This window comes from Salmo salar, chromosome 02 (assembly GCF_965601325.2).
Source record: "Salmo salar chromosome 02, fSalSal1, whole genome shotgun sequence".
Lineage (NCBI taxonomy): Eukaryota > Metazoa > Chordata > Actinopteri > Salmoniformes > Salmonidae > Salmo > Salmo salar.
The window spans coordinates 18,714,520-18,784,245 of NC_138292.1; the positions used below are offsets into that span (position 1 = coordinate 18,714,520).

Consider the following 69,726-nt stretch of genomic DNA (forward strand, 5'->3'; position numbering starts at 1 on the left):
CTGCTGAGGGGAGGACGGCTCATAATAATGACTGGAATGGAGTGGTATCAAACACATGAAAACCGTGTTCTTGATACCATTCCATTCACTCCATTCCAGCCATTATTATTAGCCGTTCTCCCCTCAGCATGCTCTACTGATATATACAGTACCAGTCAAGTCTGGACACACATACTCATTCAAGGGTTTTTCTTTATTTTTGCTATTTTCTACATTGTAGAATAATAGTGAAGACATCAAAACTATGAAATAACACATATGGAATCATGTAGTAACCAAAGAAGTGTTAAACAAATCAAAATATATTTTATATTTGAGATTCTTAAAAGTAGCCACCCTTTGCCTTGATGGCACACTCTTCTCATTCATCACTCTCCTCATGATGCTGGTTGAGGCATTCTCTCAACCAGCATCATGAGGTAGTTACCTGGAATGCATTTCAATTAACCTCTTTGGGCTAGGGGGCAGTATTTTGACATCTGGATGAAAAGCGTGCCCAAAGTAAACTGCCTGTTACTCAGGCCCAGAAGCTAGGATATGCATATCATTGGATAGATTTGTATAGAAAACACTTTAACGTTTCTAAAACTGTTAAAATAATGTCTGTGAGTATAACAGAACTGATATGGCAGGCGAAAACCCGAGGACAAACCATCCAGAAAAGAAAATAAATTCAGCCCACCACTGATTCCAATGGCTGTCATGTGTAATATGAAGGGAAAGCCTCCCAGATTGCAGTTCCTAGGGCTTCCACTAGATGTCAACAGTCTTTAGAAAGAGTTTCAGGCTTGTTTTTGGAAAAATGAGCTAGAATTTGTAGTTTTTCTAAGTGGCTTCCATTTTTGCTGTAGTGTTTTCATGCGCGTGCATGAGAGCGCGTACTTTGTTGTTTATCTCCGGTAAAGACAATAACGATTCTCCGTCTTAAATTGTATTGTTTATTTACGTATTAGGGTACCTGAGGTTTGGGATTCATATTGTATGCATTTTGAAGGAGGGAAACCAGTGGATTATTGAATGAAGCGTGCCAGCTAAACTGAGTTTTTGGGGATATAAAGAAGGACTTTATCGAACAAAAGGACCATTTGTGATGTAGCTGGGACCTTTTGGAGTGCCAACAGAAGAAGATCTTCAAAGGTAAGGCATTTATTTTATCGCTATTTCTGACTTTCGTGTCGCACCTGCCTGGTTGGAAAATGTTTTTAATTCTTTTGTGTGCAGGGCGCTGTCCTCAGATAATCGCATGATGTGCTTTCGCCGTAAAGCCTTTTTGAGTCTGACACAGCGGCTGGATTAAGTAGAAATTAAGCTTTTTTCTGATGTATGACACTTGTATTTTCATGAATGTTAAATATTACTATTTCTGTAATTTAAATTTTGTGCTCTGCAATTTCACCGGATGTTGTCGAGGTGGGTCGCTAGCGCCACGTCTAGCCAAAAGAGGTTGTAACAGGTGTGCCTTGTTAAAAGTTAATTTGTGGAATTTATTTCCTTCATAACATGTTTGAGCCAATCAGTTGTGTTGTGACAAGGTAGGGGTGGTATACAGAAGATAGTCCTATTTGGTAAAAGACCAAGTCCATATTAGGGCAAGAACAGCTCAAATAAGCAAAGAGAAACGACAGTCCATCATGACTTTAAGACATGGCTCTCATGAGAACCGCCACAGGAAAGGAAGACCCAGAGTTACTTCTGCAACAAAGGATAAGTTCATTAAAGTTAACTGCACATCAGACTGCAGCCCAAATAATGCTACACAGAGTTCAAGTAACAGACACATCTCAACATCAACTGTTCAGAGGAGACTGTGTGAATCAGGCCTTCATGGTCCAAATGCTGCAAAGAAACCATTACTAAAGGACACCAATAATAAGAAGGGACTTGCTTGGTTCCAAGAAACACGAGCAATGGACATTAGACTGGTGGAAATCTGTCCTTTGGTCTGATGAGTCAAAATTGGAGATTTTTGGTTCCAACTGCAGTGTCTTTGTGAGAAGCAGAGTAGGTAAATGGATGATCTCTGCATGTGTTGATCCCACCGTGAAGCATGGAAGAGGAGGTGTGATGGTGTGGGGGTGCTTTGCTGGTGACACTGTCTGTGATTTATTTAGAATTCAAGGCACACTTAACCAGCATGGCTACCACAGCATTCTGCAGCGATACACCATCCCATCTGGTTTAGTGGGACTATCATTTGTTTTTTAACAGGACAATGACTCAACACACCTCCAGGCTGTGAAAGGGCTATTTGATCAAGAATGATGGACTGCTGCATCAGATGACCTGGCCTCCACAAATATATTTGTTTAACACTTTTTTGGTTTCTACATGATTCCAAATGTGTTATTTCATAGTTTTGATGTCTTCACAATTATTCTACAATGTAGAAAATAGTAAAAATAAACTTTTGGCACGTACTGTATATATATCTCCCTCTCTCTCTGTCTCTCACTCTCTCTCTCACACACACGTACACACATGCATTCAAGTAAATATACACACTCTCACACACACACACACACATTCAATATACTGTATGAATACTGACAGTCTGAGCCTCGACCCTGAAAGATCTAACTTTTTAGCAATAATCTGTTGAGTAAAAATGTTTTATTGCCAGTCATAATAATCATAAAAGCAATGAATAAAAAAGCTATAAAACAGTATAAATATTCAGCCAGCTCAGATGAGAATGATAAAATAAGTATTATAATTTTAATTCAGATGAATACACACACATCCTAAATCTTCCCACTGACATCAACACATGATTTACGCAAAATCCTTTCTATCCATAATGTGTAAATCCCATTCATCTCTATTTTGTCTCAAAATATAGACTAGATATTTATACCCTCTTGATTTGTAATACATGTTTGAAGCTTATGAGACAATCTTCCACAATGTGAGCATTTTGGTTTGGTTTCAAACAATAAGATCTATGTGAAGTGCAGGTAACATGAATCCTAACAGATAACGTCCACTCATGAGTCATTTAACAGTTAACATCCCACTCATGAGCCATTTAACAGTTAACATCCCACTCATGAGTCATTTAACAGTAAACATCCCACTCATGAATCCTTTAACAGTTAAAGTCCCACTCATGAGTCATTTAACAGTTAACATCCCACTCATGAGTCATTTAACAGTAAACATCCCACTCATGAGTTCTTTAACAGTTAACGTCCCACTCATGAGTCATTTAACAGTTAACATCCCACTCATGAGTCATTTAACAGTTAACATCCCACTCATGAGTCCTTTACAGTTAAAGTCCCACTCATGAGTCCTTTACAGTTAACGTCCCACTCATGAGTCCTTTAACAGTAAACGTCCCACTCATGAGTCATTTAACAGTTAACGTCCCACTCATGAGTCCTTTAACAATAAACGTCCCACTCATGAGTCATTTAACAGTTAACGTCCCACTCATGAGTCATTTAACAATAAACGTCCCACTCATGAGTCATTTAACAATAAACACCCCACTCACGAGTCATTTAACAGTTAACATCCCACTCATGAGTCCTTTACAGTTAAAGTCCCACTCATGAGTCCTTTACAGTTAACGTCCCACTCATGAGTCCTTTAACAGTAAACGTCCCACTCATGAGTCATTTAACAGTTAACGTCCCACTCATGAGTCCTTTAACAATAAACGTCCCACTCATGAGTCATTTAACAGTTAACGTCCCACTCATGAGTCATTTAACAATAAACGTCCCACTCATGAGTCATTTAACAATAAACACCCCACTCACGAGTCATTTAACAGTTAACATCCCACTCATGAGTTCTTTAACAGTAAACGTCCCACTCATGAGTCATTTAACAGTTAAAGTCCCACTCATGAGTCCTTTACAGTTAAAGTCCCACTCATGAGTCCTTTACAGTTAAAGTCCCACTCATGAGTCCTTTACCAGTTAAAGTCCCACTCATGAGTCCTTTTCAGATGCAACACAGCAACAGCAACAGTTGGAATCACACCAGAATACACATATCCTGATGTAACCTGCAGAACACTTACAATCCACTGGATTCCGGGACATTGACATTCTTCTATTCTGCATAATGTACATCAACAGTTGCAGACATTACAAATGAAACCTATACATAAAAAAGTAAACATCAAGTTGATAAAGGTTCTTTCCACATCATTCACTCCATACTTCTTCAGTTACCTAAATTGGTGGCGCGTGATTGGATGGTAACCCTTCTGTGCGGTGGCTCCTCTATGCTCCGATTGGCCACCAGCTCCTGCAGCTGCAGTGCCCCTCCACCAATGAAACAAAAGGCCGGGCACACAGGGGCAGAGCAATCCACATGCCCCTCCCACAGGGTGCGCAGCGAGTGGGCATCGTAAAATGTGACCCGCCCCTTTTCGAAGTCCAGACAAACCCCCAGGCGCGGGGGTAGGGGGGCAGTAGGGGGGCCATGGTTGTTCCCATGGGTACTGTGGTGTAAGTTTGCTGCCCCCTGGGGTAAGAGGACCTTTCCCATGCCCATGGTGAGGAAGCAGAAGGGAGGGGAGGAGTCTGGGGAATCGTCAGCCCCACTGTCATGGCCACTGTCTGGGTCATAGCTGGAGAGAGGGAAGGGGGAGGGGAGAGAGAGGGGACGGGGAGGAGGGAAGGGGGAGAGAGAGGAGGGGCGAACAGGAAGAGAGAAGGAGGGATGGGGAGTGAGGAAGAGGGAGAACAGGGGGAGACTGAGTTTACTTAGTTATCATTGGAACCACTTCTTTACTACCCCCCTACCTCTCTATCCCTCTGTCCCCCCTACCTCTCTATCCCTCTGTCCCCTCTACCTCTCTATCCCTCTGTCCCCTCTACCTCTCTATCCCTCTGTCCCCTCTATCTCTCCCTCCCCCTGTCCCCTCTACCTCTCCATCCCTCTGTCCCCTCTACCTCTCCATCCCTCTGTCCCCTCTACCTCTCCCTCCCCCTGTCCCCTCTACCTCTCTATCCCCTCTACCTCTCCCTCCCCCTGTCCCCTCTACCTCTCCCTCCCTCTCCTCTACCTCTCTATCCCTCTGTCCAATCTACCTCTCCATCCCTCTGTCCCCTCTACCTCTCCCTCCCTCTGTCCCCTCTACCTCTCCATCCCTCTGTCCCCTCTACCTCTCCATCCCTCTGTCCCCTCTACCTCTCTATCCCTCTGTCCCCTCTGTCCCCTCTCCCTCCCTCTGTCCCCTCTACCTCTCTATCCCTCTGTCCCCTCTACCTCTCCATCCCTCTGTCCCCTCTACCTCTCTATCCCTCTGTCCCCTCTACCTCTCCCTCCCTCTGTCCCCTCTGTCCCCTCTACCTCTCCCTCCCTCTGTCCCCTCTACCTCTCTATCCCTCTGTCCCCTCTACCTCTCCATCCCTCTGTCCCCTCTACCTCTCCCTCCCTCTGTCCCCTCTACCTCCCCCTGTCCCCTCTACCTCTCCCTCCCTCTGTCCCCTCTACCTCTCTATCCCTCTGTCCAATCTACCTCTCCATCCCTCTGTCCCCTCTACCTCTCCATCCCTATGTCCCCTCTACCTCTCTATCCCTCTGTCCAATCTACCTCTCCATCCCTCTGTCCCCTCTACCTCTCCATCCCTATGTCCCCTCTACCTCTCTATCCCTCTGTCCCCTCTACCTCTCCCTCCCTCTGTCCCCTCTACCTCTCCCTCCCCCTGTCCCCTCTACCTCTCCCTCCCTCTGTCCCCTCTACCTCTCTATCCCTCTGTCCAATCTACCTCTGCATCCCTCTGTCCCCTCTACCTCTCCCTCCCTCTGTCCCCTCTACCTCTCCATCCCTCTGTCCCCTCTACCTCTCTATCCCTCTGTCCCCTCTACCTCCCTCTGTCCCCTCTACCTCTCCATCCCTCTGTCCCCTCTACCTCTCTATCCCTCTGTCCCCTCTACCTCTCCCTCCCTCTGTCCCCTCTACCTCTCCATCCCTCTGTCCCCTCTACCTCTCTATCCCTCTGTCCCCTCTACCTCCCTCTGTCCCCTCTACCTCTCCATCCCTCTGTCCCCTCTACCTCTCTATCCCTCTGTCCCCTCTACCTCCCTCTGTCCCCTCTACCTCTCCATCCCTCTGTCCCCTCTACCTCTCTATCCCTCTGTCCCCTCTACCTCTCCCTCCCCCTGTCCCCTCTACCTCTCCCTCCCTCTGTCCCCTCTACCTCTCCCTCCCCCTGTCCCCTCTACCTCTCCATCCCTCTGTCCCCTCTACCTCTCCATCCCTCTGTCCCCTCTACCTCTCCCTCCCTCTGTCCCCTCTACCTCTCATCCCTCTGTCCCCTCTACCTCTACCTCCCTCTGTCCCCCCTACCTCTAACTCCCTCTGTCCCCCCTACCTCTAACTCCCTCTGTCCCCCCTACCTCTACCTCCCTTTGTCTCCCCCTTACCTCTACCTCCCTCTCATCCCTACCTCTACCTCCCTCTGTCCCCTCTCCCTCTACCTCCCTCTGCCCCCCTACCTCTACCTCCCTCTGTCTCCCCTACCTCTACCTTCCTCTGTCCCCCTTACCTCTACCTCCCTTTTCCCCCCTCTACCTCTACCTTCCTCTGTCCCCCCTACCTCTACCTTCCTCTGTACCCCTAACCTCTACCTCCCCCTGTCTCCCCTACCTCTACCTTCCTCTGTCCCCCTTACCTCTACCTCCCTTTTCCCCCCCCTACCTCTACCTCCCTCTGTCCCCCCTACCTCTACCTCCCTCTGTCCGCCTTCCTCTACCTCCCTCTGTCCACCTCCCTCTGTCCCCTCCATCTCCATCCCAACCTCTACCTCCCTCTGTCCCCCTACCTCTACCTCCCTCTGTCCCCGCTATCTCTACCTCCCTCTGTCCCCCCTATCTCTACCTCCCTCTGTCCCCTCCATCTCCATCCCAACCTCTACCTCCCTCTGTCCCCCCCCTACCTCTACCTCCCTCTGTCCCCCTACCTCTACCTCCCTCTGTCCCCGCTATCTCTACCTCCCTCTGTCCCCCCTATCTCTACCTCCCTCTGTCCCCTCCATCTCCATCCCAACCTCTACCTCCCTCTGTCCCCCCCTACCTCTACCTCCCTCTGTCCCCCTACCTCTACCTCCCTCTGTCCCCGCTATCTCTACCTCCCTCTGTCCCCCCTATCTCTACCTCCCTCTGTCCCCTCCATCTCCATCCCAACCTCTACCTCCCTCTGTCCCCCCCTACCTCTACCTCCCTCTGTCCCCCCTACCTCTACCTCCCTCTGTCCCCGCTATCTCTACCTCCCTCTGTCCCCCCTATCTCTACCTCCATCTGTCCCCCTACCTCTACCTCCCTCTGTTCCCCTCCATCCCTACCTCTGCATCCATCTGTCCCCCTACCTCTACCTCCCTCTGTCCCCCTACCTCTACCTCCCTCTGCCCCCCCACCTCTACCTCCCTCTGCCCCCCTACCTCCCTCTGTCCCCTCTACCTCTCCATCCCTCTGTCCCCTCCAAATCTCCATCCCTATGTCCCCTCTACCTCTACCTCCCTCTGTCCCCTCTACCTCTACCTCCATCTGTCCCCTCTACCTCTACCTCCCTCTGTTCCCCCCTCTGTCCCCCTACCTCTAACTCCCTCTGTTCCCCTCCATCCCTACCTCTGCATCCATCTGTCCCCCTACCTCTACCTCCCTCTGTCCCCCTCCCTTTCCATCCCTACCTCTACCTCCCTCTGTCCCCTCTACCTCTCCATCCCTCTGTCCTCCTCCCTCTCCATCCCTCTCTCTACCTCCCTCTGTCCCCTCTACCTCTCCATCCCTCTGTCCTCCTCCCTCTCCATCCCTCTCTCTGCATCCCTCTGTCCCCTCTACCTCCCTCTGTCCCCCTAACTCTACCTCCCTCTGTCCCCCCAACTCTACCTCCCTCTGTCCCCCCTACCTCCCTCTGTCTCCCCTACCTCTACCACCCTCTGTCCCCACTACCTCCAACTCCCTCTGTCCCAACTCCCTCTCCATCCCTACCGCTACCTCCATCTGTCCCCCCTACCTCTACCTTCCTCTGTCCCCCCTACCTCTACCTCCCTCTGTCCCCCTACCTCTACCTCCCTCTGTCCCCTCTACCTCTACCTCCCTCTGTTCCCCCCTCTGTCCCCCGACCTCTACCTCCCTCTGTTCCCCTCCATCCCTACCTCTGCATCCATCTGTCCCCCTACCTCTACCTCCCTCTGTCCCCCTCCCTTTCCATCCCTACCTCTACCTCCCTCTGTCCCCTCTACCTCTCCATCCCTCTGTCCTCCTCCCTCTCCATCCCTCTCTCTGCATCCCTCTGTCCCCTCTACCTCCCTCTGTCCCCCCTAACTCTACCTCCCTCTGTCCCCCCAACTCTACCTCCCTCTGTCCCCCCTACCTCCCTCTGTCTCCCCTACCTCTACCACCCTCTGTCCCCACTACCTCCAACTCCCTCTGTCCCAACTCCCTCTCCATCCCTACCGCTACCTCCATCTGTCCCCCCTACCTCTACCTTCCTCTGTCCCCCCTCCCTCCACCTCCCTCTGTCCCCCCTCCCTCTCCTTCCCTACCTCTACCTCCCTCTGTCCCCCCTCCCTCTCCTTCCCTCCCTCTACCTCCCTCTGTCCCCCCTCCCTCTCCTTCCCTCCCTCTCCTTCCCTACCTCTACCTCCCTCTGTCCACCTCCCTCTGTCCCCCCTCCCTCTCCTTCCCTACCTCTACCTCCCTCTGTCCCCCCTCCCTCTCCTTCCCTACCTCTACCTCCCTCTGTCCCCCCTCCCTCTCCTTCCCTCCCTCTACCTCCCTCTGTCCCCCCTCCCTCTCCTTCCCTCCCTCTCCTTCCCTACCTCTACCTCCCTCTGTCCACCTCCCTCTGTCCCCCCTCCCTCTCCTTCCCTACCTCTACCTCCCTCTGTCCCCCCTCCCTCTCCTTCCCTCCCTCTACCTCCCTCTGTCCCCCCTCCCTCTCCTTCCCTCCCTCTCCCCCCCTCTCTCCTCTCTCACCGGGGGCTGGCCATGTCCTGGGGAAGGTGGAACCACTCCTGGAGCTTGGCCTCCTGTCCAACTCCCACCTGGGGAACGCAGAGAGAAAAATAACATGTTAGATTGAGTAAATTATACACATCCACGCACGCACACACACACACACACACACACACACGCACACACGCACACACGCACACACACACAATCTCTCTTTCTCACCTTGACCAGGTAGGAGCCGGGCTCCACCGAGCATGCCCAGTAGTGCCTTCCCTGAGTGATTGCCAGGTCGCCTATGAGGAGGTCAGAGGTCAGGTGACAGGAAGTGAGGGAGCGGTCGGCGGCCTGCAGAAGGGAGAGGCCGGGCACGCTGCGGGCATACGTCTGTCCTTTACCCAGCGCCAGTCGGTCAGCATGCAAACCCCAGCGAGAGTCCAGAGAGAAACACAACACTGACGGAGGAGGGAGAGGGGGAGGAGGAAGAGAGGAGGAGAGCGAGAGGGGGAGGAAGAGGAGGGACAGTGAGAGGAGGAGGAGGGAGAAGAGGATGTAGAGGAGAGGTAGGGGAAGAGGAAGAGGAGGGAGAAGGAGAGGGGGAGGAAGGGGAAGGGTTAGATATAGCATCAGGGAGAGGAGGGACAGTGAGAGGAGGAGGAGGGAGAAGAGGATGTAGAGGAGAGGTAGGGGAAGAGGAAGAGGAGGGAGAAGGAGAGGGGGAGGAAGGGGAAGGGTTAGATATAGCATCAGGGAGAGGAGCAGAGGAGCAGAGCTGCTTAAATCTACAGGAAACTGATGTCTTCTGGAGGAATAAATACACCCCAGGAAAGAGAGGATAGGAAAGAGAGGGAACGAAGAGAGCAGGAAATAAGAGAGAGAGAAAGAGAGAGAGAAAGAGAGAGAGAGGTCTAAAGAGGGAGAGAAACCTAGCCCAATACAGGTACGACTGCTGATCACTGATCAGTTTTTGAGAAATGAATAAATGAATCTCCTTTAGTAAGCCGCATGAACACTTAATAACACAGGAGACAGGGGAGTGTTTATACAGTATGGACAGTGTGAGGACAGAGAGGGAGAGATGTCGATAAAGAGAGAGAGAGAGAGAGATAGAGAGAGAGGTAAGAGAAGGACAGAGAGTGGGATGGTAGGATTCTTCTGAGATGAATCAAGTAAAGAGGGTTAGCAAGGTGAAAGAGGAAGGAGAGATAGGGAGATAAAGGGATGGAGGGAGGATGGAGGGATGGAGAGAGGATGGAGGGATGGAGAGAGGGTGGAGGGATGTAAAGAGGACGGAGGGATGGAGAGAGGATGGGGAGAGCATGGACGGATGGAGAGAGGATGGAGGGATGAGAGAGGGTGGAGGGATGTAAAGAGGACGGAGGGATGGAGAGAGGATGGGGGATGGGGAGAGCATGGACGGATGGAGAGAGGATGTAGGGATGGAGTGAGCATGGACGGATGGAGAGAGGGCTGGGGGGTGGAGCTGGGTTGCAGAACAGAGGGAGAGGGTTATGCAGAGAGAAGATGAGAAGATGAGGGAATTGAGAAGGTGAAGGGATGGATTGGGACAAAAGAGGTATTGACTTTGTTAAACAATTCCCCAACAATAATTGTATCATGAATTCCGTATTATCGTGTCTGTGTGTGTCTCACCTGGTGCAGGTGGTGTGTGCAGGTAAACCTCTTCGCTGTACTCTCCAAACCCTGCCTTATTGCTTCCTTTCACCCTTAGCACGTACACACTGTCCATCTCCAGCCTGTCAATCACAGCACTAGTCCCGCCCACCTCCTCCAGGCGTTGCCACGCCACTGGAGCATTGGGACTCCTGACCTCTCCTCCCCAGCCTGCCTCGGTCAATCCCATTCGCTGCTGGAACTCGACGGAGAAGTGCCAGGCAGGGGCGGAGTCCTGGGGGAGTCGCCAGCACAGGAACAGCTGGTCATAGGCCAGCGTCCGCTGAGTGTCAATCACAGGAGCCAATGGGGCTGTAGCAGGGGCGGGGCAGAGAAGAAAAGGGAGTTATATTGGTGGATGGGATGAGTTAGCTTTCAGATCTAACCTCTTACACACACCTCTTATGTATTCCATGTTGCTGATGACTTTCAGTTCTCTGGAGGCGTCCATGTGGAAGTGTCTGAAGGAGGGATCAGCCGAGAGAGAGAAACACTGCAAATTCTCTATCGCTTTCACCAGCCTGGAGAGAGAGAAAGAGAGAGTCAGAGGCAGAGAAAAAGAGAGAGAAAGAGTGAGAGAGAAAATAGAGGGGGGGGGGGGGGGGCTGGTAAGTGTTAAGCGTTGATATTGCACCTGTTATTTACCCACAGTGTGTGTGTGCGGGTGAGCATGTGTGTTTTGCATCTACCACCCGTACCTGTTGTGGGTGATTCGTGCGGCCTGTACGAAGCAGGGTTGGTCGGTCTCTTTGAGCAGCTCCTGTGTGTAGGCCATTAACCCGCCGTGCTCCTGCAGACCCCTCCTCTCAGACACCTGGGCCAACAGGGCCTCCCCCCTCCTCAGCCGGGCCCCCTCCAGGGCCAGGGTCAACGCTCCCTGTCGCTCAGCTAGAGACGCCCCCAGCTCCCTCACAGACTGGGACAACTGCTCCCTCGCCAACACACTGTTCAACTAGAGAGAGGGAGTTGAGAGGGGGTATAAGGGAGGGGGTAGAGGGAGAGAGAGGGGGGTATAAGGGGATGTGGTAGAGGGAGAGAGGGGGGGAGAAGGGAGGGGGTAGAGGGAGGGAAAGAAGAGCATGAAGGTTATACTGTGTTGGAGAGAAAGAGGCAATCGAAGGATAGAGGGAGGAAAGTAGTGGATTGGAACGAAAGAGAGACAGAAAGGATGGAGAGAGAGTTTACCTCCATATGTGTGATGGCACTCTCCAGCTGAGTTATCTGAGCCTTTACTGTGTCCTGATTGGCCAGAATGTAGTTGATCTCCTTGGTGATTTTGTCCTCAGGTGTTAAGAGAGACAGATGACAATATCAGCAAGCAAACATGTAGTTTCATTGTTTAACAGACAGACAGACAGACAGACAGACAGACAGACAGACAGATACCTTTAGTGCCTGGCAGGCCTGTGCGATGGGCGCCACCTTGTGGCCGTGGTGGACTCTGCGGAGCTTACAGAGCGGACACAGCAGCCTCTGGCAGGAGCGACAGTACCACAACAACCTCTCCTGCTCATGCTCCAGACATGTTAGGACCTAATAGGGGAGAACGGGGGAGAGGAGAGAGAGCAAGAGGGGAGGAGGGGGAGAGGAGAGGAGAGGAGAGGAGGAGTGGGAAAGGAGGGGAAAGGAGAGGGCAGGAGCGGAGAGAAGGGGAGGAGGGGGAGAGGAGGGGAGAGGAGGGAAGAGGAGAGGGGAGGGGAGGAGGGGAGATGAGGGGAGAGGGGAGGAGGGGGAGAGGAGGGGAGAGGGCAGGAGCGGAGAGGAGGGGAGAGGAGGGGAGAGGGGAGGAGGGGAAGAGGAGTGGAGAGGAGGGGAGAGGGGAGGAGAAGGAGAGGAGAGGAGAGGAGAGGAGAGGAGAGGAGAGGAGAGGAGAGGAGAGGAGAGGAGAGGAGAGGAGAGGAGAGGAGAGGAGAGGAGAGGAGAGGAGAGGAGAGGAGAGGAGAGGAGAGGAGAGGAGAGGGAAAGGAGGGGAAAGGAGAGGGCAGGAGCGGAGAGAAGGGGAGGAGGGGGAGAGGAGGGGAGAGGAGGGAAGAGGAGAGGGGAGGAGGGGAGATGGGAGAAGGGGGAGAGGAGGGGAGAGGAGGGAAGAGGAGAGGGGAGGGGAGGAGGGGAGATGAGGGGAGAGGGGAGGAGGGGGGAGAGGAGGGGAGAGGGCAGGAGCGGAGAGGAGGGGAGAGGAGGGGAGAGGGGAGGAGGGGAAGAGGAGTGGAGAGGAGGGGAGAGGGGAGGAGAAGGAGAGGAGAGGAGAGGAGAGGAGAGGAGAGGGAAAGGAGGGGAAAGGAGAGGGCAGGAGCGGAGAGAAGGGGAGGAGGGGGAGAGGAGGGGAGAGGAGGGAAGAGGAGAGGGGAGGAGGGGAGATGGGAGAAGGGGGAGAGGAGGGGAGAGGGGAGGGGGAGAGGGCAGGAGCGGAGAGGAGGGGAGAGGAGGGGAGAGGGGAGGAGAGGAGAAGGAGAGAGGAGAGGAGAGGAGAGGAGAGGAGAGGAGAGGAGAGGAGAGGAGAGGAGAGGAGAGGAGAAAGGAGAGGGCAGGAGCGGAGAGGAGGGGAGAGGAGGGAAGAGGAGAGGAGAGGGGAGGAGGGGAGATGGGAGAAGGGGGAGAGGAGGGGAGAGGGGAGGAGGGGGAGAGGAGGCAGAAGGCAGGAGCGGAGAGAAGGGGAGGAGGGGAGAGGAGGGGAGAGGAAGGAAGAGGAGAGGGGAGGGGAGGAGGGGGAGAGGAGGGGAGAGGAGGGGAGAGGGGAGGAGTGGGAGAGGAGGGGAGAAGGGGGGAGGGGGAGAGGAGGGGAGGAAGGGGAGAGGAGTGGAGAGGAGAGGGGAGGAGGGGGAGAGGAGGGGAGAGGAGGAAGACAGGTACAGTAGAGGTGTAGATACAGGGGTGAGCAGGGAGGAGAGAGGAAGAAGATATAACAGGAGGAGGAAGACAGGTACAGTAGAGGTGTAGATACAGGGGTGGGCAGGGAGGAGAGAGGGAGAAGATATAACAGGAGGAGGAAGACAGGTACAGTAGAGGTGTAGATACAGGGGTGGGCAGGGAGGAGAGAGGAAGAAGATATAACAGGAGGAGGAAGACAGGTACAGTAGAGGTGTAGATACAGGGGTGAGCAGGGAGGAGAGAGGAAGAAGATATAACAGGAGGAGGAAGACAGGTACAGTAGAGGTGTAGATACAGGGGTGGGCAGGGAGGAGAGAGGGAGAAGATATAACAGGAGGAGGAAGACAGGTACAGTAGAGGTGTAGATACAGGGGTGGGCAGGGAGGAGAGAGGAAGAAGATATAACAGGAGGAGGAAGACAGGTACAGTAGAGGTGTAGATACAGGGGTGGGCAGGGAGGAGAGAGGAAGAAGATATAACAGGAGGAGGAAGACAGGTACAGTAGAGGTGTAGATACAGGGGTGAGCAGGGAGGAGAGAGGAAGAAGATATAACAGGAGGAGGAAGACAGGTACAGTAGAGGTGTAGATACAGGGGTGGGCAGGGAGGAGAGAGGAAGAAGATATAACAGGAGGAGGAAGACAGGTACAGTAGAGGTGTAGATACAGGGGTGGGCAGGGAGGAGAGAGGAAGAAGATATAACAGGAGGAGGAAGACAGGTACAGTAGAGGTGTAGATACAGGGGTGAGCAGGGAGGAGAGAGGAAGAAGATATAACAGGAGGAGGAAGACAGGTACAGTAGAGGTGTAGATACAGGGGTGGGCAGGGAGGAGAGAGGAAGAAGATATAACAGGAGGAGGAAGACAGGTACAGTAGAGGTGTAGATACAGGGGTGGGCAGGGAGGAGAGAGGAAGAAGATATAACAGGAGGAGGAAGACAGGTACAGTAGAGGTGTAGATACAGGGGTGAGCAGGGAGGAGAGAGGAAGAAGATATAACAGGAGGAGGAAGACAGGTACAGTAGAGGTGTAGATACAGGGGTGGGCAGGGAGGAGAGAGGAAGAAGATATAACAGGAGGAGGAAGAAATGGAGGTCACCAACCAAACTCAGAGAGAGTCACTTTGGAGGAAACGTGAAGGAGAGGGAGAGGTACTGTAGAGGAAATGTGAAGGAGAGAGAGAGAGGTACTGTAGAGGAAACGTGAAGGAGAGAGAGAGAGGTACTGTAGAGGAAACGTGAAGGAGAGAGAGAGGTACTGTAGAGGAAACAGGTGAAGGAGAGAGAGAGAGTTACTGTAGAGGAAACAGGTGAAGGAGAGAGAGAGGAACTGTAGAGGAAACGTGAAGGCGAGAGAGCGGTACTGTAGAGGAAACAGGTGAAGGAGAGAGAGAGGTACTGTGGAGGAAACGTGAAGGAGAGAGAGAGGTACTGCAGAGGAAACAGGTGAAGGAGAGAGAGAGGTACTGATGGAGGAAACAGGTGAAGGAGAGAGAGAGGTACTGTGGAGGAAACGGTGAAGGAGAGAGAGAGGTACTGTAGAGGAAACGGTGAAGGAGAGAGAGAGGTACTGTGGAGGAAACAGGTGAAGGAGAGAGAGAGGTAATGTAGAGGCAATGTGAAGGAAAGAGAGGTACTGTAGAAGGAAACGGTGAAGGAGAGAGAGAGGTACTGTGGAGGAAACAGGTGAAGGAGAGAGAGAGGTACTGTAGAGGAAACAGGTGAAGGAGAGAGAGAGGTACTGTAGAGGAAACGTGAAGGACAGAGAGGTACTGTGAAGGAAACGTGAAGGAGAGAGAGAGGTACTGTAGAGGAAACAGGTGAAGGAGAGAGAGAAGTACTGTAGAGGAAACAGGAAGGAGAGAGGTACTGTAGACGAAACAGGTGAAGGAGAGAGAGAGGTACTGTAGAGGAAACGTGAAGGAGAGAGAGAGGTACTGCAGAGGAAACGTGAAGGAGAGAGAGAGGTACTGTTTGAGGAAACAGGTAAAGGAGAGAGAGAGGTACTGTGGAGGAAACGTGAAGGAGAGAGAGAGGTACTGTAGAGGAAACGTGAAGGAGAGAGAGAGGTACTGTGGAGGAAACAGGTGAAGGAGAGAGAGAGGTAATGTAGAGGCAATGTGAAGGAAAGAGAGGTACTGTAAAGGAAACGTGAAGGAGAGAGAGAGGTACTGTAGAGGAAAAGTGAAGGAGAGAGAGAGGTACTGTAGAGGAAATGTGAAGGAGAGAGAGAGGTACTGTAGAGGAAACAGGTGAAGGAGAGAGAGAGAGTTACTGTAGAGGAAACAGGTGAAGGAGAGAGAGAGGTACTGTAGAGGAAACATGAAGGAGAGAGAGAGGTAATGTAGAGGAAACAGGTGAAGGAGAGAGAGAGGTACTGTTTGAGGAAACATGAAGGAGAGAGAGAGGTACTGTTGAAGAAACAGGTAAAGGAGAGAGAGAGGTACTGTGGAGGAAACGTGAAGGAGAGAGAGAGGTACTGTAGAGGAAACGTGAAGAAGAGAGAGATACTGTAGAAGAAACAGGTGAAGGAGAGAGAGAGGTACTGTAGAGGAAACAGGTGAAGGAGAGAGAGAGGTACTGTAGAGGCAACAGGTGAAGGAGAGAGAGAGGTAATGTAGAGGAAACAGGTGAAGGAGTGAGAGAGGTACTGTAGAGGAAACAGGTGAAGGAGAGAGAGAGGTAATGTAGAGGAAATGTGAAGGAAAGAGAGGTACTGTAAAGGAAACGTGAAGGAGAGAGAGAGGTGCTGTAGAGGAAACAGGTGAAGGAGAGAGAAAGGTACTGTGGAGGAAACAGGTGAAGGAGAGAGAGAGGTACTGTAGAGGAAACAGGTGAAGGAGAGAGAGAGGTACTGTAGAGGAAACAGGTGAAGGAGAGAGAGAGGTACTGTAGAGGAAACAGGTGAAGGAGAGAGAGAGGTACTGTAGAGGAAACAGGTGAAGGAGAGAGAGAGGTACTGTAGAGGAAACAGGTGAAGGAGAGAGAGAGAGTTACTGTAGAGGAAATGTGAAGGAGAGTGAGAGGTACTGTAGAGGAAACGTGAAGGAGAGAGAGAGGTACTGTAGAGGAAACAGGTGAGGGAGAGAGAGAGAGGTACTGTAGAGGAAACAGGTGAAGGAGAGAGAAAGGTACTGTGGAGGAAACAGGTGAAGGAGAGAGAGAGGTACTGTAGAGGAAACAGGTGAAGGAGAGAGAGAGGTACTGTAGAGGAAACAGGTGAAGGAGAGAGAGAGGTACTGTAGAGGAAACAGGTGAAGGAGAGAGAGAGGTAATGTAGAGGAAACAGGTGAAGGAGTGAGAGAGGTACTGTTTGAGGAAATGTGAAGGAAAGAGAGGTACTGTAGAGGAAACGTGAAGGAGAGAGAGAGGTACTGCAGAGGAAACGTGAAGGAGAGAGAGAGGTACTGTTTGAGGAAACATGAAGGAGAGAGAGAGGTACTGTTGAAGAAACAGGTAAAGGAGAGAGAGGTACTGTGGAGGAAACGTGAAGGAGAGAGAGAGGTACTGTAGAGGAAACGTGAAGAAGAGAGAGATACTGTAGAAGAAACAGGTGAAGGAGAGAGAGAGGTACTGTAGAGGAAACAGGTGAAGGAGAGAGAGAGGTACTGTAGAGGAAACAGGTGAAGGAGAGAGAGAGGTAATGTAGAGGAAACAGGTGAAGGAGTGAGAGAGGTACTGTAGAGGAAACAGGTGAAGGAGAGAGAGAGGTAATGTAGAGGAAATGTGAAGGAAAGAGAGGTACTGTAAAGGAAACGTGAAGGAGAGAGAGAGGTACTGTAGAGGAAACAGGTGAAGGAGAGAGAAAGGTACTGTGGAGGAAACAGGTGAAGGAGAGAGAGGTACTGTAGAGGAAACAGGTGAAGGAGAGAGAGAGGTACTGTAGAGGAAACGTGAAGGAGAGTGAGAGGTACTGTAGAGGAAACGTGAAGGAGAGAGAGAGGTACTGTAGAGGAAACAGGTGAGGGAGAGAGAGAGAGGTACTGTAGAGGAAACAGGTGAGGGAGAGAGAGAGAGGTACTGTAGAGGAAACAGGTGAAGGAGAGAGAGAGGTACTGTAGAGGAAACGTGAAGGAGAGAGAGGTACTGTAGAGGAAACGTGAAGGAGCGAGAGGTACTGTAGAAGAAACAGGTAAAGGAGAGAGAGGGACTGTACAGGAAACAGGTGAGAAGAGAAAGAGAGAGAGAGAGGTATTGTAGATGAAACAGGTTAAGGAGAGAGAGAGAGAGAGAGGGACTGTACAGGAAACAGGTGAGGAGAGAAAGAGAGAGGTATTGTAGATGAAACAGGTGAGGAGAGAAAGAGAGAGAGAGAGAGAGAGAGAGGGACTGTACAGGAAACAGGTGAAGAGAGAAAGAGTGAGAGATAGGTACTGTAGATGAAACAGGTAAAGAAGTTCTAGAGATAGTGACTGTAGAGGAAACAGGAAAATAAGTTATAGAGATAGTGACTGTAGATGAAACAGGTAAAGAAGTTATAGAGATAGTGACTGTAGAGGAAACAGGTGAAGAAGTTATAGCGATAGTGACTGTAGAGGAAACAGATAAATAAGTTATAGAGATAGTGACTGTAGAGGAAACAGGTAAAGAAGTTATAGAGATAGTGACTGTAGAGGAAACAGGAAAATAAGTTATAGAGATAGTGACTGTAGATGAAACAGGTAAAGAAGTTATAGAGATAGTGACTGTAGAGGAAACAGGTGAAGAAGTTATAGAGATAGTGACTGTAGAGGAAACAGATAAATAAGTTATAGAGATAGTGACTGTAGAGGAAACAGGTAAAGAAGTTATAGAGATAGTGACTGTAGATGAAACAGGTAAAGAAGTTATAGAGATAGTGACTGTAGAGGAAACAGATAAATAAGTTATAGAGATAGTGACTGTAGATGAAACAGGTGAAGGAGAGAGAGAGAGGTACTGTAGATGAAACAGGTAAAGAAGTTATAGAGATAGTGACTGTAGAGGAAACAGGTGAAGGAGAGAGTGAGAGGTACTGTAAAGGAAACAGGTGCAGATAGAAAGAGAGAGAGAGAGGTATTGTAGATAAAACAGGTGAAGTGAGAGAGAGGTACTATAGATGAAACAGGTAAAGAAGTTATAGAGATAGTGACTGTAGAGGAAACAGGTAAAGAAGTTATAGAGATAGTGGCTGTAGAGGAAACAGGTGAAGAGAGAGAGAGAGAGGTACTGTAGATGAAACAGGTAAAGAAGTTCTAGAGATAGTTATAGATACAGAGAAGAGGGAAATACAGGACAAAAACAGCAATTTCATGAACATAGTTAACCCTTACATACACCCCCCAAATACTACGTAAACACACACACACACACACACACACACACACACACACACACACACACACACATACCTTGGGTCTGAAGTTGTTGGTGGGCAGTATGTGTTCGTGCTGGGAGCGGAGCGTACCCCAGGGGTGGTAGAGCTTGAAACACTCGTTGCAGAAGTTGGACCTGCAGTCAGCACAGCCCTTAGTGGCCTCCAAGGACTGAGGAGCCTTACAGAAGCCACACATTATAGCCACGCTGCCCAGGCTCACTGTGTGTCTGTACCTGGAGGCAGACAGGGGGGAGAAACAGTGGAGAGGGTGGGGGTTGATACAAAAAGAGGACAGTCAGAGAACACAGAGCAACATTAAACCATAATGATGTCACTGTCCAAGATCACTGTGGAGAGAGAGAGAGAAAAAGAGAGAGAGAGAGAGAGAGAGAGAGAGAGAGAGAGAGAGAGAGAGAGCGAGATTGGACGTGGGTTAGGTAAATTAGGAAGGGGGGGGATGAGAGGTGAGAAAGAGAGGGGGCATGAGCTAAATGTGCTACTGTACGTTCTGTTCTGTCCTCTTCTGCTCTGCTTTCAGATGTATGTTGTTTTAAATCTTATCCAACTTCCTGACCTGGATCCTTCAGCTGTGTTCTGTGTTCCTGCAGACCGCACTGTTTCTACTTCCAGTGAGCTATGGACTCAACATGCCCAGTCACGCTTTACTGACAGAGACAACCCATCTTCCAGGGGGGAGAGAGAGAGCAGCTGCTGCAAATTCCTCTCAAACTGCTGCTGCTGCGTCTCAAACAACAATGGCTATTCTCCCTCCCTCCCTCTCTCTCTCTTTCATCCCAATTCTTTCCTACTCTCGCCCTATACTTCTCCCAAATCTCTCTTCCATCCTCTCTCTCTTCCCTTCTCTATGTGAATCTCAGTAGTCTACAAAGGCCTCCTCTCTTCCTCTCTTTCAGATCACTACTAATGAAGGAAAGGAAACAAGGAAAGGAGGCTATTTATGAGAATCACAATGTCTATGTGTTTGTTTCTTGAAGCATTCAGAACCTCAACTTGTTGTTCAGAAAGTCCATTTGATGTTCGTGTGGATTATGAAGTCACCTCAGCTTCCCAGTTCCCACACACTCAGCTCGTTAGGCCCTGCTTCAGGATGAGGGGGGGGGGGGGTTCTCCCCATACCAAAACCAATGATTTTCTGTCCCATTTATAAAGCACTATTGACTTTTCCTTCTTTCTGTGCTTATCTTTTTTTCCTGCAGGATTGGTTCAGAACCTACATTCCTCTGTAAGTAAGTGAGCAACTCTCTCTACGTGTCTGTCTGTCTGTCTGTCTGTCTGTCTGTCTGTCTGTCTGTCTGTCTGTCTGTCTGTCTGTCTGTGTGTGTGTGTGTGTGTGTGTGTGTGTGTGTGTACCTCTCTACGATGCGTTCCAAGGTGAGATTCCTGAGGCAATCGGTCAGTCCTCTCTCCCCCAGCTCCACCTCTTTGTGACAGGACGGACAGGGGAACAGCATGGGGGCAGGAGACATGTCCTTACGACGACGCCCAGGGTACGTCCCAAAACCTGAGAGGTGGGGGGAGGAGGGGAGGTGGGGGGGAGGAGGGGGTACGTTTGGAGAGGGAGAGAGGAGACAGAAAGTAATCAGTATGAGTGTGATAGTTCCAACACAGTTTGATAGAACTAGAGCCATACTTTTCTATCCCCTGACTGCACTGCACACTACATGCTGACACAGACAGAAACGGCTGCTTCACACCTAGAACACCTGCTAGTTCAAACACACACACACACACACACACACACACACACTCTACTGCCCCCCAACTCTCTCTCAACATAAATAATAAATATGTCATATGAACATTTCATGTGTCTTTGAAGTGTTGTGATGTATGAACCAGTCATATACACTGCATCTACAAAACATTAGGAACACCTGCTCATTCCCTGACATAGACTGACCAGGTGAATCCAGGTGAAAGATATGATCCCTTATTGATGTCACTTGTTAAATCCACTTCAATCAGTGTAGATGAAAGGGAGGAGACAGGTTAAAGAAGGATTGTAATCCTTGAGACAATTGAGACATGGATTGTGTATGTGTGTCATTCAGAGGGTGCATGAGCAACACAAAAGATGTATGTGCCTTTGAACAGGGTGTGGTAGTAGGTGTCAGGCACACCAGTTTGTGTCAAGAACTGCAACGTTTCTGGGTTTTTACGCTGAACAGTTTCCTGTGTGTATCAAGAATGGTCCACCACCCAAAGGACATCCAGCAAACTTGACACAACTGTGGAAAGCATTGGAGTCAACATGGACCAGCATCCAAGTGAAATGCTTTCAACACCTTGAATTGAAGGCTGTTCTGAGGGCAAAAGGGGGTTCCTAATGTTTAGTATACTCTGTGTATATAGAGAGTTGGGCCATTGCAGTTGAATGTTCCGAGAGCGACTCTTTCTCCTACATAGAGTTGAAGTCGGAAGTTTACATACACTTAGGTTGGAGTCACTAAAACTTGTTTTTCAACCACTCCACAAATGTCTTGTTAACAAACTATAGTTTTGGCAAGTTGGTTAGGACATCTACTTTGTGCATGACACAAGTAATTTTTCCAACAATTGTTTACAGATTATTTCACTTATAATTCACTGTATCACAATTCCAGTGGGTCATAAGTTTACATACACTAAGTTGACTGTGCCTTTAAACAGCTCGGAAAATTCCTGAAAATTATGTCATGGCTTTAGAAGCTCCTGATAGGCTAATTGACATAATTTGAGTCAATTGGAGGTGTACCTGTGGATGTATTTCAAGGCCTCCTTCAAACTCAGTGCCTCTTTGCTTGACATCATGGGAAAATCAAAAGAAATCAGCAAAGATCTCAGAAAACAAATTGTAGACCTCCACAAGTCTGGTTCATCCTTGGGAGCAATTTCCAAATGCCTGAATGTACCACGTTCAGCTGTACAAACAATAGTACGCAAGTATAAACACCATGGGACCACGCAGCCGCCATACTGCTCAGGAAGGAGACGCGTTCTGTCTCCTAGAGATGGACGTATTTTGGTGCGAAAAATGCAAATCAATCTCAGAACAACAGCAATGACCTCAAGCATACTTCCAAAGTTGTGGCAAAATGGCTTAAGGACAACAAAGTCAAGGTATTGGAGTTGCCATCACAAAGCCCTGACCTCAATCCCATAGAAAATGTGTGGGCAGAACTGAAAAAGCGTGTGCGAGCAAGGAGGCCTACAAACCTGACTCAGTTACACCAGCTGTCAGGAGGAATGGGCCAACTTATTGTGGGAAGCTTTTGGAAGGCTACCTGAAACGTTTGACCCAAGTTAAACAATTTAAAGGCAACGCTACCAAATACCTATTGAGTGTATGTAAACTTCTGACCCACTGGGAATGTGATGAAAGAAATAAAAGCTGAAATAAATAATATATATATGGCTCTGGTATGAACCATCTTCACTGGCCAGTAAAACCAAGTCAGATGCTGATCTAATGATGATGTCACTCTCATCTGCAGGCACTGGCACACAAGTGAGATCGATATCAGCATTCACACACACATTAACCCACCTGGTCTGAGGACGCGGTCCAGGCGGTCGGTGGTCTTGGGCAGGGGTCTGCGTGCCCCGCGCGGGGAGCGTGTGTTGGGGGAGGCGGCCGGGGAGTTGGGCTCTGGGGGGAGGTCTGGGGGAGGGTATCCTCTCTGGATTAACACCTCAGCAGCACACAGCAGACACACACTGTGCTGGCACGGCAGGATGATGGGCTGCTTCACCATCTCAGTACACACTGGGCAATGCAGCTCCCGCTCCATACTCTTCATGTTAGACTGGAGGAGGAGAGAGGAAAGGATGGTGGGGATAAGGGGTTGGAGATAGAAGAGAGACGGGGAGAGGAGTTAGAGGAGCAGGGAGGGGGGAAGCAAATAAAGGGTGAGTGAGCAGGGGAGAGGGTGTGAGGGGAAAGAGGGGGAAGTGAAAACAGGAGTGAGAATGAGGCAGAGGAATAACTTAACTGCTCTAAATAGAGGAGAGAGAGAGAGAGAAAGAGAACGAGATGAGAGAGAGGGAGAGAGATAGAGAGAAACAGCATCTTACATTATTGAACCATTCCTGGTTTAGAATCTATGTTGGACACATGAAAGGAGAAAGCAGGTGTGTGTGTGTGCATAAATACCCGGGCCAGGGCTGACTAAGGTGCCACGCCAGTCTCCTTAAATATGAGTCTAATCACTTCATTCCAGCTCTGTCTGGCCAACAGCATGATGTAAACCCACTACAGAGGAGTAATAGATCCCTCTATCTATAGCTTTGTTGTAGGACTATTTGCGTGATTCTAACCTTCCTCAGTTCAGTTAACACAAGCCACCATGATGGTGAGAAGATATTCATTTTATGGGAACAATGAATTACATTAAATTGGATTTCAACGCACAAAATAAGCTATATTACCGGGCAAGGTCTAGTCGACTTCACCTTCCCTAGGCCGGATGTAGAAATATCAACGGGATTCATGATAGGCCAAGGCTACTGGCTACCGGGAAAATTGCATTCACATCGATTAGGCTTCAATAAGAATGACTACACCTCTCTCTCTCTCTCCTCTATCAATGTTTTTTTCTTTCCCTGGCTCGGCCAGAATAGCCGGTGTCAGCGGGTCCTTTCCTTTCTGCGCTCTGGGGGGTTTCTGCACCTATGTGGCGCGAGAGCCAAGACCGCCGCCGCGTGCTGGTGCTCCCTGAATCCCGTTTCTATGGCGACAAAAATCATCCGTTCCCTGCTCACCGTGTTGCGAGATGGCAAATCATATCATCGGACCACTTGTTTTTGTGCATGCTGGGGTACGCATTCGACCGATAGGCTTCAAATATATATATATTGGCGATCTATTTAATCCTCCTTTCACCTTTACCTCCTAGCTAGGTGTGTCAATAACCAGCCAATAGTGACCAGCCGCTGGCGTCAAGCCAAAGTGTTGGAGCCAAATACCACCCATTTCTAATTTATAGCTCAGACTTATTAATGAATGTCTGGTTGAATTTTAGTCAATCTAATAACAAAAGCAGACCATTTCACATTGAAGAAAAATATAGCCTAAGAATAATGTATGAAGGATGATGAAATGTTGATGCCAAAATGGATGTGAAGGCCTCTATATATTGTGTAGGCTAGCCTACGTGGCGTGCTGAAAACACAATTTAACTAAAAACATTATGCAATATTAATAACATTATATATATATATATATATATATATAGCTTAGCTGAGGCATTTCTCTCTGAACGGCCAGTTGAAATACAGGTAACCTTACCACATTTATGTTTGCTATAGCCTAGGTCTGGTGGCCTACACAATAACAAAATAGGCTCCAGTCTCCACATCACATTTATGGTAAACAAATAGGTCTAATTAATCATCACCACACTTACGCTGATTTGAACGAGTGCGTCCATCATAGACGTAAACGCCTGTAGTTCTGCTTCAGCCATCCTTTAGGATCAAAACGCGGTCTGTCAAATTCACAATCGTAGCCCAGGCCTAGTAATATATTCAAATATGTTGTGCTATGGTGAATAAAGAAAAATGTTAAAAGCTTGGTCAATAGGTATAGGCTATCGCATATTAGTCTGACCGGGTGTATATGGTCTGGAGTGCGCAGCGTTGACTTCTGTCCCATTCCACTGGGCTCGCGCTGATATGGTGATGTTCAATAGTGGGGGATAGAGCGTGCGTGGTGATTTCTGCTGAGTGAAACAGGTTCAAATGCTCTCTCTCTCGCTCTATCTTAGTGTGTGTGTGTGCCTGTGCAGTGGCGGTTCTAGCTTGTATGGCTCCCTGGGCGAACCCCCCCCCCCCAAAAAAAAAAGCACCATTCTGCACTAACTGTAATTTGTATTCTGACATTTGGAACACAAATAAATAAACATAACATTTAAAACTATACAAATATAAAAATATATACAAAAATAAGATACAAAGACAAATAGAAACAAATTTGGGTTGATTTGTCACTGGAGCATCAATAAATTACCCATCCCCCCAGCACTGTCAACCAAGAGTCAAGACTAAACCAATTCACCTTGGTGGTGTGCAGACTGGTTTTATTTTATTCTTAACAATTTCGCACACACCAGAAAAAATGCAACAATATGTCTGTGAAACTATATATTCACAGTATTATGAATGAATTGTGGTTTATTTGGTAGCATTTCGTAGTGTGACTGATTTTACTAATTGCATTAGTACTGTACAAAGTTAGAGGTGCGCTATTTCATAGATCCCCCCGCTGCCCCTACCTCCTACATCCTACCCCCGCTCCCCCTACCTCCGACTTCCAGTGGGGAGACCTGAGGTCATCCTACCCCCGCTCCCCCTACCTCCGGCTTCCAGTGGGGAGACCTGAGGTCATCCTACCCCCGCTCCCCCTACCTCTGTCTTCCAGTGGGGAGACCTGAGGTCAACCTAACTCCGCTCCCCCTACCTCTGTCTTACAGTGGGGAGACCTGATGTCATCCTACCCCCGCCCCCCCTACCTCCGGCTTCCAGTGAGGAGACCTGAGGTCATCCTACCCCCGCTCCCCCTACCTCTGTCTTACAGTGGGGAGACCTGAGGTCATCCTACCCCCACCCCCCCTACCTCTGGCTTCCAGTGGGGAGACCTGAGGTCATCCTACCCCCGCTCCCCCTACCTCCGGCTTCCAGTGGGAAGACCTGAGGTCATCCTACCCCCGCTCCCCCTACCTCTGGCTTCCAGTGGGGAGACCTGAGGTCATCCTACCCCCGCTCCCCCTACCTCCGCTTCCAGTGGGGAGACCTGAGGTCATCCTACCCCCACTCCCCCTACCTCTGGCTTCCAGTGGGGAGACCTGAGGTCATCCTACCCTCGCTCCCCCTACCTCCGCTTCCAGTGGGGAGACCTGAGGTCATCCTACCCCCGCTCCCCCTACCTCCGCTTCCAGTGGGGAGACCTGAGGTCATCCATACCTGCTCCCCCTACCTCTGGCTTCCAGTGTGGAGACCTGAGGTCATCCTACCCCCGCTCCCCCTACCTCTGTCTTACAGTGGGGAGACCTGAGGTCATCCTATCCCCGCTCCCCCTACCTCTGTCTTACAGTAGGGAGACCTGAGGTCATCCTACCCCCGCCCCCCCTACCTCCGGCTTCCAGTGGGGAGACCTGAGGTCATCCTACCCCCGCTCCCCCTACCTCTGTCTTACAGTGGGGAGACCTGAGGTCATCCTACCCCCGCCCCCCCTACCTCCGGCTTCCAGTGGGGAGACCTGAGGTCATCCTACCCCCGCTCCCCCTACCTCTGTCTTACAGTGGGGAGACCTGAGGTCATCCTACCCCCGCCCCCCCTACCTCCGGCTTCCAGTGGGGAGATTTTATTCTTGCCACTAGATGGCGACGTGAGATTACAAAACGCTACTAAAATGATGCGTTCATGAAGAAGCGTTCCTCATCCTCAACTCGTCTGTTTCCGTCCTAAATCGTTAACGAAACTCTACGTTCTTGAACGCACCCCAGATTTAAGTTGTTGTAGCAACGAGCTAAACCATGCCTGCAGCTTGTTTCTAGTCCTATACACAGTTGTTTCAATTAATGGTCAATAAATCATCAAATGTTGCTAGTTTTTGGCTTCAAATATTGACTAACGAGTTGAACAACGTCGTATGTCCTGTATTGGGTACATTAGCTAGCTAAGTTAGCACTATCAAGGTGAGTGTGCGGATAAATTAGCTTATACATTTGCTAATAGTAACATTACTTAGTCTACACATTGTATATAAAGTGCTGTTAACATTCATTTGAGTAGTCTTAACGTTAACGTTAGTAGTCTAGCTAACATTTACAGCCAATATTGTATTGCATTGTAGCAGGCTCAAGTCAACACACGGATTTTGTTGTTTCTTTTGGCAATATTAACGTTACTTGTCAACGTTTGCCTATTCCGCCTCTTTATTCTAGGTACCATAGTAGCCATACAGGCACATCTTTGCTGGAGCAATGTCTGCAGTCAGCAGCCTGGTCCCGGCTCGATTCCTGACTCTCACTGCTCACCTCGTCATCGTCATCACCATTTTCTGGTCACGGGTATGTTCACGAGTTCTGAGTACTGGCAAGGTTCTGGACAAACCATATCCTCTGTGTGACATGTCTCATGTCTGTATCTGGCATCTAGAAGACACCAGTTGTTGTTCACGACATCATCAACATGCTCTTCTATAATATATTGTGTTTGAACCGTGCTCAGAATCTAGTGATACTGTGTAGATCTATCTAATAATCATACTCATTGTCCCACAGGAGAACAATGTTGAAGCTTGCCTGCCTTTGGATTTCACACAGGACCAATACGACAAGGAGGACACCAAGTAAGCATCTTTCACCCAGGACAGGACTCCTAACCCTGCACACGCACACGCACACAGTCTATCCAAAAAGAATTGCTATAGGTTTTGATAAATCACTTGTCTTACACACTCTCTCTCTCTATCTTTCTCTCCTCTCTATCTTTCTCTGTCTCTCTCTTCTAGGTTGGTGGTAGCGTTGTCAGTCACCATGGGTCTGTTTGCTATAGAGCTGGCTGGCTTCTTCTCTGGTGTGTCTATGTTCAACTGCACCCAGGGCCTCCTCTGTATCCTTTACATGTTCTCAAAACTCTTCCACAAAACTCTGTACATTACCAAAGTACACATAATGCATAGTACAGCAGTGGTCACCAGTCCTAGTCCTGGAGAACTACAGTGTGCTTTCGTTCTTGCCCAGTACTAATTTTGCGTGGCCAGTCACATCAACAAGTAGGCTACTCAAGGTCTTGATGTTTTGTTGAGTAGCTGAGTGTTGGTGCTGGGCAAGAATGAAGGCCTGCACACAGTGTGTCTCCAGGAATAGTGAAGAACATGGGAGGGAATTGATAGATGTAAGCAATATGCAGGAAGTTATACCCTTCTTTCAGATCAGCAAGGGGACGTTAAATATCGACACGGATATAAGGTTGAGGAAGTAATCTTTTTATTGGTTTGGTTAAGATTCCCTGACTCAGGACTCCCTCCCCATACACCATCCATTCATCCATCTCTCCATCCACACACTAGCGACTGCAGCCCATGCCAGTGCCTCTGTGGCTCTGCTGTTCTTTCTGTTTGAACAATGGGCATGTGAAATATACTGGTGGATCCTTGCTTTCTGCAGGTCTGTGTGTGTGTGTGTGTGTGTGTGTGTGTGTGTGTGTGTGTGTGTGTGTGTGTGTGTGTGTGTGTGTGTGTGTGTGTGTGTGTGTGTGTGTGTGTGTGTGTGTGTGTGTGTGTGTGTGTGTGTGTGTGTGTGTGTGATTCTCAGAGGTTTTGTTTCCCTGACTGACGTCTCCTCCAGCGTTGGCAGTCCACTGCAGTGCATCCGTCTCCCTGTCTTTCTTTGTCTTCCAGAGATGGGAGTGTTGGACATACTGGGTTATTTTTGCCTTCTGCAGGTTTGTGTGTGTGACAGACAGACAGACAGACATCGTGTGTGTGACCTGGAGTTATTTGGGTCATTTTTGCATCGTGCAGGTTGATACTTTGCATATAATGCTGCCATCCTCTCTATCTCCTGTAGTGTTCTCCCTGCGTTTGTGGAGATCCTACTCTTCATCGCAGTGTTCGGACTGAAGAAGAAGCCACTATAACCGAGAGCAGTGTTTCACATCGATGTTCGGTCTGGAATGTAGTGTCCATCCTTCCCAGCACTTGTACACACCTGTCCAAGTGTGTGACACATTGTGACTGTTCAACAGTGTCAAGGGGACATAGCGGATGTTAGTGATGTTGGATGGTGATCGTAGTGACAAAGACAAAAGAGCTGGTTAAGATGTGGGTGGTCTAAGCTGCAGCATCCGATACGGTGACAGCATAGGGTCGAATCTGGCCTTCTGACTTTTGACACACACCTTTCTCTATCTATCCATCAATAGTCAGATTATTTTATTTATTTATTTTAAGCTGTGGTCTGTGTTTCAGGATTCAACGGTTTTGTGGACTGTGGACGTTGTAGATGGAAACAGAGCTACTTTATGTACCAAGGCAGAGAGGACGATTTCTAAAAACTCCAGCGTAGTGATCCTAATTGCTACGCTGAATGTATAGACACAAGTAACCATCTTTCTCTTCACCATGCTAAATGGTCCTGTGTACCATAGGATTTTAGTACCACCTTTTTAAAACGTTTACCTAAAAAAATGTTTTATCAAGCTGTAGCTATCCCAGTTTGTTTTGTATTTTATTGTAGAGTCACTTGTAAATAATTCCTTCCTTTTAAGATGCTTTTTAAATTAATCTAAAATGTGGTGATATCTGATGGTAGCTACACCCCTATATGTCAGTGTTATTCTTTTTTTTATGATTAAAGTATTTTACCTGTGTAATCTAGTATTTATTTCATAAACCCCCCCTTGAAAAATTTGTGCAGTGGGTGTGTCAGTCTTGACGCACTTTTTGCGTTGCTAGAATCTAATTGGCACTTCACATGCGACTCCTACGTGTGCCACCTCTCACCAGTTCCGGGTAGCAGAAACGGCGCTTGTTCCTGGAGCTGCCTGTGTTTTGAAAGGATATCGAAACGCATGATCTTTTGTGTCAAAAACGTAATTATTGATTAAATATCAAAACATGGGTAAGTTATGCAAGGCTACTGTTTAATTTTGGTCAATGTTTGTGCGTTGAAAATAAGTATTGAGGGATAGAAAACGTAAAGGTTTACGTAGCTAACGATAGCTAGCTGTGTAACGCTAGGCTTGCCATTCATTGCTAACTTTGTTAGTTACGTAGTTATTTTGTGCAGAATACACTTGCCAACAATATATATTTCTTCAGTTTAACGGTAGGTAGGCTGTGTTGTCAAAATGTATGCTAAAGTTTTCTTGTAGCTTCCTAGCTAGGTATTTTCAGTATTCGAGAGAGGGTGTTTCCACACGGAATCTTTCAAGAGTGTACACTGACGTGGCGTAAAGATTGCTGTTAGGATGCAGTGAAATGTTTCGTATAGGGTAGTTATCTTATGTTTCTCTCACTCAAAGATTAAATATAAACCCAATTGTTGATATTATTATTCTGTTAGAATCTGGAATCTTCAGTCCAGCTGCAGCCCCATAGATGATTGTTCTACTACTGTCACAAACTATGTGTAATCTGCCTCTCCCCTCCTTCCAGCGGTGAACACAGGCACGTCCCTGGTTCTGTCCAGTCTGTTCTCTGTGTTGGTGTTTGCTGGGATGCAGATGTTCAGCAGACAGCTGGGCTCTACAGAGTTGCTCACCATCCTGGGAGGCTTCCTGGGCTCTGTCCTCTTCATCTGCTCCCTCACTGTATCCTCCTTACACCAAAACACACCACAACATAGCAGCACTGCATACAATGCAGTCTAGGTAGACCTCAGATAGTCTTAAGGTTGTAAACTTGTCAGAGTAAGCTGTTTGTAAAGCCAGACAGCTAAAGTCTTTGTTTATGTTCTGTGTTCCCAAGTGATGGAAGCAGACAGTCAGTTGGTTGGTTGGTTCTATAGTCCACATGCAGCACTGTGAGTCATGGTGGCAGGATTTTTAAAATGTTTATTTCACCTTTATTTAACCAGGTAGGCTAGTTGAGAACACGTTCTCATTTACAACTGCAACCTGGCCGAGATAAAGCAAAGCAGTTCGACACATACAACAACACAGAGTTACTCATGGAATAAACAAACATACAGTCAATAATACAGTAGAAAAAAAGTATATATACAGTGTGTGCAAATGAGGTAGGATAAGGGAGGTAAGGCAATAAATAGGCCATGGTGGCGAAGTAATTACAATTTAGCAATTAAACACTGGAGTGATGAATGTGCAAGTAGAGATACTGGGGTGCAAAGGAGCAAGACAAATAAATACACTATGGAGATGGATAAATAAATAGAGTATGGGGATAAATAGAGTATGGGGTTGAATAAATACAGTAAGGGGATAAATAAATACAGTAAGTATCACTGAATGTCTAAAGGTCTAATAAAGCCACCACAACACTGTGTGTTTCCCTTAACCCTTTCTACAACCAGGCCTTCAATAACCTGGAAAACCTCATCTTCGGCAAGGGATTCCAGGTCAAGATCTTCCCAGAGAGTAAGTCTGTCTTCACAACTACAGAGTAATGCACAGAATCTATTTCCTGTGTTTCACACACATTCACTGAGCCTCTTGTCATGTTTATGGGTGCATCTGAATAGTATAGCGGCTCAGCACGCACTCGGTCCTGTTTTAACGTGTGTTCATTTCTCTCATCTCCACCAGTCCTGGTGTGCCTGTGCCTCTCTCTGTTTGCCTCTGGGCTGGTGCACCGTGTGTGTGTCACCACATGGTAAGTATGAACTCACAGACTACTGACAAACCCAGGCGCACCAAACACAGAAACTCTTGACAACTGAACTCAGTGATGAAATGAAGGATTTATGGAATAACAGAGAGCCTATCCAACTGACAATCTCATGGAAAAAAAATAGAAACTATTGGAACCAAGATTTAAAAAATAACTGATATTGGCACAAGATGGAAGTAATGTTGGAACATAACTAACGACATTACAGTTAACAAAAATGTATGCTTAATCCAGTATAAACTCATGTATTGAATTTATTATACAAGAGACAATTCACAAATTCTACAGGACAACAGCAGAGATGTCAAGTGTAAAACTACTAATGACTCAATAATTCATGACCTTCTGGAAATGTTATAAAATCCAAAAGTTATGGGTGGAGTTGGAAAGATGGCTCAGAAGTATTACAATGTAAATGAGCTTTTAATTAGTCTGTCTGCATATTTAAAGACATGGCATATGAGGGTGCAGTGAGATACCCAATGGGTAGGACAACACCTTTCATCAATCATCTTAAAAACATATACTTCAACTGGAAATCAACCAATCATTCATTGTTTACGCAATGGAAAGGTCAAATGCTTTACGATCTAAAAATTGAAAGTGCGCAGGTGACGGAGAGAAACAAATTTGTGCTGTTTGAGGCCATGTGACAGAAAGTGATAAGGGGATGAGGGCTGGTGGGTCTGGGCAGGAGTGATGTAGTTGATGTTTGTATGATGTTGTCATTTGTTTGTGTATGTTTTGTATTGTTGATCAAATAAAATCTTATAGGAAAAAAAGGAATAGTAATGATGATGATGATAACAGTCAATGAACTTGGGGTGAAGTTTTTTTTCCTTCTCAAACCATATTGTGCTGTGCTGACTGTTTCATTTTGTTCTCTCTCTCCAGTCTGATATTCTCTCTGTTCGCCCTCTACTACATCAACAAAGTGTCTGCTGCTCTGTACCAGGCAGCCGTTCCCACGGTAATGCCAGCCAAGGCTGCCAGCAAGGGCAAGAAAAAGAACTAAGTCACTAGTTAGATCAAACTTTCATACCGTCATCCAATCAGCATCCAGTACAACGGCTAACCAGGCAAGGGAGAAATGGTGTAGCTTAGCCAATGACAGCGTACCCCAGTTTCCTTTTTGTAGGTCGTGCCAATCAGCATTCTTACACATTTTCCTTGACTTCTTAACTCTATGATCACTGATCTCCAAGGACTGGACATCTCTCAGCAGTATAGATAGCCCGAGACCTACCCAGCCCATCCATACACTGTTCTCAGCAGTCATGAGGCCTGGGGTGGAGGAAAGGAAGCAGTTTGGGATCTAGCCAGAATCATGTCTCTACATTCCCTACATCATCCCCATGTACTGTGCACTTGTTTCAAGCTGCTTGTTCACAGATCCATATTTTTGATTGCCGTCCTTTTTGTTTTGGTATGAAAACTTTTGTTAATGAATTTGTAATTAAAACCCATTGAAAATAGTGTCTGTCTCTAGATTTTTCTTGGTTTAAGCTACTTGAAACAGACAAGTCAAGGTAAGCACTGCCGCTTCAGTGCTGCTATGGGCAAAGTTCCCCTTATAGATGCTCCAGGTACACACACATCTGACATCCCTTTTAAGGAGCAGCCATGTAATAAGATGCTTTAACTAAAAGTTGTAGCACACCAGTGTACACTGGATTTTTGATGAAAGGAATATTTGAAAGTACAAACAACTTAGTTTTTGGAAATGGGTCTGCTGAAGATCTGATGATCAAGGTGGAATGTAGGACAAAAAAATCATATTAGTCCAAATAACTTATATTATGAACTCTGACCGAACCATTCTACTCCTAACAATATTTACCCAAATATATATATATATATATATATATAGTACCAGTCAAAAGTTTGGACACACCTACTAATTCAAGGGTTTTTCTTTATTTTTTACTATTTTCTACATTGTAGAATAATAGTGATGACATCAAAACTATGAAATAACATATGGAATCATGTAGTAACCAAAAAAGTGTTAAACAAATCAGAATATATTTTAGATTATTCAAATTAGCCACCCTTTGCCTTTGACAGCTTTGCACACTTTTTGGTTACTACATGACTCCATATGTGTTATTTCATAGTTTTGAATATTCTACAACAACAAAAAATAAAGGAAAACCCTTGAATGAGTAGGTGTCCAAACTTTAGACTGGTACTGTACATCCCGGAAGACAAAACCAAGCCAACTCTCAAATGTGAACTTATACTAGAAAACTAGCAGACCCACCCCTCCTACCACAGACACATGGAGAGATACATAGAAAACTAGCAGACCCACCCCTCCTACCACAGACACATGGAGAGATCCATAGAAAACTAGCAGACCCACCCCTCCTACCACAGACACATGGAGAGATCCATAGAAAACTAGCAGACCCACCCCTCCTACCACAGACACATGGAGAGATCCATAGAAAACTAGCAGACCCACCCCTCCTACCACAGATACATGGAGAGATCCATAGAAAACTAGCAGACCCACCCCTCCTACCACAGATACATGGAGAGATCCATAGAAAACTAGCAGACCCACCCCTCCTACCACAGACACATGGAGAGATCCATAGAAAACTAGCAGACCCACCCCTCCTACCACAGACACATGGAGAGATCCAGCAGACCCACACCTCCTACCACAAGCACACGGAGAGATCCACAGACAACCTGCCGATGTGCCCTTGAACAAGGCACTTAAGCCTAATTTGCTCCAGGGGCGCCGTGCTACTATTGTGGCCCTGTAAAACAACACATTTCACTGCACCTAACTGGTGAATGTGACAATAAAGCATATTGTTTATGTGCAGAATGAAAGACAATAGAACAGTCAAATAATATACAGTGAAGTCAGAAGTTTACATACACCTCAGCCAAATACATTCAAACACAGTTGTTCACAATTCCTGACATTTAATCCAAGTAAAAATTATATTTCATAGATCAGTTAGGATCACCACTTTATTTTAAGAATGTGAAATGTCAGAATAATAGTAGAGAGAATTATTTGCAGCTATGGAACCCTGACCTGTTCACCGGACGTGCTACCTGTCCCAGACCTGTTATCCCAGACCTGCTGGAACCCTGACCTATTCACCGGACGTGCTACCTGTCCCAGACCTGCTGTTTTCAACTCTCTAGAGACAGCAGGAGCGGTAGAGATACTCTCAAAGATCGGCTATGAAAAAGCCAACTGACTCTTACTCTTGTGTTACTGACTTGTTGCACCCTCGACAACTACTATGATTATTATTATTTGACAATGCTGGTCATTTATGAACATTTGAACATCTAGGCCATGTGCTGTTATAAACTCCACCCGGCACAGCCAGAAGAGGACTGGCCACCCCTCATAGCCTGGTTCCTCTCTAGGTTTCTTCCTAGGTTTTGGCCTTTCTAGGGAGTTTTTCCTAGCCACCGTGCTTCTACACCTGCATTGCTTGCTGTTTGGGGTTTTAGGCTGGGTTTCTGTACAGCACTTTGAGATATCAGCTGATGTAAGAAGGGCTATATAAATACATTTGATTTTATATTTATTTCAGCTTTTATTTCTTTCATCACATTCCCAGGGGGTCAGAAGTTTACATACACTCAATTAGTATCTGGTAGCATTGCCTTTAAATTGTTTAACTTGGGTCAAACATTTCGGGTAGCCTTTCAAAAGCTTCCCACAATAAGTTGGGTGAATTTTGGCCCATTCCTCCTGACAGAGCTGGTGTAACTGAGTCAGATTTGTAGGCCTCCTTACTCGCACACGCTTATCAAGTTCTGCCAAAAATTATAGATGGGATTGAGGTCACGGCTTTGTGATGGCCACTCCAATACCTTGACTTTGTTGTCCTTAAGCCATTTTGTACAACTTTGGAAGTATGCTTGGGGTCATTGTCCATTTGTAAGACCCATTTGCGACCAAGTTTTAACTTCCTGACTGATATCTTGAGCTGTTGCTTCAATATATCCACATAATTTTCCTGCCTCATGATGCTATCTATTTTGTGAAGTGCACCAGTCCCTCCTGCAGCAAAGCATCCCCACAACATGATGCTGCCACCCCTGTGCTTCACGGTTGGGATGGTGTTCTTCGGCTTGCAAGCATCCCCTTTTTCCTCCAAACATAACAATGGTCATTATGGCCAAACAGTTATTTTTTTGTTTCATCAGACCAGAGGACATTTCTCCAAAAAGTACAATCTTTGTCCCCATGTGCAGTTGCAACCTGTAGTCTGGCTTTTTTTTATAGCGGTTTTGGAGCAGTGGCTTCTTCCTTGCTGAGCAGCCTTTCAGGTTAGGTCGATATAGAACTCGTTTTACTGTGGATGTGGATACTTTTGTACTTGTTTCCTCCAGCATCTTCACAAGGTCCTTTGCTGTTGTTCTAGGATTGATTTTCACTTTTTGCACCAAAGTACATTCATCTCTAGGAGATAGAACGCGTCTCCTTCCTGAGCGGTATGACGGCTGCGTGGTCCCATGGCGTTTATACTTGCGTACTATTGTTTGTACAGATGAACGTGGTACCTTCAGTCGTTTGGAAATTGCTCCCAAGGATGAACCAGACTTGTGGAGGTCTACAATTGTTTTTCTGAGGTCTTGGCTGATTTCTTTTGATTTTCCCATGATGTCAAGCAAAGAGGCACTGAGTTTGAAGTTTGGCCTTGAAATACATCCACAGGTACACCTCCAATTGACTCAAATGATGTCAATTAGCCTATCAGAAGCTTCTAAAGCCATGACATCATTTTCTGGAATTTTCCAAGCTGTTTAAAGGCACAGTCAACTTAGTGTATGTAAACCTCTGACCCACTGGAATTGTGATACAGTGAATTATAAGTGAAATAATCTGTCTGTAAACAATTGTTGGAAAAATGACTTGTGTCATGCACAAAGTAGATGTCTTAACCGACTTGCCAAAACTATAGTTTGTTAACAAGACATTTGTGGAGTGGTTGAAAAACGAGTTTTAATGACTCCAACCTAAGTGTATGTAAACTTCCGACTTCAACTGTATGTATATAGAAAGAGGTTAATTATACTATGTTACACAAGACCCAAAAGACGGAGAGTTGATTGTCATGAATATCAGTGACTGGCTGTGCTGTTCTGATGCTGGGGAAGCAATAGGACAGCAGCTTGGAATATCCATCACATATGTGTCAGAAGAACACATGCTTTGCCTCAAAGGAGGTTGGTGGCACCTTAACTGGGGAGGACAGGCTCATGATAATGGCTGGAGCGGAATCGGTGAAATCGTATCAAACACATGGTTACCATGTGTTTAATGCCTTTGGCACCATTCTGGCCATTATTATGAGCCGTCCTCCCATCAGCAGCCTCCTGTGGTGTGCATAGTGCATTGCAGTTTACCAATCTTCATTTTGGAGTTTGAACAATCTTTTGGTGATTGTGTTGCTTTTTATCTGTATCTGTTTGTGCCAGTTAAATGCACTCATTCATGACCGTCTCAAAGCCAATGACGCTCCAACTGATGTAAATGTGTTCTCTCTCTGGGGACAATAACATTACATTTTATTCAAACTTCATCCCAACCTCTTCATCCATAGAACTATTCTTACAAACATACTAGTGTGCACTCTTGTCACCCCTCTCTCCATCTGTGTTATTTCATCATGTTTAAGTTGAGATAACTGAAAGATGACATCAAGCCTTATCTCAAATTCCCTCTCCCCTTCCCTGCTCTCTCTCTCTCAGCAGCTCTGGTCTCATAGACTAGATGTAACATAGAAAATGTGATTCCGAGACACTCAATTTAGTATGATATGTTACGTTTGGTATGGTTGCATAAGGCAGAAGATTACTTAAAGGTTGTGAGTTTGAATCTCGTCATAGACAACTTTAGCATTTTAGCTAATTAGAAACTTTTCAACTAAACTCAGCAAAAAAAGAAACGTCCTTTTTTCAGGACCCTCTCTTTCAAAGATAATTCGTAAAAATCTGAATAACTTCACAGATTTTCACTGTAAAGGGTTTAAACACTGTTTCCCATGCTTGTTCAATCGAACCATAAACAATTAATGAACATGCACCTGTGGAACAGTCATTAAGACACTAACAGCTTACAGACAGTAGGCAATTAAGGTCACAGTTATGAAAACTTAGGACACTAAAGAGGCCTTTCTACTGACTCTGAAAAACAGCAAAAGAATGGTGCCCAGGGTCCCTGCTCATCTGCGTGAATATGCCTTAAGAATGCTGCAAGGAGGCATGAGGATTGCAGATGGGGCCAGGGCAATAAATTGCAATGTCCGTACTGTGAGACGCCTACGACAGCGCTACAGGGAGACAGGACGGACAGCTGATCGTCCTCACAGTGACAGACCACGTGTAACACCTGCACAGGATTGGTACATTCGAAAATCACACCTGCGGGACAGGTACAGGATGGCAACAACAACTGCCCAAGTTACACCCGGAACGCACAATCCCTCCATCAATGCTCAGACTGTCCTCAATAGGCTGAGGGAGGCTGGACTGAAGACTTGAAGGCCTGATGTAAGGCAGGTCCTCACCAGACATCAATGGAAACAACGTCGCCTATGGGCACAAACTCACCGTCGCTGGACCAGACAGGACTGGCAAAAAGTGCTCTTCACTGACGAGTCACGGTTTTGTCTCACAAGGGGTGATGGTCGAACTCGCGTTTATCTTCAACGGAATGAGCGTTACACCGAGGCCTGTACTCTGGAGCGGGATCGATTTGGAGGTGGAGGGTCTGTCATGGTCTGGGGTGGTGTGTCACAGCATCATCGGACTGAGCTTGTTTTCATTGCAGGCAATCTCAATGCTGTAAGTTACAGGGAAGACATCCTCCTCCCTCATGTGGTACCCTTCCTGGAGGCACATCCTGATATGACCCTCCAGCATGACAATGCCACCAGCCATACTGTTCGTTCTGTGCATGATTTCCTGCAAGACAGGAATGTCAGTGTTCTGCCATGGCCAGCGAAGAGCCCGGATCTCAATCCCATTGAGCACGTCTGGGACCTGTTGGATCGGAGGGTGAGGGCTAGGGCCATTCCCCCCAGAAATGTCCGGGAACTTGCAGGTGCCTTGGTGGAAGAGTGGCGTAACATCGCAAATCTGGTGCAGATCTGGTGCAGTCCATGAGAAGGAGATGCACTGCAGTACTTAATGCAGCTGGTGGCCACACCAGATTCTGACAGTTACTTTTGATTTTGACCCCCCTTCGTTAAGAGACACATTATTCCATTTCTGTTAGTCACATGTCTGTGGAACTTGTTCAGTTTATGTCTCAGTTGTTGAATCTTGTTATGTTCATACAAATATTTACACGTTAAAACTTCCCTGGGCTAGGTGGGACGCTAGTCAACAGCCAGTGGAATCGCGTGGCGCGAAATACAAATACCTCAAAAATGCTATAACTTCAATTTCTCAAACATATGACTATTTTACACCATTTTAAAGACAAGACTCTCGTTAATCTAACCACATTGTCCGATTTCAAAAAGGCTTTACAGCGAAAGCAAAACATTAGATTATGTCAGGAGAGTACCCTGCCAAAAATAATCACACAGCCATTTTCAAAGCAAGCATATATGTCACAAAAACCAAAACCACAGCTAAATGCAGCACTAACCTTTGATGATCTTCATCAGATGACACTCCTAGGACATTATGTTATACAATACATGCATGTTTTTTCAATCAAGTTCATATTTATATGAAAAACCAGCTTCTAACATTAGCATGTGATGTTCAGAACTAGCATACCCACCGAAAACTTCCGGTGAATTTACTAAATTACTCATGATTAACGTTCACAAAATACATAACAATTATTTTAAGAATTATAGATACAGAACTCCTTTATGCAATCGCGGTGTCAGATTTTAAAATAGCTTTTTGGCAAAAGCACATTTTGCAATATTCTGAGTACATAGCCCGGCCATCACGGCTAGCTAATTTGACACCCACCAAGTTTGGCCCTCACCAAACTCAGATTTACAATAAGACAAATTGGATTACCTTTGCTGTTCTTCGTCAGAATGCACTCCCAGGACTTCTACTTCAACAACAAATGTTGTTTTGGTTCCAAATAATCCATAGTTATATCCAAATAGCTCCGCTTTATTCGTGCGTTCAAGTCACTATCCGAAGGGTGACGCCCGAGCGCATTTCGTGACAAAAAAAATCAAAATATTCCATTACCGTACTTCGAAGCATGTGAAACGCTGTTTAAAATCAATTTTTATGCTATTCCAACCGGGCGACGTTGTATTCATTCAAAGGCTGAAAGAAAAAAATTGAGAATTCTCATGAACGCGCATCTCCAGTGTCACTGTTCCCAGCCTGACCACTCACAAAATCTCCTGCTGTTCTTCGCCCAGAGACAGGAGACACGTCATTCCACTTTCTGGCGTCTTCTGAGAGCCAATGGAAGCCTTAGAAAATGTCACGTTACAGCAGAGATGCTGTATTTTCGATAGAGATGCAACAGAAGGAGAACAAATTGTCAGACAGGGCACTTACTGTATGGAATCTTCTCAGGTTTTGGCCTGCCATATGAGTTCTGTTATACTCACAGACACCATTCAAACAGTTTTAGAAACTTTAGAGTGTTTTCTATCCAAATCTACTAATTATATGTATATCCTCATTTCTGGGCAAGAGTAGTAACCAGTTTAAATCGGGTACGTTTTTTTATCCGGCCGTGCAAATACTGCCCCCTAGCCCCAACAGGTTTTAAGTTTGCTGAAAATTAATGCAGCTGACAGTGAGAGGACGTTTCTTTTTTTGCTGAGTTTACTTACTACTTTTTAGCTACTTTGCAACTACTTAGCATGTTAGCTAACCCTTCCCCTAAATAACCCTTTGAACTTAACCCTAACCACTAGCCCGGCTAATGTTAGCCAGTTAGCTAATGTTAGCCACCTAGCTAGAATTTGTAAAATATCATATGTTTTGCAAATTTGAAACATGAATCAAATCAAATTTTATTGGATGCATACACATACACTGAACAAAAATATAAACATGTAAATTCCCAGAAATGTTCCATTCGCACAATAAAGGTTATTTCTCTCAAATTTTGTGCACAAATTTGATTACATCCCTGTTTCTGAGCATTTCTCCTTTGCCAAGATAATCCATCCACCTGACAGGTGTGGCATATTAAGAACCTGATTAAACAACATGATCATTACACAGGTGCACCTTGTGCTGGGGACAATAAAAGGCCACTTTAAAATGTGCAGTTTTGTCACACAACACAATGCCACAGATGTCTCAAGCATTGAGGGAGTGTGCAATTGGCATGCTGGATGCAGGAATGTCCACCAGAGCTGTTGCCATATAATTTAATGTTTATTTCTCTACCATAAGCTGCCTCCAACATCGTTTTAGAGAATTTGGAAATATGTCCAACCGTCTCACAACGGCATGTAACCATGCCAGCCCAGGATCTCCACATTCGGCTTCTTCACCTGTGGGATCGTCTGAGAGGGGGGTTGCTGTCTGCAATAAAGCCATTTTGTGGGGAAAAACTGATTCTGATTGGCTGGGCCTGGCTCCCCAGTGAGTGGGCCTGGCTGCCAACCCATGGCTGCACCTCTGCCCAGTCATGTGAAATCCATAGATTAGGGCCAAATGAATTTATTTCAATTGACTGAATTCCTTATATGAACTGTAACTCAGTAAAATCTTTGAAATTGTTGCATGCAGATGATAGTGCGGGTGTAGCAAAATGCTTGTCATATAGTACGTTTTGCAAATTCGTAACATATTGTACATTTTTCAAATTCGAAACATATAATACGAATTATAATTCGTAATATATCATACGAAATGGGGATGGACATCGACAATTTAATACATAACGTTACCATACACTAAATGGAGTGCCTCGGATTTACATAAATAATAATACGAAATGCTCTGAGACCAGGCTCTCAGACATCGTCTCTTGGAAACAGGCTAAAACACACAATCAGATGGGCGTTCCCTGCTCTCTTTAAATTCTCGTAGCTCTTGCGCAGTACGATACTTCCCCACCCTGTTTTCCAGCGGCTCTCAGTTCGGTAAGTAACAGTTTTTCGCTTATTCTATACCTTAGCGTCCATCGTAACGGAGTAGGTTATCTACTGTAATAAACAGGTCTCAAATAACTTTAATAACTGTTTTGGGTTTATAAAGTGTGCCTAGCTAATGATCTGTCTCGTCAATGGCAAACTTGTAGGCTTAAATGTTTGTAGGCTTAAATCTTTGCTTGCTTTGATTCAGAAATCAGTTATTCTATGGTTTGTTATGCAGTTTGATGGGCCATACTATTTACTGATTGACATAATGTAGTATATCTATAGGCTAACCTTTTCAAGTTTCATTGAAGCAATGTTTTTGTTTTTAGAACTCTTTGGCCTACAAACGTTTTTCTCAGCGGGTTCAAGTCATTTTATAGGCATTATTACTAACCAATTTTCAACAGCCTGATCTTCTTTACACTGAACTGTTGCAAAACCAGAGGTTAAAGGACAGTCTACACAGCTAGAGATGTTGGATGTTCCCAAAGAAAAGGTGTAGGCAATACAAGAAAGAGGGGTCGACAGTAGAGGGAATGTGTGATAAGGAATGGAACTCTACAGCAGCCAAGGAATGTGATTACAGAGCCAAAGGCCAACTCCTATCCTCTCTGAAAGTGCATTGTGTGTTTGTCTTAAAGACTAATTGTGGGGTAGGCTATATTATCTGTCTAATAGAGATAAGAAGTAGTGACTCAATGGAACTGGCCTGAGTTGGGTTTGAACCAGCAGCCTGGCTGTTGCAGGATCTCCAGTGTGTAAGTGAACTTAGATACAGGGACTACAGTAGTACACCCACCCTAAATTACATAATCTCTCCCCTCCTCAGTGTGTCAATATCTGCAGCCATGCCGTCTGAGTTGGAGCGTTCCATGGAGTCCCTGATCATGGTGTTCCATCGCTATGCTGAAAAGGATGGTGACGGCAACACACTGAGCAAGAAGGAGCTGAAAGAACTCATGCAGACAGAACTGGCCAGCTTCCTGAAGGTAACACTGACATCCCTTTCTCTCTCTTATGTCCCTCAACACTTTCTCTCTGTTGCTCATCTCACGCTCTTTCCCTCTCATTCTGATTTCTCTCTCACTTTATTAGAATAAAGAGTATCCAAAGTCAATCTACCCCCCTCCCCTCCTCCCATCTCTCTCTTACTCATTCTCTTCATCTCCTCCATCTCTCAGTCCCAGAAGGACCCAGCTGCCATAGACACGATCATGAAGGATCTGGACCAGAATGGTGATGGGAAGGTGAACTTTGAGGAGTTTGTCTCTCTGGTGGTGGGCCTCTCCATCGCCTGTGAACAGATCTACCAGCTCTACACCCAGAAGGCTTCTGCCAAGAAGTGAAGGAAGACAGGACAAGGAGAAGCAGAGATGGCTGTTTTTCTATGTGTCATTTTTATAAATGTCTTACTGTCGTGAATTAACTGTGGCTTTCCCACTCTCTCTGTTTGTCACATTTGTCTGACGTGTGTCTGTCTGTTGTATTTGGCCTGTAATTTGTCCTGTAAGTGTAAGACAGTACCAGTCACTTCTTCCTAGTTCAGTATTGACACAACTTCTTAATAAACCTTAGAACAAAGCCTGTCTAGTTCCTATGCTAAAACTGCAAACTGATTAAATCAACGTTGTTTCAATGTAATCTGTTAACCTATTGTGATGTGGAAAATACATTGGCTTTGCAAAAAGTCCTTGGGGGTGACATTCCAACCACAGGATTATGTCATCATGTTAACCAATTATATAAATATGTTGAATGTATTACTTTGCAATAATGTCAGCTCTTCAACATTATATCAACTATAAGAAAATACACTAGGATGGGCAGCACGTCCTGGATGGAGAGTTTAATTATATACAGCTATCACTTTGGGCACCCATTCAGGGTTCTAACCAAGCCCTGCTGAGTTTGTCACTGACTATTACCAATGTGCTATCTTGAACATGATTGTTGGGAAATCTCCACTAAATAGATTCACGGATGCTATGTAAGTCATTCCAAAGGGTAGATTTAACAGAGCAAATGAAATGTAACCATACTTTATCAATCATATATCAATGATGCTATTTGATTATATTGAATTGGGAAGTCATCAACAGCTGTTGTTTAAATTCAGCCCAGGATTCTACTAAAAATAGACAATACATATAGGCCTAGGGTTTTAAAATGGAATCTACAAGATAATAAATATGTTGGATTCACCTCTCCATTTCAACCAAAAATCTAAGTTAAAGAATAGGACTAAATCAAACTATTTAAAACACATTTAAAGTTTGATTTGATTTAGTCCTATTCTTTAACTTAGATTTTTGGTTGAAATGGAGACGTGAATCCAACACATTAATTTGAAGACAAACTAGAATTGAAGCCAGACTCAGTGGCACAGATGGAACTATCCAAGCAGAAGATGCATCTCCCTCAAACGTTAATATTTGGTTGCGTTGACAAAAAAGCACAATTCAATATCACTTTTGCAATACAGTAAATAGCCTACTAACTTGTCAACAAGATAACAAATGATATGTTGGATTCACGTCTCCATCTCAACCATAAATACAAGTTAAAGAATAGGATTAAGGCTGTGTCTCAGATGAAACTATCCAAGCAGTAGTTACATGTCCTTTAAATGTTAATATTTGGTTGCGTTGTTAACCAAAACAATTCACTATTACTTTTTTAATACAGTAAATAGACTAAAGTTAAGGCTTTCTTACAAACTAATGTATATAAATGCAATGTAACAGTTTTTATTCAACTTGAGTATTAACATACACATCCATTTCCACATTTTGAGTTTACAGTAACAAATGTTTTCTTATGTAATCATAGAAAGCATGCATGTTCAAGAGCACGCAAAGATCGCCAGAGTGTGGAGACTTTCACAATTGCTATAATAATCTGAGCAGAATCTCGAATGGCATTGATAATTTGCACCATGTACTTTAATGTAATCTCAACTGTAATCCAGGTCATTTGGTTGTGCTATTAGATTAGACACAGTGATAACACATTCAATTGTTGTATAAATAAACAAAATATCTGACATTGTATTCCCATTTCAACTTTGTTGTGCTTTTAAATGGTTGAAAGCGCAATAATAACACATTTAGCTGACAACCAAAAATCAAATAGATTTCCAAGTGAATTTGTTTGTGATATTAATGGTTGAAAGCATAGTGATAACACATTGGAAATTCAACTTCAAACACATACAGTGCAGTTATGCCCTCAGTAAGGCAATAAATCAGGCAAAACGACAGTACAGAGACAAAGTGCAGTCGCGATTCAACGGCTCAGACACGAGACGTATGTGGCAGGGACTCCAGATAATCCCGGATTACAAAGGAAAAACCAGCCACGTCGCGGACGCTGACGTCTTGCTCCCAGACAAGCTAAACACCTTATTCACCTTCTTTGATGATAACACAGTGTCACCATTGTTTCTGTACCCAAGAAAGCAAAGGTAACTGAACTAAATGACTATCGCCCTGCAGCACTCACTTCTATCATCATGAATTGCTTTGAGAGGCTAATGAAGGATCATATCACCTCCACATTACCTGACACCCAAGACCCACTTCAATTTGCACACCGCCCCAATAGATCTACAGACGATGCAATCGCCATTGCACTCACTGCACATTGCCCTATCCCATCTGGACAAGAGGAATACCTATCTAAGAATGACGAAAAATGGCGCCAGAAGAAATGGCAGCAGTTTTATGGGCTCCTAACCAACTGTGCTATTATGAGTTTTTATCGTTATTTGTAACTTATTTTGTACATAATGTTTCTGCCACAGTATCTTAATGCAAAAAAAATTGCTTCTGGATATCAGGACAGCGATCACTCACCTCGGATTACACAAAGATTTTTTCTTCAACAAGCAAGACGCACAGGATGTACTTCAAACACCCGACATCAGCCCCGTCATTGGCAAGAGAAAGAGCTGCAGGTATAGAGTACACAGAGCAGGGTGCCTGGTAAGGATCCGCAGACGGCGAGTGGGAAAGCTGCCGTTACCGTCAGTATTACTTTCTAACGTACAATCATTGCCTGCATCCGTTATGGGTCCGTGGTCAAACGATCACCCCTCATCACTGTCAAACGCTCCCTAAAACACTTCTGCGAGCAGGCCTTTCTAATCGACCTGGCCCTGGGTATCCTGGAAGGATATTGACCTCATCCCGTCAGGAGAGGATGGTTGTTCTTTAAAAGTAATTTCCTCATCTAAAATAAGCCTTTCAAATGTAGAACTATGAACAGATATAGCCCTTGGTTCACTCCAGACCTGACTGCCCTCGACCAACACAAAAACTTCCTGTGGTGGACTGCAGTAGCATCAAATAGTCCCCGCAATATGCAACTTTTCAGGGAAGTCAGGAGCCAATACATGCAGTCAGTTAGGAAAGCAAAGGCTAGCTTTTTCAAAGATACATTTGCATCCTATAGCTCTAACTCCAAAAAGTTCGGGACACTGTAAAGTCCATGGAGAATAAGAGCAACTCCTCCCAGCTGCCCACTGCACCGAGGCTAGGAAACACTGTCACCACCGATAAATCCACGATAATCGAGAATTTCAATAAGCATTTATCTACGGCTTGCCATGCTTTCCTTCTGGCTACCCCAACCCCGGCCAACAGCTCCGCACTCCCCGTAGCTACTTGCCAAAACCTCCCCAGCTTCTCCTTCACCCAAATCCAGATAGCAGATGTTCTGAAAGAGCTGCAAAACCTGGACCCATACAAATCAGCTGGGCTGGACAATCTGGACCCTCTCGTTCTATAATTATCCGCCGCCATTGTTGCAACACCTGTTACCAGTCTGTTCAACCTCTCTTTTGTATCGTCCGAGATCCCTAAAGATTGGAAAGCTGCCACGGTCATCCCCCTCTTCAAAAGGGGTGACACTCTAGACCCAAACTGTTACAGACCTATATCCATCCTGCCTTGCCTTTCTAAAGTCTTGAAAGCCAAGTTAATAAACAGATCACTGACCATTTCGAATCCCACCGTACCTTCTCCGCTGTGCAATCCGGTTTCTGAGCTGGTCACGGGTGCACCTCAGCCACGCTCAAGGTACTAAATGATATCATAACCGCCATCGATAAAAGACAGTACTGTGCAGCCGTCTTCATCGACCTGGCCAAGGCTTTCGACTCTGTCATTCACTGTATTCTTATCGGCAGACTCAACAGCCTTGGTTTCTCAAATGACTGCCTCTCCTGGTTCACCAACTACTTCTCAGATAGAGTTCAGTGTGTCAAATCGGAGGGCCTGTTGTCCGGACCTCTGGCAGTCTCTATGGGGTTACCACAGGGTTCAATTCTCGGGCTGACTCTTTTCTCTGTATATATCAATGATGTCACTCTTGCTGCGGGTGATTCCCTGATCCATCTCTATGCAGACGACACCATTCTGTATACATCTGGCCCTTCTTTGGACACTGTTAACAAACCTCCAAACGAGCTTCAATGCCATACAACACTCCTTCCGTGGCCTCTAACTGCTCTTAAATGCTAGTAAAACTAAATGCATACTCTTCAACCGATTGCTGCCAGCACCTGCCCGCCCAACTAGCATCACTACTCTGGACGGTTCTGACTTAGAATATGTGGACAACTACAAATACCTAGGTGTCAGGCTAGACCGTAAACTCTCCTTCCAGACTCACATCAAACATCTCCAATCCAAAATTAAATATAGAATCGGCTTCCTATTTCACAACAAAGCCTTCTTCACTCACACCGCCAAACATACCCTCGTAAAACTGACTATCCTACCGATCCTTGACTTCGGCGATGTCATTTACAAAATAGCCTCCAACACTCTACTCAGCAAACTGGATGCAGTCTATCACAGTGCCATCCGTTTTGTCACCAAAGCCCCATATACCACCCACCACTGCAACCTGTATGCTCTCGTCGGCTGGCCCTCGCAACATATTCGTCACCAGACCCACTGGCTCCAGGTCATCTATAAGTCTTTGCTAGGTAAAGCTCCGCCTTATCTCAGCTCATTGGTCACGATAACAACACCCATCCGTAGCACGTGCTCCAGCAGATATATCTCACTGGTCATCCCCAAAGCCAGTCATCCCCTCCTTTGGCTGCCTTTCCTTCCAGTTCTCTGCTGCCAATGACTGGAACGAATTGCAAAAATCGCTGAAGTTGGAGACTTATCTCCCTCACTAACTTTAAACATCAGCTATCTGAGCAGCTAATCGATTGCTGCAGCTGTACACACTGTACACACTGTAAATAGCCCACCCAATCTACCTACTTCATCCACATATTGTTTTTATTAACTTTTTTGCTCTTTTGCACACCAGTATTTCTACTTGCACATCTATCACTCCAGTGTTAATTTGCTAAATTGTAATTACTTCGCTACTATGACCTATTTATTGCCTTACCGCCTCACGCCATTTGCACACACTGTATATAGACTTTTTTTGTATTGTGTTATTGACTGTATGTTTGTTTATTCAATGTGTAACTCTGTGTTTGTGTCGCACTGCTTTGCTTTATCTTGGCCAGGTCGCAGTTGTAAATGAGAACTTGTTCTCAACTGGCCTACCTGGTTAAATAAAGGTGAAATAAAAAAATTATTTAAAAAAATCCTGTCGGGCTGTATCACAGCCTGGTATGGCAACTGGACCGCCTGCAACCGCAGGGCTCTCTAGAGGGTGGTGCGGTCTGCCCAATGCATCACCGGGGGCACAATGCCTGCCCTCCAGGACACCTACAACACCCGATGTCAAAGGAAGGCCAAAAATGTCATCAAGGACATCAACCACCTGAGCCACGGCCTGTTCATCACGCTATCATCCAGAAGACAAGGTCAGTACAGGTGCATCAAAGCTGGGACCGAGAAACTGAAACTTAGTCACTGAAGTCACTGAACTTAGTCACTGTCACTAGCCGGCCTCCACCCAGTACCCTGCCCTTAGTCACTGTCACTAGCCGGCTACCACCCGGTTACTCAACCCTGCACCTTAGAGGCTGCTGCCCTATGTACATGGAATCACTGGTCACATTAATAATGGAACACTGTTCACTTTAATATTTACATACTGTTTTACTCATTTCATATGTATTGCTCATCGTAATATTTATTTCCTAATTCCATTATTTTACTTTGAGATTTGTGTGTATTGTTGTGAATTGAAAAATACTACTGCTGTCATAATTACAGCCGTGTTGAGACCAAACTGCAGCAGGTGAAATGTAGATACTCATCTTTTTAATATATAAGAGCAAAGTATCCACGGGAAAAACCAATAAACAAAAACGACTAACAGGCTACGTACATACCAAAGACTAGCAGTGTTAGCACAAGCACCCACAACCCCAAGTGACAAACATACTCCTAATTATATGACTCCCAATCAGGAACAACGATAACCAGCTGTCCCTGATTGGGAGCCACACAGACCCACATAGAAATACAACACCCAGAACACACATACATACTCTGCCACGTCCTGACCAAAACTACACAACAACACCCTCTGCTGGTCAGGACGTGACAGTACCCCCCCTAAAGGTGCACACCCAGAATGCACCTAAAAAAAGAAACCACAAAATCCCCCAAAATCACAACAAAAACAAATACCCCCTAAACAATAAGGGAGGAGAGGGAGGGTGGCTGCCGTCAACGACGGCACTGTGCTACACCCTCCCTCCCCAACCCACCTATCCTGGAGGTGGCTCTGGTTCCGGCCTCCTGCCCTTCAGGTTGTAGGCAAACTCATTGGGGTCCGGGTCGTAGACAGACTCAATCCGTTGTGGATCGTGGGCAGGTTCCTTCATTTCCACGCTGTAGGCAGACTCATTCAATACACAGTTAGTCACATTCAGTTCTGAGTCGCAGGTAGACTCCTTCGGTTCCGGGTCGCAGACAGACTCACCCGGTTCTGGGTCATAGGCAGACTCCCTCGGTTCCGGGTCGCAAGCAGACCCCCTCGGTTCCGGGTCGCAGGCAGACCCCCTCGGTTCCGGGTCGCAGGCAGACCCCTTCGGTTCCGGGTCACATGCAGACCCCCTTCGGTTCCGGGTCACAGGCAGACCTCCTTGGTTCCGGGTTACAGGCAGGCTCCCTCGGTTCCGGGTCACAGGCAGACCCCTTTGGTTCCGGGTCGCAGGCAGACCCCCTTGGTTCCGGGTTACAGGCAGGCTCCCTCGGTTCCGGGTCACAGGCAGACCCCTTTGGTTCCGGGTCGCAGGCAGTCTCCCTCGGTTCCGGACTAGACACTGTTGCCAGATACTCTAGACTGCACACTGGTGCCGGATACTCTGGACTGCACACTGGTGCCGGATACTCTGGACTGCACACTGGTGCCGGATACTCTGGACTGCACACTGGTGCCGGATACTCTGGACTGCACACTGGTGCCGGGCTCTTGAGGCTGGGCCGACGCACTGGAAGCCCGGTGCGTGGGGCTGGTAGAGGTGGTACCAGGCTGAAGACACGCACCCTAGGGCTAGTGCGAGGAGCGGGAACATGCTGAATAGGACTAGGCCGACTCATGGGAAGCTTGGTCCGGGTTGCTGGTACTGGTCGTGCCAGACTGGAGGAACTCACTTCCGGGATAGCACGAGAGGCGGGAACCGGAAAGACTGGGCCATGGAGGCGCACAGGTGGCTGTGACCGCACCGCCTGCACAACCCGTCCTGGCTGGATGGAACTAACAGCCCTGTACGAGCGAGGTGCTGGTACAGGGCGAACTGGGCTGTGCAGGGGCCTGATGGTTGTCGTGCGTAGAGCGGGAGTAGGGTAGCCTGGTCCTAGGAGGCGTATCGGCGACCAGACGCGCTGCGCAGGCATCCTCCTACCAGGCTGGATGCCCACTCTAGCACGGCATCTGCGAGGGGCTGGAATGGTGCGCACCGGACTGTGCGTGCGTATGGGCGAGATAGTGCGCACCTCAGCGAAACAGCGAAACACTGCGCCCTACACTCCATACGCTCCTCCATGTACTCAAGGGTAGCTGGCTTATGGCTCTTCCTAGGCCTAGCCAAACTACCCGTGTGCCCCCCCCCCCCAATTTTTTTTTATTGGGGGTGCCTCTCCGGCTTCCTCGCCAGTCGTGTACCCCGGTAGCGTTCCCGGTCCTCACCAGCCTTTCTCCACGGGCCCTCTCCGGCCAGAATCTGTTCCCAAGTCCATTTCTCACGAGTGTCTGGTCAAAGTCTATTTCCTCAGAATAGTCCATATATTCAGCGTCCTGCTCCCTTTTTCGCTGCTTGGTCTTGTTGTGGTGGGTGGTTCAAAGACTAACAGTGTTAGCACAACCACCCACAACCCCAAGTGACAAACATACTCCCAATTATATGACTCCCAATCAGGAACAACGATAATCAGCTGTCCCTGATCGAGGAGCCACACAGACCCACATAGAAATACAACACCCAGAACACACATACACAGACATACTCTGCCACGTCCTGACCAAAACTACACAACAATACCCTCTGCTGGTCAGGACGTGACAACTGCATTGTTGGAGTTGGAACACAAGCATTTTGCTACACCCGCAATAACATCTGCTAAATATGTGTATGTGACCTATACAGTTTTATTTTGATTTGATTTGAAACTTTTGGCTGTCTTTTTTAGTGGGTAAAATAGGTTGTAATCTTATTGATCAACATATCAACCAAATATTACCCAATTCTCCACGTTGAAATGATGGGGCTGTAAACACTTACAAACTTAAACAAACGCATCAGGGAATACTTAACATTACATATTGAATGTCACACATAGCCTAATCTCTCATGGACAGATCTACGTAAACATAACTGGTACCGTAGAATCTGTATGAGGCTGAACGGGAAGTGTAGGATAATGAGCAGCAGTAGTTCTGATTTAGTTTTTTTCCCCTCACTGGCTATTTGGACAAATCACGATTTCACAGGTGTCAGCATCTTTTGAATTTTGAACGGGGAGGGGGTATTCTGCCCGTAACTTGCAAAAAGAGAGGGTGGAGCTCCTCGTTCCGGTGTTCCGCCTCGTTCTAGTAAGCGAGCAGCTGAACAATTACCTGGGTTAACCAAGATAACACATATCCCTTTGATGCCTGTAATATTAACTCATGATACACAAACCTTTACTAAAAATCATTCCATGTATACTTTATTATACTTTTGTGAGGGTGACTTTGTGGATGAATGTGTGTCAGTGTCTGTCTGTCTGCCTGTCTGCCTGCAGGTCTGTCTGCAGGTCTGTCTGTCTGCAACTGACTGTCTGTCTGCCTGTCTGCAGCTGTCTGTCTGTCTGCCTGTCTGCAGCTGTCTGTGGTTTACGATGACATCATCAATGTGTTGATTGTGGAGATCAAAACAATCCAAAACTCACCACTAGATGTCATGAGAATTCTTAAAGTACTACTTGTCCTCCATCTCTCATCCCTCTCCTTCCTCCCTCTCTTTCCTTCCTCCCTCAATGATGATATCGCTATGCCAAAGTTAGTTTGTTTGTTCATTTGGGCTATGACAGTCTATTACGAATCAGTCTGACAGGATTTTGAACAGTAATTAAATCTCAAGACAGAATAGTTTGAAGTGACTGAAATGCATCAGAAAGGTATTGGGAAGTTCCAAAGATCATTAGGCAATAATGTTGTGTGATTTTCTGTGTAGAAAATAACATAATTGATTATCTTTTCCCCTCAGTCTGATTTATTGCTGGTCTTGCCAACTTGGTGCTAACGACTTGTGGACATAGTAAAGGGAAGTAGTATGTACCTACCTGCAGGGTTGGGTAGGTTACTTTCTAAATGTAATCTGTTACAGTTACCTGTCCAAAATTGTAATCGGTAACACAACTTTTGGATTACCCAAATTCAGTGACGTAATCTGATTACATTCCATTTAGATTACTTTCCCCTTAAAAGGCATTAGAATAAGACAACATTTATGTTACCAATTGAACATCTAATGCAGGATAAATCAATGTTAAAGTTTACATAGCTGGCCAAATATGCATTTTAAGTTTTACTTTATGGGTTGGACTTGGAAATATGGAACTATAGATTAGCCAAATTGTTTTACCTGGGCATGACCCCCAAACTAAGGACTTATTAGCCAGCCCTACTCCGTTGTTTATGATTTTGTTGTCAATGAGGACTGATTGGGCTCATTGATTCAAGTTGAAAAATAAATGCTGCGCTCATGGAATGGCATGCTTTGCCAAGAGTGTGCAAAGCTGTCATCAAGGAAAAGGGTGGATACTTCGAAGAATCTAAAATATATTTGGATTTGTTTAATACTTTATTGGTTACTACATGATTCCTTATGTGTTATTTCATAGTTCTGATGTCTTCACTATTATTCTACAGTAAATAGTAAAAATAAAGAAAAACACTTGAATGAGTAGGTGTGTCCAAGCTTTTGACTGGTACTGTATATATGATTTATATAGCAACTACAGATTGTTCCTTTAAGTCTATCAAACGTGTACAAGGTTGTGCATGTGTCCATTAGGCCTATGGATTCGTTTTTTATCAGCATTAATTAGATTGAGCAATAAAAGCCCCACTTTTATTCCATAGGCTTGGAACCGCACTATGCAACTGTTGATAGAGCGCATTTTCATTGGCTGTCCACTGGTTTCAAAAACAATGATTGATAGGCAGCTTAAACTTCTTGAATTCAACCATTGTTGGGTTCAAATACACATAGATTTGTGAACAGCCATCCACAACAACCACAATCCTTAAGGCGCAAATAGCTAAATGAGAGAGCAGCAATGTTATTCACATCAATGCGCTATGTAGATATCAATAATAAGTGATATCCATATCGCTGTAAACTACATCGCACCAGTCGTCCTTACCTCCAACAGCAGCTTGACTGTAGCCAACAAAAGCCTATTCCTGCTCTTTTCCCGCAATACATCTGTCACAAGGGTCGTTGAATGGAGACCAAGGCACAGCGTGGATAGTGCTCATTCTTTGTATTTAATGAAGTCACTTTAACAACAAAATTACCAACAACAGTCCCGTCAGGTACACTAGACTAAACGAAGAACAACCACCCACAAAACCCCATGAAAAACAGGCTGCCTAAGTATGGCTTCAAATCAGAGACAACGATAGACAGCTGCCTCTGATTGGAAACCATACCTGGCCACAACATAGAAAATGACAACATAGAATGACACTCTAGACAACCCACATAGAAAACAGAAAACCCAAAACACATAGACAAAACACCCCCCTGTCACGCCCTGACCAATCTACTAGGGAAAAATGACCTCATACCAGGGTCAGGACGTGACAACATCAAACACATTTGGTGTGTCGTCGTAGTGGTCTCTGACTTGTTGTCAGACTCGCTCAGGTGGAACAAACTTAAACTTGCGCTTATTTTGTGTGTAATGCATTCCCAAAGTAGTCAAGACTGTCGACAAAGAGCTTGGCTAATGAGACCTCTTTGAAATAAATCTTAATCACCAAAGCTTTATTAAAATATCAAGTTTGGGAGCAGAAAAACAATGAGTGGACATCCCTATTGTCACGTCCTGACCAGCAGAGGGAGTAGTGGTGTAGTATTTTGGACGTGGCAAAAGAAGTTTGTATGGGTTGTCTAGTATGTCTGTTTCTGGGTTAGTCTTGTGACTCTTGATCAGGAACAGCTGGGGATCGTTGTTCCTGATTGGGAGTCATATATTTAGGAGTATGTTTGTCACTTGGGTTTGTGGGTGGTTGTGCTAACACTGCTAGTCTTTTATTTATACGTAGCCTGTTAGCATGTCGTGAGTTCATGTTTATTGTTTTCCTGTGTATGCTTTGCTCTTCTATATAAAAAAGATGAGTATCCACATTCCGTCTGCAGTTTGGTCCATTCAACACGGCTTCAACTGTTGTGACAGAACCACCCACCTAAACAAGACCAAGCAGCGGAAAAAGGAGCAGGACGCTGAATATATGGACTATTCTGAGGAAATAGACTTCGACATGGACACTCGTGAGAAATGGACTTGGGACCAGATTCTGGCCAGAGAGGGCCCGTGGAGAAAGGCTGGTGAGGACCGGGAACGCTACCGGGGTACACGACTGGAGAGGATGCCGGAGAGGCACCCCCAAGATTTCTTTTGGGGGGGGCACACAGTAGTTTGGCTAGGCCAAGGAAGAGCCATAAGCCAGCTACCCGTGATTATATGGACGAGCGTATGAGGTGGAGGGCGCCATAGTGCGCACCTCAGCGAAACATCTCGCCCATACGCACGCACAGTTCGGTGCACGCCATTCCAGCCCCTCGCAGATGCCGTGCTAGAGTGGGCATCCAGCCTGGTAGGAGGATGCCTGCGCAGCGCATCTGGTCGCCGGTATGCCTCCTAGGACCAGGCTACCCTACTCCCGCTCTACGCACGGCAACCATCAGGCCCCTGCACAGCCCAGTTCGCCCTGTACCAGCACGCCGCTCGTACAGGGCTGCTAGTTCCATCCAGCCAGGACGGGTTGTGCAGGCGGTGCGGTCAAGGCCATCTGTGTGCCTCCATGGCCCAGTCTTTCCGGTTCCCGCCTCTCGTGCAATCCCGGAAGTGAGTACCTCCAGTATGGCACGACCAGTACCAGCAACCCGGACCAAGCTTCCCATGAGTCGGCCTAGTCCTATTCAGCCTGTTCCCGCTCCTCGCACTAGCCCTGGGGTGCGTGTCTTCAGCCTGGTACCACCTCTACCAGCCCCACGCACCGGGCTTCCAGTGCGTCGGCCCAGCCTCAAGAGCCCGTCACCAGAGTGCAGTCCAGAGTATCCGGCACCAGTGTGCAGTCCAGAGTATCCGGCACCAGTGTGCAGTCCAGAGTATCCGGCACCAGTGTGCAGTCCAGAGTATCCGGCAACAGTGTCTAGTCCGGAACCGAGGGAGACTGCCTGCGACCCGGAACCGAGGGGGTCTGCCTGCGACCCGGAATCGAGGGGGTCTGCCTATGACCCGGAACCGAAGGAGTCTACCTACGACTCAGAACTGAAATTGACTAACTGTGTTGTAAATGAGTCTGCCTACAGCATGGAAATGAGGGAACCTGCCCACGAGCCACAACTACTTGAGTCTGTCTACGACCCGGACCCCAATGAGTCTGCCTACAACCTGGAGGGTAGGAAGCCGGAACCAGAGCCACCTCCAGGATAGGTGGGTTGGGGAGGGAGGGTGTAGCACAGTGCCGTCGTTGACGGCAGCCACCCTCCATCCCTTCCCTCCCTTTTTTGTTTAGGGGATATTTTTTGTTGTTGTGGTATTGGGGAATTTTGTGTTTTCTTTTAAGGTGCATCCCGGGGTCTGCACCTTTAGGGGGGGGGGGTACTGTCACGTCCTGACCAGCAGAGGGAGTAGTGGTGTAGTATTTTGGTCAGGACGTGGCAGAAGAAGTTTGTATGGGTTGTCTAGTATGTCTGTTTTTGGGTTAGTCTTGTGACTCCTGATCAGGAACAGCTGGGGATCGTTGTTCCTGATTGGGAGTCATATATTTAGGAGTATGTTTGTCACTTGGGTTTGTGGGTGGTTGTGCTAACACTGCTAGTCTTTTTTTTGTACGTAGCCTGTTAGCCTGTCGCGAGTTCATGTTTATTGTTTTCCTATGCTTTGCTCTTCTATATAAAAAATATGAGTATCCACATTCCGTCTGCAGTTTGGTCCATTCAACACGGCTTCAACTATTGTGACACCTATTTATATATGTATTGTACATTATTTTATATATGTATTGTACATTATTTTATTTTTGTATTGTACATTATTTTATATATGTATTGTACATTATTTTATTTTTGTATTGTACATTATTTTATTTTTGTATTGTACATTATTTTATTTTTGTATGGTACATTATTTTATTTTTGTATTCTACATTATTTTAGGCAGCTCCTGTTGTCATTTTGGATGTGCATAAAACCCCTAGTAGTGAAATAGGAAAACTGGAAGAATTTGGGTTGTAAAAAAAATATCTAAAATGTTTTGCCATTGCATTATTGATATAAATGATCATGGGATTGGGGTAGGAGAGAGAAAAAAAACATGGGATATTTATAATGGTCCCCGTTCTGCATGGAGAGCTCTCAGCTCTGTCTATATATGGTCCCCATTCCGCATGGAGAGCTCTCAGCTCTGTTTATATATGGTCCCCATTCTGCATGGAGAGCTCTCAGCTCTGTTTATATATGGTCCCCATTCTGCATGTAGAGCTCTCAGCTCTGTTTATATATGGTCCCCATTCTGCATGTAGAGCTCTCAGCTCTGTTTATATATGGTCCCATTCTGCATGTAGAGCTCTCAGCTCTGTTTATATATTGTCCCCATTCTGCATGTAGAGCTCTCAGCTCTGTTTTGTAACTGTTGCGCTCATGATATGCTCCAGCAGACCCACCCCTCCAACCACAGGCACATGGAGTGATCCAGAGAAAACCGTCAGGACCTCCCAGCCCAGCTTCCCCAGTCCGTAAGAGAAGCAGGGAGGGTGGGGAGGAACCTCAGGCCTCCACATACTCCAAGAGGAGCAGGGATGAACACTCTTACACAGGATGTCCCCAGGCACTGAAATCACTTTGAAATTGATATGCAATTTGTCATGCTTGATACCTTTACTAATGAGTTTACTGATAATTTAGAGTTACTTTAGTAAGAATTTAAATACATATGTTTCTTGTTCTTTAACACTTGAGTGTTGTAATACAATCGCATACAGTAGGCTAGTTATTGTGTATTTTGTAGAATGGAAGAAAGGTATAAAATAGCCTCCAACACTCTACTCAACAAATTGGATGCAGTCTATCACAGTGCCATCCGTTTTGTCACCAAAGCCCCTTACATTACCCACCACTGCGACCTGTACGCTCTCGTTGGTTGGCCCTCGCTTCATACTCGTCGCCAAACCCACTGGCTCCAGGTCATCTACAGTCTCTGCTAGGTAAAGCCCCGCCTTATCTCAGCTCACTGGTCACCATAGCAGCACTCACTCGTAGCACGGGCTCCAGCAGGTATATTTCACTGGTCACCCCCAAAGCCAATTCCTCCTATGGTCGTCTTTTCTTCCAGTTCTCTGCTGCCAATGACTGGAAAGTACTGCAAATATCTCTGAAGCTGGAGACTCATACCTCCCTCACTAGCTTTAAGCACCAGCTGTCAGAGCAGCTCACAGATCACTGCACCTGTACATTGCCCATCTGCAAACAGCCCATCTATCTACCTACCTCATCCCCATACTGTATTTATTTATTTATCTTGCTCCTTTGCACCCCAGTATCTCTACTTGCACATTCATCTTCTGCACATCTACCATTCCAGTGTTTAATTGATATATTGTAATTACTTCACCACCATGGCCTATTTATTGTCTTAACTCCCTTCTCTTACCTCATTTGCACTCACTGTATATAGACTTTTTGTTTTCTTTTGTTCTACTGTATTATTGACTGTATGTTTTGTTTATTCCATGTGTAACTCTGTGTTGTTGTTTGTGTCGAATTGCTATGCTTTATCTTGGCCAGGTCGCAGTTGCAAATGAGAACTTGTTCTCAACTAGCCTACCTGGTTAAATAAAGGTGAAATAAATAAATAAATAAATAAAAAATAAGTCAATAATATCTGGATATAGAAAGAGGTAAGGGGCAGCCCATTACTGCAGTGGGATACATCAGGGTCAAGAGTGTTTCTAGGTAGTCTTAAACAAATCTACTTTGAAACAAAAGTACACACCTAACACACATGGTTATGGGCTTAGAAATAGAGTTAAAACGTATTCAATTTTGAGTTTGCATCCCTATATTACACTTTTTATACATCATAGAAGACTGAAATATAACAACACCGTTTGACATAGAAACACCAGACTTTCTGTGTTTTAATATGTATTTATTTATTATCAATTATGAAATGATGAAAATTATTAATAACGTTCCAGCCATGAGACCACTAGCGGGCGCTTTTGATCATTTGGCTGCAGGAAAGGCTACTTAAACTACTGTACATAACACAGAGCCAGAAGAGGGAGAGTCTATTGACTATCAGTGACTGGCTGTTATATATATATTATTTTTTTATTTACCTTTATTTAACTAGGCAAGTCAGTTAAGAACAAATTCTTATTTACCATGACGGCCTACTAAATGCTGGGGAGCAATAGAACATCAGCTTGGAATATCCATCACGTGTGTCAGAAGAACACATGCTTTGCCTTTTACTTACACCCAGGTTTCTTCTTCTGGTCAGGAGGACTACTGTGTACTGTATTGAACTGACGATGCCAAACACCAATATACAGCCAACTCCTGATAAGTGTGCTTAGTGCATTGCAGTTTACCAATCTTCATTTTGGAGATTGAACAATCTTTATCCTCTCTGGGGTAGGGGGCAGTATTTTGAAGTTTGGATGACAAACGAGCCCAAATTAAACTGCCTGTTATTCAGGCTGTCGTGTCTTTGGGCACCATTAACTGAAGACATGTTTATCAAAATAACTCCCTGTAATTATTATCACGCGATTAAACTGATTAATCATTTAACTGTAATTAACTAGGAGATCGGGGTACCAAGGAAAATATTCAGATTACAAAGTTATAATTTTCCTAATATAACTTTCCTATATTATAACATTATATATTATATTATATTATAGTATAGGCCGATTATCTTCTGGTTTAAATGATGTATTTGACCTCGCGTCCAGTCTCATTCCAAACGTCGTAAATTGTTGTATCTGCACGAACCCAGCCTTTAGTAAAAGTCATCCATACATCAATTGTCTTAAAATCATTTATTTACTAAACTAAGTAATTCACAGAAAGCATACAAACAGTTGGTTATAGTTACAAAGCATTGGTGGAGTAATGTGCCCTAGTGGGCTAAACAGGCATGGCGGCCTGTTAAACAAATAAGGGGGGTGGGGGCAGCGGAGAAGGCACACAGAGTTGACAAATATTAACAATTGATATGCTTATTCTTTGCACATGAACGCTCACTCATTCGGGAACAATTGCAATCAATATATATTTATGCTCAGTGTGTCGTCGGGATCCTTGTTGGAGAGTTTTGTCCTCGTTCTCTCTCTCTCGGTTAGAATGGATCTTTCAAAGCGACATTCATTAATGTCATTATAGAATGGATGTTTTGTCGGTCTTCGCGTTCGATGATATCGAGTACTTAGCTGCAGACTAATAATTCATATCAAAGACTTGTTCTTATTCAGTCTTTATCGATAGTCTAAAAGTTAACCACGTGGTGTAGTTAACTTTCAGTAGAGGAATTGGATGGTCAAACCTATTGGCCAACTCGTAATGGAGTGGAGGCCTGGTCTGATGAAAGAAAATCAGGGTGGGGGTTTTATATGTGAACATAGAACAGGCTTGTCACATGACGCCTGGTCCTGTCTGTGTCCCTGGGGGGCGTGCCGATGACTGATTTAAGCTTTGAACAGAAATACATTCTATCACATTAACATCAGTACATAGCATCTCAACGTATTCCAAATAGCTTTATCCTAAATAACCTGTTATGGCTAGGGGGCAGTATTTTCACGGCCGGATAAAAGATGTACCCGTTTTAATCTGATTATTACTCCTGCCCAGAAACTAGAATATGCATATAATTATTAGCTTTGGATAGCAAACACTCCAAAGTTTCTAAAACTGTTTGAATGGTGTCTGTGAGTATAACAGAACTCATTTGGCAGGCCAAAACCTGAGAAGATTCTGTACAGGAAGTACCCTGTCTGACCATTTCTTGCCCTTCTTGATTATCTCTATCCAATACAGGGGATCTCTGCTGTTACGTGACACTTCCTACGGCTCCCATGGGCTCTCAGAAGGCGGCAAAAAGCTGAATCGTGGCTTTGCAGGCTCTGGCTGAAAAAAAGTAGCGCGTTTGGATAGTGGCCGGTCACAGTACTATGAAACTCAGGCTCGTGCACGAGGGGATCCCATGCTTTTATTTTCTCTCTCTTTGTACGTATACACGCTTTCCCGGTCGGAATATTATCACTTTTTTACGAGAAAAATGGCATAAAAATTGATTTTAAACAGCGGTTGACATGCTTCGAAGTACGGTAATGGAATATTTAGAATTTTTTTGTCACGAAATGCGTCGTGCTCGTGACCCTTATTTACACTTCGGATAGTGTCTTGAACGCACGAACAAAACGCCGCTATTTGGATATAACAATGGATTATTTTGAACCAAACCAACATTTGTTATTGAAGTAGCAGTCCTGGGAGTGCATTCTGACGAAGAACACCAAAGGTAATCAAACTTTTCTAATAGTAAATCGGAGTTTGGTCAGGGCTAAACTTGGTGGGTGTCTAAATAGCTAGCCGTGATGGCTGGGCTATCTACTCAGAATATTGCAAAATGTGCTTTCACCGAAAAGCAATTTTAAAATTGGACACCTCGATTGCGCAAATGAGTTCTGTATCTATAATTCTTCAAATAATTGTTATGTTTTTTTGTGAACGTTTATCGTGAGTAATTTAGTAAATTCACCGGAGGTTTGCGGGGGGTATGCTAGTTCTGAACGTCACATGCTAATGTAAAAAGCTGGTTTTTGATATAAATATGAACTTGATTGAACAAAACATGCATGTATTGTATAACATAATGTCCTAGGTGTGTCATCTGATGAAGATCATCAAAGGTTAGTGCTGCATTTAGCTGTGGTTTTGTTTTTTGTGACATTATATGCTAGCTTGAAAAATGGGTGTCTGATTATTTCTGGCTGGGTACTCTGCTGACATAATCTAATGTTTTGCTTTCGCTGTAAAGCCTTTTTGAAATCGGAGAGTGTGGTTAGATAAAGGAGAGTCTTGTCTTTAAAATGCTGTAAAATAGTCATATGTTTGAAAAATTGAAGTTTTTGTATTTTTGAGGAATTTGTAATTCGCGCCACGCCTATCATTGGATATTGGAGCAGGTGTTCCGCGAGCGGAACGTCTAGATGTAAGAGGTTAATACATTTTATACAACCATTTAGATGCAAGTCCCATAGCTGAGGCTATTATATAAACAGTATTATGGTAATATGGCTATATTGTCTCTTCTGAGTATCACAAAATTGTACCAAGAGGACCAGTTCGTAGCTGGATTCTTCACCGATCTTTTATACCTTCTCCAGAACATAAATGTCATTCGGTTCCCCAATTCTGTGAGTTGGAAGAATTTCCTTTGTCTCTCTATGAAACCCCTCTGTGTCTCAACTGGGCCATGCGGCAGGACATTCTCCTTTAGAATTTTACGACCCCTTCACACAGGGCCTGGGTGGGGAGAGGTAGGTTGGGGGATGGTGCAAGGGGGAGGGGGTCAACTGTCCTCCCTGTACTCAAAGAGGGCAACGCCATGACAAGGCCCAGAAGCTAGGATATGCATGTTCATGGTAGTATTGGATAGAAAACACTCTGAAGTTTCTAAAACTGTTAAAATAATGTCTGTGAGTATAACAGAACTGATATGTCAGGCAAAAACCAGAGGAAAATCCATCACGGAAGTGGGATTTTTTTGATGTGTGTTGTTTTCCATTGAATGCCTATTGACTATGTAATGGGTTAGGGCCCAGAATGCAGTTCCTATGTCTTCCACTACATGTCAACAGTCTTTAGACATTGTTTCAGGCTTGTATTCTGAAAAATGAGGAAGAATGAGACCATTTTGTAAGTGGACTGTAGAATGAAGCAGAGCTGGTTTGTGCGCATGACCGATTGCGCGCCCTTCATTGTTTTTCCTTTTTATTGAATACGCTATTGTCCGGTTTAAATATTATCGATTATTTAGACAATTGACAACCTGAGGATTAATTATAAACATAGTTTGACATGTTTCGACAAACTTTATCGATACTATTAGGATGTATTCGTCTGCATGTTTTGACCGCCTTGGAACCAGTGGATTACTGAACAAAATGCGCAAACAAAACAGAGTTTTTGGGATATAAAGAGGGACTTTATCGAACAAAACAAACATTTATTGTGTAGCTGGGACTCTTGTGACTGCAACCATATGAAGATCTTCAAAGGTAAGTGATACATTTTATTGCTATTTCTGACTTTTGTAATTCCTTTAGTTGGTTGTAAAATGTTTGTATGCTTTTGTAAGCGGGGCGCTGTCCTCAGATAATCGCATGGTATGCTTTCACCGTAAAGCCTTTTTGAAATCTGACAAAGCGGCTGGATTAACAAGAAGTTCATCTTTAAGCCGATGTATAACACTTGTATTTTTTATGAATGTTTATTATTGTCACGATTCCGTAAGGCAGGAGGAAAAGGCAGAGTCAAACGCAGGAGACGTAGTCCAGTAGTACCGTAGAACGGTATATTTATTACACCGAAAAAACCACTGGCATAACAAAAGGGCATAGGGTGTGCCCAGAGACCACACGGGAACACAGTAAACCCAGAGAAAACAAAGATACGCACGGGGCGCAGCCCGGCAAATATAACATTCCTCTAGCGAGAATCCGCTGGGGAAAAATGTGCAAAAACACAGAACGTTCACAGACCTGCCCGCTGACGAATAAACAATCCCGCACAAAACACAAACCAAAAGGAACAAACTAAATACCCCCCCTACTAATTACAGAAAAGGAAACAGGTGCGGACTTAGACAAAACACAACAAACACAGAACATAGTTCGGTGGCAGCTAGTAGACCGGCGACGACGACCGCCGAGCGCCGCCCGGCCGAGGAGGGGCACCATTTTCTGTGGATACTGTGACAATTATGACTATTTCTGTATTTTCTATTTGGCGCTCTGCAATTTCACCGGATGTTGGCCCAGAGAGGTTATGCGATTGTGTTGCTTTTTATCTGTATCTGTTTGTGCCAGTTAAATGCACGCATTCATGACCGTCTCAAAGCCAATGCTAGGCCAACATTAGGAGTTGAGTTCGGAGTGGCCTATGTGACTTTTCCAGTTTTTCTGCATGTTTCAACCTGCATGAGAGAGTTATGCTCTCATCTCTCTCTCTGTTCTCTGTATGGTGATGCCAAGCTGACTGTAATAGAATATAGTCGATACTGATCTGCTTGACTGTTCCATAACACACAGGGAGTGGTAGGCCACTGTGTGTTGAGGCAGAGTGTAACGTCGGGAAGCAAGTACAGGGAGTGACTTTAATAATAAATAACACAAGGAACAAAACAAGAAACACAAGTAGCGTACAGACATGAAACACTGAAACAGAAACCATAACGCCTGGGGAAGAACCAAAGGGAGGGACAGATATAGGGCAGGTAATCAGGGAGGTGATGGAGTCAGGTGAGTCTGATGAGGCGTTGGTGCACCTAACCATGGTGACAGGTGTGCGTAGTGATGAGCAGACTGGCGACCTCGAACGCCAGAGAGGGAGTATATGTGACAAAATGGCATTTAATTCAAGAAACTTCATCTCATCCTCTTCATCCATAGAACTATTCTTCCAAACCTACTAGTGTGTACTCTTGTCACCCCTCTCTCCGTCTGTGTTCAGCATCATTTGTATATATTCAGCATCGCTGGTTTAGATTCAGCATCATTGGTATAGATTTAGCACCATTGGTATATATTCAGCGTCATTGGTAAATATTCAGCATCATTGGTAAATATTCAGCATCATTGGTATATATTGAGCCTCATTGGTATAGATTCAGCATCATTGGTATAGATTCAGCATCATTGGTATAGATTAGTGTGAATGAGATCAGTGAGTTCTCAGTGTGTTAATGCGATATGAAAACATTCCAGGTGATCAATGTCTATTTTATCATGTTGAATTCAAAGATGAGAGGAGTCAAAGACATCAAGCCTAAACTCTAACCTCCTCTCTCTTCTCTCTCCATCCCTCCCTCCCACACACACACACTCCTCCACTATAGGCTACACACACTCACAATTAGGCAGGCGTTATGTTCTCTATAAATTCTCTGTCTTTATAAAATCTTTCTCACAGCTCTTGTGCAGTAGATTCAGTATCATTGGTATATTTTCAGCAGTACGCTACTTCCCCACCCTGTTCTGTTAGTGTCTCTCCTCTGTTCGGTAAGTAACCATTTTTCACTTATTCTACTATTACTATTAGGGTCTTTGGTTTAATGGAGTAGGTTATCTAGTGTAATAAACAGGTCTCACACAACTGTAATAACTGTTTCCAAGTGTGACTAGCTACTGATCTGTCTCGTCCAGAAAACTTGTAGGCTATAATGTTCATTAGTCTTCGCTTGATTTGATTCAAAAATCAGTTATTCTATGGTTTGTTATGCAGGATGACGGGCCATACTATTTACTGATTAAGACATAATGTAGTATATCTATAGGAAGACCTTTGAACATTGAAGCAATGTTTTTGATTTTGAACTCTATTAGACTTACAAACGTTTTTCTCAGCCGGTCATTTTATAGGCATTATTACTCACCAATTATCATCAGCCTGATTTCTTTACACTGAACTGATGCAAAACCCTTTCCTCTCCTGTCACACCTCTCTCCATCCCCAAATCCCCACACTTTGACAGTTATAAGGATGTGTCACATGGTCAAGCTATGACAGAGGTTATTTAACCTTTATTTAACTAGACAAGTCAGTTAAGAACAAATTCTTATTTACAATGACGGCCTACCCCGGGCCAAACCTGGTTAAAGGACAATCTACCCAGCTAGAGATGTTGGATGTTCCCAAAGAAATGGGGAGGCACCAAAAGAAAAAGGAGGAGTCGGAGGTAGAGGGAATGTGTAAAGGAGTGGAAGATGACAGCTTAAATGTCACTAAGTAACAGACTGTGCTTTCAGAGACAAAGAAAGCCAACTCCCATCCTCCCTAAATGTGCATTGTTAATTAGTTTGCTTCAAAGGAATAGTTTGCTATTAGTCAGCATATTAGTGCCATCTATCAGGTATGAAGGGAAGACCCAGGTGCAGACCACGTCGAATAAACAATAGTTTGATGTTGCAAACAGGGGCAGGCAAAAAAACAGGTCAAGGCAGGCAGGGGTCAGAAAACCAGAGGTGGGGCAAAGGTATCGGACGGCAGGCAGGCTCAAGGTCAGGGTAAGGCAGAGATCGGTAATCCTGAGGGGGGCAGAGGTACAGATCGACAGGCAGGCTCAGGGACAAGCAGAGTGGTCAGGCAGGCTGGCTCGGAGTCAGGACAGGCAAGGGTCAAAACCGGGAGGGCGAGAAAAAGGGAGACTGGAAAAACCAGGCGCTGAGACACATAACGCTGGTTGACTTGAACAAGCAAGACAAACTGGCACAGACAGACAGAAAACGCAGGTATAAATAGACAGGGGTTAACGGGGAAGATGGGCGACACCTGGAGGGGGGTGGAGACAATCACAAAGACAGGTGAAACAGATCAGGGTGTGACACCATCAAGACACTCACTGTACTGAGCATGTATCAAATAAAATAACATTTTTGTCACATGCGCCGAATACAACAGGTGTAGGTAGATCTTACAGTGAAATGGTTACTCACGAGCCCCTAAACAACAATGCAGTTTAAAAAAATGAGAATAAGAAATAAAAGTAACAAGTAATTAAAGAGCAGCAGTAAAATAACAATAGTGAGACTATATACAGGGGGGTACCGGTACAGAGTCAATGTGCTGAGGCACCGGTTAGTCAAATAATATGTACATGTAGGTAGAGTTATTAAAGTGACTTTTGAGGATCTGAGGACCCATGCCAAATCTTTTCAGTCTCCTGAGGGGGAATAGGTTTTGTCAAGCCCTCTTCACGACTGTCTTGGAGTACTTGGACCATGTTAGTTTGTTGGTGATGTGGACACCAAGGAACTTGAAGCACTCAACCTGCTCCACTGCAGCCCCTTCGATTGGAATGGGGGCATGCTCGGTCCTCTTTTTCCTGTAGTCAACAATCATCTCATTTGTCTTGATCACGTTGAAGGAGAGGTTGTTGTCCTGGCACCACACGGCCAGGTCTCTGACCTCCTCCCTATAAGCTGTCTCGTTGTTGTCGGTGATCAGGACTACTACTGTTGTGTCATCGGAAAACGTAATGATGGTGTTGTAGTCGTACCTGGCCATGCAGTCACGAGTGAACAGGGAGTACAGGAGGGGACTGAGCACACACCCCTGATGGGGCCCCTGTGTTGAGGATCAGCGTGGCAGATGTGTTGTTACCTACCGTTACCACCTGTGGGCGGCCCATCAGGAAGTCCAGGATCCAATTGCAGAGGGAGGTGTTTAGTCCCAGAGTCCTTAGCTTATTGATGAGCTATGAGCTCGCTATGGTGTTGAACGCTGAGCTGTAGTCAATGAATAGTATTCTCACATAGGTGTTCCTTTTGTCTAGGTGGGAAAGGGCAGTGTGGAGTGCAATTGGGATTGCATCATCTGTGGATCTGTTAGGGTGGTATGCAAATTGGAGTGGGTCTAGGGTTTCTGGGATGATGTTGTTGATGTGAGCCATAACCAGGCTTTCAAAGCACTTTCATGGCTACAGACGTGAGTGCTACGGGTCGGTAGTCATTTAGACAGGTTACCTTAATGTTCTTGGGCACAAGGACTATGGTGGTCTGTTTAAAACATGTTGTTATTACAGACTCGGACAGGGAGAGGTTGAAAATGTCAGTGAAGACACTTGCTAGTTGGTCAGCACATGCTCTCAGTGCACGTGCTGGTAATCCATCTGGCCCGGCGGCCTTGTGAATGTTGACCTGTTTAAAGGTCTTACTCATCGGATACGGAGATCGTGATCACACAGTCGTCCGGAACATCTGGTGCTCTCATGCATGTTTCAGGGTTATTTGCCTCGAAGCGAGCATAGAAGTAGTTTAGCTCGTCTGGTTGGCTCGTGTCACCGTGCTTCCCTTTGTAGCCTGTAATGGTTTGCAAGCCCTGCCACATCCGGCGTGTGTCAGAACCAGTTTAGTACGACTCAATATTAATCTTAATCTTAATCTACCACTGTAATTTACACCCCCTCCTCCCTCTGTCCCCTCCCATCTCCCCCTTCTTTCTCTCTCTCTCCCCTCCCATCTCCCCCTCCCTCTCTCCACTCCTCAGTGTATCCTTCTCTCTGCAGCCATGCCGTCTCAGTTGGAGAGATCCATGCAGTCCCTGATCACGGTGTTCCATCGCTATGCCGACAAGGACGGTGACTATAACACACTGAGCAAAAAGGAGCTGAAAGAACTCATGCAGACAGAACTGGGAAGCTTCCTGAAGGTAGCATAGATATCCCTCTCCCTCTCTCTCTTTCTCTCTCTCTCTCTCTCTTTTCTATCCCTCTGTTTTTATCTCACTGTCCCTCAACACTTTCTCTGTCTTTCTCATCTCACGCTCTTTCCCTCTCATTCTGATTTCTCTCTCACACTTTATTAGAATAAAGAGTATCCAAAGTCAATCTTATGTCCCCTCCCATCTCTCTCTCTCTTTCTCTCTTGCTCTCTCTCTTACTCATTCTCTTCATCTCCTCCATCTCTCAGTCCCAGAAGGACCCAGCCGCCATAGACACGATCATGAAGAATCTGGACCAGAATGGTGATGGGAAGGTGAGCTTCGAGGAGTTTGTCTCTCTGGTGGTGGACCTCTCCATCGCCTGTGAACAGATCTACCAGCTCCACATCATGAAGGCTGCCGCTAAGAAGTGAAGGAGGACAGGACAAGGAGAAGCAGAGATGGATGCTTTTCTATGTGTCATTTTGCTTTTCTACACGTCAAATAAGTAATTTTATAAATAAGTCTTACTGTTGTGAATAAACAGTGGCTTTCCCACTCTGTATCTCTGTTTGTCACATTTGTTTGACGTGTGTCTGTCTGTTGTATTTGGCCTGTAATTTGTCCCGTAAGTGTAAGACAGAATAGACTGTGCCAGTCACTTCTTAGTTCAGTATTGACACAACTACATAGTAAACCTTAGCGCAAAGCCTTTCTAGATCCTTTGCTAAAACTACTATAAATTCCCACTGAGCACAAACTGGTTAAATCAACGTTGTTTCAACGTAATTTGTCAACCTACAGTGAGGGAAAAAAGTATTTGATCCCCTGCTGACTTTGTACGTCTGCCCATTGACAAAAAAATTATCAGTCTATAATTTTAATGGTAGGTTTATTTGAACAGTGAGAGACAGAATAACAACAAAAGAATCCAGAAAAACGCATGTCAAAAATGTTATAAATTGCTTTGCATTTTAATGAGGGAAATAAGTATTTGACCCCCACTCAACCAGAAAGATTTCTGGCTCCCAGGTATCTTTTATACAGGTAACGAGCTGAGATTAGGAGCACACTCTTAAAGGGAGTGCTCCTAATCTCAGTTTGTTACTTGTATAAAAGACACCTGTCCACAAAAGCAATCAATCAATCACATTCCAAACTCTCCACCATGGCCAAGACCAAAGAGCTCTCCAAGGTTGTCAGGGACAAGATTGTAGACCTACACAAAGCTGGAATGGGCTACAAGACCATCGCCAAGCAGCTTGGTGAGAAAGTGACAACAGTTGGTGCGATTATTCGCAAATGGAAGAAACACAAAAGAACTGTCAATCTCCCTCGGCCTGGGGCTCCATGCAAGATCTCACCTCGTGGAGTTGCAATGATCATGAAAACGGTGAGGAATCAGCCCAGAACTACACGGGAGGATCTTGTCAATGATCTCAAGGCAGCTGGGACCATAGTCATCAAGAAAACAATTGGTAACACACTATGCCGTGAAGGACTGAAATCCTGCAGCGCCCGCAAGGTCCCCCTGCTCAAGAAAGCACATATACATGCCCGTCTGAAGTTTGTCAATGAACATCTGAATGATTCAGAGGACAACTGGGTGAAAGTGTTGTGGTTAGATGAGACCAAAATGGAGCTCTTTGGCATCAACTCAACTCGCCGTGTTTGGAGGAGGAGGAATGCTGCCTATGACCCCAAGAACACCATCCCCACCGTCAAACATGGAGGTGGAAACATTATGCTTTGGGGGTGTTTTTCTGCTAAGGGGACAGGACAACTTCACCGCATCAAAGGGACGATGGACGGGGCCATGTACCGTCAAATCTTGGGTGAGAACCTCCTTCCCTCAGCCAGGGCATTGAAAATGGGTCGTGGATGGGTATTCCAGCATGACAATGACCCAAAACACACTGCCAAGGCAACAAAGGAGTGGCTCAAGAAGAAGCACATTAAGGTCCTGGAGTGGCCTAGCCAGTCTCCAGACCTTAATCCCATAGAAAATCTGTGGAGGGAGCTGAAGGTTCGAGTTGCCAAACGTCAGCCTCGAAACCTTAATGACTTGGAGAAGATCTGCAAAGAAGAGTGGGACAAAATCCCTCCTGAGATGTGTGCAAACCTGTTGGCCAACTACAAGAAACGTCTGACCTCTGTGATTGCCAACAAGGGTTTTGCCACCAAGTACTAAGTCATGTTTTGCAGAGGGGTCAAATACTTATTTCCCTCATTAAAATGCAAATATATTTATAACATTTTTGACATGCATTTTTCTGGATTTTTTTGTTGTTATTCTGTCTCTCACGGTTCAAAAAACCTACCATTAAAATTATAGACTGATCATTTCTTTGTCAGTGGA

The 69,726-nt window shown here is 45.7% G+C and overlaps 5 protein-coding genes across 11 annotated transcripts; 4 read left to right on the forward strand and 1 right to left on the reverse strand.

The window, feature by feature from the left end:
* Window positions 1-2,693: 2,693 nt before the first annotated feature.
* Window positions 2,694-24,565, reverse strand: LOC106600035 (tripartite motif-containing protein 46). The gene is made up of 12 exons (XM_045698845.2): window positions 24,196-24,565; window positions 22,338-22,596; window positions 20,162-20,312; window positions 18,825-19,023; window positions 11,977-12,123; window positions 11,776-11,871; window positions 11,289-11,542; window positions 10,990-11,111; window positions 10,570-10,902; window positions 9,142-9,371; window positions 8,941-9,008; window positions 2,694-4,585 (listed from the first exon to the last, which is right to left on the reverse strand). Exons 1-12 carry the CDS (start codon window positions 24,253-24,255, stop codon window positions 4,177-4,179), a joined length of 2,328 nt encoding a protein of 775 aa, XP_045554801.1. The 5' UTR covers window positions 24,256-24,565; the 3' UTR covers window positions 2,694-4,176.
* On the forward strand, window positions 23,502-29,167 carry LOC106574226 (transmembrane protein 107). 4 transcript variants are annotated; one of them, XM_045698849.2, is made up of 7 exons: window positions 23,502-23,607; window positions 26,734-26,859; window positions 27,073-27,140; window positions 27,303-27,403; window positions 27,864-27,960; window positions 28,194-28,237; window positions 28,363-29,167. In XM_045698849.2, exons 2-7 carry the CDS (start codon window positions 26,773-26,775, stop codon window positions 28,413-28,415), a joined length of 450 nt encoding a protein of 149 aa, XP_045554805.1. In that variant the 5' UTR covers window positions 23,502-23,607; window positions 26,734-26,772; the 3' UTR covers window positions 28,416-29,167. The 4 variants fall into 4 exon arrangements, with proteins under 4 accessions (XP_045554805.1, XP_014005395.1, XP_014005416.1 ...); XM_014149920.3 differs by lacking the exon at window positions 23,502-23,607 and adding an exon at window positions 26,235-26,484; XM_014149941.3 differs by lacking the exons at window positions 23,502-23,607; window positions 27,864-27,960 and adding an exon at window positions 26,235-26,484 and having other exon boundaries at window positions 28,141-28,237.
* A 113-nt stretch (window positions 29,168-29,280) lies between these two features.
* On the forward strand, window positions 29,281-32,621 carry LOC106574234 (dolichyl-diphosphooligosaccharide--protein glycosyltransferase subunit KCP2). Of its 2 annotated transcripts, XR_014380187.1 has the most exons (6): window positions 29,281-29,415; window positions 29,952-30,106; window positions 30,829-30,892; window positions 31,061-31,127; window positions 32,040-32,352; window positions 32,392-32,621. XR_014380187.1 is itself a non-coding variant. In XM_014149955.3 (5 exons), the coding sequence occupies exons 1-5, from the start codon at window positions 29,412-29,414 to the stop codon at window positions 32,158-32,160; spliced, it is 411 nt and encodes a 136-aa protein (XP_014005430.1). In that variant the 5' UTR covers window positions 29,281-29,411; the 3' UTR covers window positions 32,161-32,621. The 2 variants fall into 2 exon arrangements, 1 of the variants encoding a protein (XP_014005430.1); XM_014149955.3 differs by having other exon boundaries at window positions 32,040-32,621.
* Window positions 32,622-41,106: 8,485 nt separating this feature from the next.
* Window positions 41,107-42,808, forward strand: LOC106575974 (protein S100-A1). 3 transcript variants are annotated; one of them, XM_014152748.3, is made up of 3 exons: window positions 41,107-41,230; window positions 42,057-42,216; window positions 42,409-42,808. In XM_014152748.3, exons 2-3 carry the CDS (start codon window positions 42,076-42,078, stop codon window positions 42,571-42,573), a joined length of 306 nt encoding a protein of 101 aa, XP_014008223.1. In that variant the 5' UTR covers window positions 41,107-41,230; window positions 42,057-42,075; the 3' UTR covers window positions 42,574-42,808. The 3 variants fall into 3 exon arrangements, with proteins under 3 accessions (XP_014008223.1, XP_014008229.1, XP_014008234.1); XM_014152754.3 differs by having other exon boundaries at window positions 41,225-41,306; XM_014152759.2 differs by lacking the exon at window positions 41,107-41,230 and adding an exon at window positions 41,257-41,281.
* A 21,273-nt stretch (window positions 42,809-64,081) lies between these two features.
* Window positions 64,082-67,930, forward strand: LOC106575162 (protein S100-A1-like). Its single transcript, XM_014151408.3, has 3 exons — window positions 64,082-64,228; window positions 67,215-67,376; window positions 67,637-67,930. Exons 2-3 carry the CDS (start codon window positions 67,236-67,238, stop codon window positions 67,799-67,801), a joined length of 306 nt encoding a protein of 101 aa, XP_014006883.1. The 5' UTR covers window positions 64,082-64,228; window positions 67,215-67,235; the 3' UTR covers window positions 67,802-67,930.
* The last annotated feature ends 1,796 nt before the right edge of the window (window positions 67,931-69,726 follow it).

What these genes read in the sequence shown, in the direction of transcription:
- LOC106574226 (XM_045698849.2), top strand. Translation starts at nt 26,773, where the DNA reads ATGTCTGCAGTCAGCAGCCTGGTCCCGGCTCGATTCCTGACTCTCACT. An exon ending in CTGCACCCAGGGCCTCCTCT is followed by an intron (nt 27,404 to 27,863) that starts GTATCCTTTACA and finishes TCCACACACTAG; the next exon opens with CGACTGCAGCCCATGCCAGT. An exon ending in GTTATTTTTGCCTTCTGCAG is followed by an intron (nt 28,238 to 28,362) that starts GTTTGTGTGTGT and finishes TATCTCCTGTAG; the next exon opens with TGTTCTCCCTGCGTTTGTGG.
- LOC106574234 (XM_014149955.3), top strand. An exon ending in GGTCAAGATCTTCCCAGAGA is followed by an intron (nt 30,893 to 31,060) that starts GTAAGTCTGTCT and finishes CATCTCCACCAG; the next exon opens with TCCTGGTGTGCCTGTGCCTC. An exon ending in CGTGTGTGTGTCACCACATG is followed by an intron (nt 31,128 to 32,039) that starts GTAAGTATGAAC and finishes CTCTCTCTCCAG; the next exon opens with TCTGATATTCTCTCTGTTCG.
- LOC106575974 (XM_014152748.3), top strand. Translation starts at nt 42,076, where the DNA reads ATGCCGTCTGAGTTGGAGCGTTCCATGGAGTCCCTGATCATGGTGTTC. An exon ending in AACTGGCCAGCTTCCTGAAG is followed by an intron (nt 42,217 to 42,408) that starts GTAACACTGACA and finishes TCCATCTCTCAG; the next exon opens with TCCCAGAAGGACCCAGCTGC.
- LOC106600035 (XM_045698845.2), bottom strand. Translation starts at nt 24,255, where the DNA reads ATGGCTGAAGCAGAACTACAGGCGTTTACGTCTATGATGGACGCACTC. An exon ending in GCACGAATCACCCACAACAG is followed by an intron (nt 11,112 to 11,288) that starts GTACGGGTGGTA and finishes CTCTCTCTCCAG; the next exon opens with GCTGGTGAAAGCGATAGAGA. An exon ending in CAACATGGAATACATAAGAG is followed by an intron (nt 10,903 to 10,989) that starts GTGTGTGTAAGA and finishes CCCCTGCTACAG; the next exon opens with CCCCATTGGCTCCTGTGATT.
- LOC106575162 (XM_014151408.3), top strand. Translation starts at nt 67,236, where the DNA reads ATGCCGTCTCAGTTGGAGAGATCCATGCAGTCCCTGATCACGGTGTTC. An exon ending in AACTGGGAAGCTTCCTGAAG is followed by an intron (nt 67,377 to 67,636) that starts GTAGCATAGATA and finishes TCCATCTCTCAG; the next exon opens with TCCCAGAAGGACCCAGCCGC.